The sequence below is a fragment of the Onychomys torridus genome, chromosome 18 (assembly GCF_903995425.1).
Source record: "Onychomys torridus chromosome 18, mOncTor1.1, whole genome shotgun sequence".
Taxonomy (NCBI): Eukaryota; Metazoa; Chordata; class Mammalia; order Rodentia; family Cricetidae; genus Onychomys; species Onychomys torridus.
In genome coordinates, this window is record NC_050460.1 from 37,311,195 (window position 1) to 37,383,283 (window position 72,089).

Consider the following 72,089-nt stretch of genomic DNA (forward strand, 5'->3'; position numbering starts at 1 on the left):
AAACAAATGACTTAATAATGCACCTCAAATATTTGGAAAAACAATAACAAATTAAAACCAAATCCAATAGATGGCGGCAAAAAAAAAAAAAAATCAGAGCAGGAATGCTGTGGGACATCCTTCTGTATGCTGTGAATGTGTGTTGCTCTCATTGGTTGATGATAAAGCAGTTTTGGCTAATGGCCAGGCAAGATAAGGTTGGGTGGTACAACCAAACTGAGGGTGGAGATGAAGAAGGGAGGAGTCAGAGCAGATGCCAACCAGCTGTTGAGGAAGTGAGACATGTAGAAAATGAGGTAACAAGTCAGGAACCATGTTGCAAAGCACAGATAAGAAGTATGTGCTAATTTAAATGTAAGAACTAGTGAGTAATAAGCCTGAGCCATCAACTAAGTATTTATAATTAATATAAGCCTCTGAGTGGTAATTTGGGAAGTGACTGCCTGGTATACTCTGGTGTATGGGACAGAAAACACTGCTTCCAGTTACACAGGAATTAATGAAATATAAACAAAGTAACAATGAGAAGAATTAACTAATCTTAGAGGTGGTTTTCTGAGAAGATAAAATTAATAAGAACCTTGGCCCAGAAAAAACCAAAAGAAATAAAAACATGATACAAATAAACAGAATCAGAATGAACATGGAAGCCTCAGAGCAGACACCAAAAAAAAAAAAAAAAAAAATCAGAATATCATAAGAGAATGCCTGCATGCCATTAAGTTGAAAAAGATCAAAAAGAAGTTGATTAAGTTTTAGATTAATCTAACCTACCAAAATCAATCCAAAAAGTTATCAACAACCTATACAGACTCATAACAAACACTGAACAAAAGGACTAATAAAACATCTTATTTTAAAAAGTCCAGGCCCAGATGGGTTCACAGAAGAATTTTTCCTGACTTTCAAAGAAAATTTATAGCAATCCTTCTTAAATTACTTTTTAAAATGGAAACTTCTTAAAATAAAATGGAAGACTCACAAAGCCTTTCTTTAAAGGCAGTATTACTCTAATACCAAAAAACAGGTAAAAATACAAGAAAAGAAAACAACAGGCTAATACCCTTGATGAACATAGATTCAAATATCATCAATAAAACACTTACAAACCAAATACAAACATATATCAAAAAGATTCTACCATGACCAAGTTTGCTTTATCCTGGAGATGCAAGGATGGGTCAACATTCACAAGTCAATGAATATAATAAATCACATCAGTGGATAACATGATGCAGAAAAAAATAGGTTCAGAAAAAGCTTTTGAAAAAATCCAGCACATTTTCATGATAAAAGACCCCAACAAAGTAAGACTAGAAAGAATATACCTTAACTCATCAAAGGCTATATGTAAGAAATCCACAAGCAACATATTCTAAATGGAGGAAAACGTGAAGCAACCATCAAAAAATAGGAGAAAGACAGGTATGTCCACTATCTGCTCTCCTTTTTAGTATTGTGCTCAAAGAACTATCTGGAGCAATAGGTCAGGAAAAGGACATTAAAGATATACAAGTAGAAAAAGAAGAAGGCAAGCTACCCCTATGTGCATATGATATAATATTATATGTAAGAGGTCCCAAAAAATTCTACCAGCTAACTTTTAGAAATTATCAACAACTTCAGCAAAGTTTCAGGATACAGAAGCAACTTGTGCAAATGAATAGCTTTTCTGTACACTAACATCAAATATACAAAGAACTCTTTCTCGTGGACTCTCTCACATTCACAGTAGCCTCAAAGAAAATAAAGTATCAAGGGATAAACCTAGCCAAGGAGATGAAGGATCTCTACAGTGAAAACTTAGATCTTTGAAGGAAGACATAAAGACATTAGACAATGGAAAATACATATCTTTGACTTAGTAGAATTAGTATTGTAAAAATGACCTAAAGCCACTTACAAATTCAGTATAATCCCAATCAAACCTTCATGTCATTATTCAAAACATAGAAAATAACTATTCTAAAAATTTAAGTGGAAACACAACAAAAAGATCCCAGGTAGCCAAACAATTCTGAACAACACTTGAGAGTTTGCCATTGCAGATATCAAGATACATTAAAGAGCCATGGTAATTAAAACAATATGCTACCAGACAGAAAAAACATGGTATCTGTATCATAATTTCTTAACATATAGAACAGTGTAAGAAAATTTAAGACCCAAACATAAATGCAAATAACTACAGATATTAATATTTGACCAAGATACTACAAATGATGCTGGGAAAACTAGGTGTTCACATACAGAAGAATGGAATTATACCTATATTTATCACCTTGCATTAGAAACTAGCCACAAATGGATCAAAGACATAAGTTTGAAACACTGAAACTGCTAGAAGAAAACATAAGCAATACCCATATGATACAGGGATAAGTACAGACTTTATGAATAGGACTTCATTTCCTGAAGAATTAAGGCCAACAATTGACAAGTGGGACTTCATGAAGTTAAGAGGCTTCTGCACAGCAGAAAAAAAAATTAATCAGCTGAAAAGGAAGTCCACGAAATGAGAGAGAATCTTTGTCAGCTGAAAGAAGTTTAATATCCAGAATATATAAAGAACTCAAAAAACAAAGAGTCAAAAAAATCAAACGATCCATTTAAAAAATAGACTGAATTTGAAGAGAGATTCTCAAAAGAGGAAATAAAAATGGCCAAGAGATAATAAAAAAAAAAAAAGTCCATCACCCCTAGCAGTTAGAGAAATGCAAATCAAACAACTTTGAGATTCATATTACCTCAGTCAAGAAGGCAGAGGTCAACAACAAAGGCTGGAGAGGGGTGGGGAAAGGGGAACACTCTTTCCATGTTGGTGGGATTGCAAATGGTGCAGCCACTCTGGAAAATCAGTGTGGCGAATCCTTCAAAAAGCAAAAATAAATCTCCCATATGAACCCTATACCACTCCTTAATACATGGCCAAAAGGACTTGACATCATCCCACTCCATCGATGCTTGCTCAGTCATGTTCATCACTATATTCACAATAGCTAGGAAAGGGAAACAACCAAAATGTCTTTCAGCTGATAAATGGATACTGAAAATGCAGTATATAGATACGACAGAACGCTACTCAGCTGTAAAATTTCAAATCCTGAAAGTTGCAGGTAAATGGATGAGATTAGAAAAGATTATAGTGAGTGAATTATCTGAGACCCAAAAAAGATAAATGTTTTCTCCTATCAAATCTTCAGAGGTGAGTATACAGCTTGGAGAAACAACAGAAACAAGGAAGGTAAAAGGGAACATGTGAGTGGTGGGGGTGGGTAAGCAATGGAGAGGCAAACAGCAAAGTACAAATGATTTTAAGGTAGACATAGGAGGAGGGCTTAATTAGATAGTGAGAAGAGAGGTAACACAGAAGTAAAGGAGGAGTGTGAAATGACAGTAAGAATATCTTCATAAATATTAATATCTATTTGTCTAAGATTATAGTTTAAGTGAAATCCCCCCCCCAGAAAATGCTGCCCCCAAGCAATATGCTATCTAACAAAAACTCCAACACCAGGTTTGAGAAACCCCATTTTGAGTTGTTGGTCAGGGGAGTCCAACAGACTTATAAAACATCATAGGCTATTGATGTTGCCCTTAGTTGCCCCCCAGAGTTTGAAGGGAAGTCCCTATTGATGAAGACACTGTGCCTTTTAAACACAGAGCTCAGAGAATCTGAGTTCAGTCTGACCTAAAGCCCTCTCCCTGAGGACTAGCTTTGATGGTACCAGAAGTGTCCCTGCAAACTTTCAAAGGAGAGCTGCAAGTAGAAGTCCTACCTAGTTATGGACAGCATGGCACAAAGAACCTTAAGTGGCACACACACATGTCTTGGCAGTAACTAATAGATCTTTGATTGGACTTAAGACTCACCTAACAAGAGGTAAATCACAGTTGGTACTGGAAACCTAGCCAACTACCTGGGCTAGTGAGGTCATGGATCTTGGAGGAGAATCTACTAAACCAACATATTTTTAACGTTTGTATCTGCATTCTGAACTGTAGCTCTCACTTCTCAAGAGACACTTCTCTTTGCAACAGATGGAGATCATTACAGAAAACCACAACCACTAAAAAAAAATGCAGAGAATAATTAATTATGTGGTGGTGCCCAGCCTCAACTGACACATCTATAATACAACTCCTTCGCCTAAGGCTCAGAGATCATACTAAAAGAGAGTCGGAAAGTGTGATGATATATTGTGTATCCAATACATTGTGTACCCTAATAAACTTATCTGGGAATCAAAGGACAGAACAGCCACTAGATTAGACATAGAGGCCAGACAGTGGTGGCACACACTCTTAATCCTATCACTCAGGAAGCAGAGATCCATTTGGATCTCCTGAGTTCAAGGCCACATTGGAAACAGAGCCAGGCATGGTGGCACACACCTTTAATCTCAGTACTTGAGATCTCATGCCTTTGCTACCAAGTATTTGGGAAGCACACAAAGCCTTTAATCCCAGCACCAGGAAGGAAGGAAGATGGCAGGGCACAGAAAGGTACATAAGGCATGAGCAAATAGGAAGTCTCCCTCTGGAAGCTGAAGAGTTGGTAAGGTGAGGTTGGCCATGGCTTGTTCTGTTTCTCTGATCTTTCAGCTTTCACCCCAATATCTGGTTTCAGAGTTGTTGGGTTTTTGTTTTTTTTTTTATTAATAAGCCCTTCTAAGATTCATGTTACAGAAAAGATTACAAAATCCAGAGAAAAAGGAAGTCTGCTGTGACATTGTGTCTCATCAAAACGTTAGAGAAGCTATACTTAAAGAGTCTCATGTAGCATTATATGGACTGATTGGGTTGTATTTATATATAATATACTTTATATGTTTATATATCTATATGTTGTATCAACAATTTAAGAAAGTCATAAACTTTAAAAAGAGGTACATAGGAGGGGTTGGATGCAGTAAGGGAAAGGGGAAATGATATACTTATATTTTTAATTCAAAAATTGAAAACAATTATATATAATACACACAAGGCTATCGTGATAAAAACAGCATGGTACACAAAAGTGCACATGTAGATTAATGAGCATATACAACTGCAGCCATCTGATATTTGATAAAGATAACAGAATTCACAATGGAGAAAACACAGCATCTTTAAAAAAAATGGTACTGGAAACTAGGTGACTACCTATAGAAGAATACAACAAAGTTAGATCTCTACTACCCTGGTCATATCTTGCTTTCACTCCTTCCTTCTAACTCCTCCTGGTGAGTCCCTCCTCCAAGTCTCCTTCTCAAGTTGTTGTCCTCTTTAAAAAAAAAAAAATTCTTTTTATTTTTGAGATTATAATACAATTGCATAAGTTACCTCTTCTCTTTCCTCTCTCTAAGCCCTCCTCTATGCCTCTCTGAGTCCAGTCAGTTCTAACAGCATATATGTGGGTTTCATGATCTTCTATCAGACAAAATAAGTCAGAGTATCTCTGCCCCAGCTCCAGGACATGCAAGTAGGGAGAAATTAGTTTCCATGACCTGCCCTTAAAGATAAGTTCTAGGGGCTGGAGAGATGGCTCAGAGGTTAAGAGTGCCGACTGCTCTTCCAAAGGTCCTGAGTTCAATTCTCAGCACCCACATGGTGGCTCACAACCATCTGTAATGAGATCTGGCGCCCTCTTCTGTGAACATAATAAATAAGTAAATAAATAAATAAAATATTTAAAAAAGATAAGTTCTAGTATTTCTGCCTTGGAGATGGGGGGAGTGGGGAGCAGGGAAAAGGATAGAGAGGGGAAGTGGGGAGAGAGGAAAGAGAGGGATGGAGGAAGGGGAGGGGGAGGGAAGTGGAGAGAGAGGAAGGAAGGAGAGGGAGGGAGAGAGATAGATTTCCAAAGTCTGTTCTGTTCCTCAGTATTTAAAAACTATCTTTCATCTTTATTATTCTGAATTAATTTTGACACAATAAGAGCAAAACCAGCTAAGAGCCAGGAACCATGACAAAACACACTCACCATAATATCAGATCTTATAAACTTCATCCTCAAATTATGTCCATGGCATGACCTCTCCATTGCCCAGCGGGCTAACGCCACCGAGCACCACATCCTCAGGATGGAGGGCTTGTTGTTCCTGAATCTCACCTCTTCCTGCTAATCTCCTTTCATTCCTCAGGCTGCTCGGGCAGGGGTCCACTTCCAGCTTTCCACAAAGGGGAACATGTAGAAGGAGCATGGGGTTTTCCCCCAGAGATCTACAGGCCCTCTCTCCCTTCCTCACATGACTAAAACGCCACCTTCCCAGCTCTCCTTTTGATCCCACTAACTGCAGTCTGCCTGCTATCCAAAGACCCCTTAGAGTCCCCAGTCTAGTTTCAAAGCTGGTAATGTCCTTCTAGTGTGGTGTAATCTGCCTATTCTGGGAGACTGTCGGCCTGCAAAGGTTGGATTCGGGTCTCTTTTCTTCAATGCCGTGCCTCTAAAGCAACTCCTGGTCCCTGGGCAGCTGTTGCCAAGTCTTTGTGGAACACGAATGACTTGTCACCTTATTTCCTGTCTCCACTACTCTTCATTGCCCTGCAGTGACCCTGTCACTGTGTCTGAGTTCTCATAGCTCCCTGAAGCCCCTGTTTTTCTCTTAGAAGTGAATGCTTGCAAACCCATGAATGCTTCCTTTACCTGCTGCCTCTGCTGGCCCCACTTTGGCCTTGTTGACCTCACCCAGGCCCCATGCTACCAACACTGCTCCATGCGCCCAGCCCCCACCCTGAGATGGCTAACACAGACCTTTCCCTTCACAGTCAAGTTACACTGAGCTACCACTTGGCTGCTTAACATTGCCACTCCCATGTCTAGTAGGAATCTGCATAGTCCCTGGGTGAACTCCTACTTCCCCAGAACAAGCACTTTCAGGGTCTCTTCATCTTCATCAATGACAGCACACACTGCTAGCTGTGAGGCCAAACACTGACCCTAGATTTCCCTCCTTGTCTCACCTCTTGTGTTTATTGATTATAACTTTCCAATACACCCACCCAATCTGTGACCATCCTCATTACCACAACATTCAATCTGATCTTCTTCAATGGCTTGAATGACTGCCTTTTATCTGACTGTTCTCCACTCTTTACCAGTGTGGCCTCCTAAAACCTAAGCTGGACCATTGGATGCCTCTGCTCACCACTCCCCAATCTTCCAATCTCATGCCAACATGTCTACTGAAACCCATACAGTTCTAAGTGACACCTTCTCCCCACTGCCAGTGCCTCTCTGTTCTCAAAGTTAGGTGCTTCTCCTCCCAGTTACACTGACATCCTCTTGGCTCACCCACCTTAAAGCCCTTGCATTGATATGCCTGGAACCTACCCCCCCCCCACACCATAGCCCTGGGTCCTTCACACCTTCTTCCAGTCATTTAACTAAGAAGTCCATTCTGACAACTTAATAAAGCACTCTCCTACACTTCATAGTCACTTAACTCTATTACACTAACTTGTTTACATCTATTACTAGACAAATAAGCCTCCCTGAAAGCTAAGGATTGTTATTTTGCTCAGAGAAAATATGCCTAGCACAACGTAAGTAATTTTTGACAAATGAATAGTATTTTTCTGAAAACACTTTTACTGAAAAAGAAAATATATCTCTTCCTTGGGGGAATAAATTCCCTACCCAAAGTAACACATGACCCTACTTTACACTACATACATAAATTAACTCAAACTAGGTCAAAGACAAAGTTGGGTAGTTAAAATTACAAAACTTAAAAAAAAAGACAATGTAGAAGTAAATCTTTGTGACCTTTGATTTGATGGTAGGTTCTACAATGTGACACTCTAAACACAACAACTAAAAAGTAAGTAAGTAAATAATAAGCTGTTCTTTAAAAAACTGTTTCAAAGGATTCCATCATAAAAATAGAAAGAAAACATAAGAAACAGGAAAGATTCATAAATCATATATCTGACAAAAGGCATATCCATAATACATAGGGAATGAAGAACTCTTAGAAGTGAATAATAAAAACATAAATAGCACAACTAAAAATAGGCAAAAGAGCTGAATGGACACTTCTCCAAGAGAAATACAGGTGGAAACAGGTCTAGGAACGATGCTCAGCATCAGCTGTCACTAGGGAATAAATGTCCCTGTCACCACAGGGAGACACAGTCACACCCACTACCACAGCAACAATGAATAGGGAAACAAGTGGCTGGTGCTGGGGGACATGGAGAAGCTGGATGCATCACACACTGCTGGAGGAGTGTGCATGGACACAGAATGAGTCACACACTGCTGGAGGAGTGTACATGGACAGAGAGTGAGTCACACACTGCTGGAGGAGTGAGCATGGAAACAGAGTGAGTCACACAATGCTGGAGGAGTGTGCATGGACACAGAGTGAGTCACACTCTGCTGGAAGAGTGTGCATGGACACAATGAGTCACACACTGCTGGAGGAGTGAGCATGGACACAGAGTGAGTCACACAATGCTGTAAGAGTGTGCATGGACACAGATGAGTCACACACTGCTGGAGGAGTGTGCATGGATGCAGAATGAGTCACACACTGCTGGAGGAGTGTGCATGCACACAGAGTGAATCACACACTGCTGGAGGAGTGTGCATGGACACAGAATGAGTTACATACTGCTGGAGGAGTGTGTATGGACACAGAGTGAGTCACACTCTGCTGGAGGAGTATGCATGGACACAGAGTGAGTCACACACTGCTGGAGGAGTATGCATGGATGCAGAATGAGTCGCACACTGCTGGAGGAGTGTGTATGGACACAGAATGAGTCACACACTGTTGGAGGAGTGTGCATGGACACAGAGTGAGTCACACATTGCTGGAGGAGTGTGCATGGATGCAGAATGAGTCACACACTGCCAGAGGAGTGTGCATGGACAGAGCATCTCTGCAAATAACTAAGCAGAGTTACTACATACATCAGCAAGTCCTATGTGAAAAGTCATTTAAAAAGTCTGATAGTTGGTGTGCTAATTTTTAAAAGTTAGAGGGAGTTTGAGTGGGGGTAGCTTGGAAGGGCAGATAAAGATGATCTAAGTCGCTATGGGTTATTAAATGAAAATTCCAATGTCCTGGTGGGATATCTCTAAAGTTGTTAGATAGAGAGGACTCTGGGGCCCCTAATACAGTATAGGCAATTGCTGCTATTATGGGCTGACCACCATAAAGATATGGTAAGATGTAATTGTTGAAGACACACAGTGATCTGGTCACAGGAAAGAAAAATCAAGCCAGAACTGGCCTAGAATTTTCCTTCCTGGGGATAGCCCTTATAGCCCTAGAGCATGCTATGTAGGCTGAAGAAGAATTGCCATTAACAGGCATACATAGCTATGGACCCTGTGTGCAGTACTACCAACAAGCAAAGGAAGCTATGTCTACTGATGTAATAACAAAATATCTATCATGGAAGAAACCAATCACTTTCTGTTTGGATTCAATGCACACTCCACAGGAGGAAATTTATATCTTGTACTACAAAGCCCGTTAAAGTCCCATGACTGGGAACGTCAAAGGTCCTAGGGGAGTAGCTATTGCTGTTGTTTCGCTAAATTGGTATGATGAGTCTCTTAAACTGCTTTCTAAATAACTGTGGCCATAGAGTAGTGTTGCTGTTAGGTTTGGTCAGAGAAGCTTCCCTTGGTAGTGGTCAGTGGCAACTAATCGCAGAGGCTCATATCTGGCCAAATGCTGAGAATAACTGAGAGTTGAATGCTCAGGACTTAAATGGAGCCTCAAACCACTTGCTTCAAGGCTCAGGGAACATTGTAAGCTAAGAGAGAGAAGGAGTATCAGTTCAAGAGGATGGTTGAGGAATGATATAGAACACTGATTTCCAGTCACGCACTCTTGAGCTTATAGCAGCTGAGATTACCCGCACAAGACTTTGCCCATCAGAATCCAGTAATGGGTGGGAGAGGGGCTTGTGAGCCTCAGCTCTTTCTGAGGATTCATAAGCTGTTACGGTTTTTCCGGGAGATGTTCTTCAGTGAGGTAGCCACTGGTAAGGTCGCCATGTTCCTCTCAACAACCCGCCACTCACACCCCTTAAGTGACACCAATGAAGCTCATTTAGTCACTCAAAAAAAAAAAAAAAGTACAAAGGAGACTCATTGGGGAAAGGAAAGGGAGACGAGAAACAAGAAAGTATAATGGAAGTAAAATACGAACAAATGCATACATGTAGGAAAATGTCATAATGAAACCCATTATGCATAATTACTATATGCTAGTTAAAAAAAATAAAACACATATTCATTCAAAAATCTAGGCATTAACGTTCACAGCAATCATAATAAGATAAAAGGGACATAATGAAAACGCCCATCAACCGATGAATAGATAAATACCATCCACACCACAGGTTATCTTTCAGCCGTCAAAAGAAGGAAGTATTGGCACGTGCTATGTTGTAGATAAATATAGCATGTCACATGTAAAAGGCTGTGACAGAAGTCATGTATTGTGCATTGTGTTCTAGTGAAATATCTAGTATAGATGAAACTATAAAGGTAGAGAATAGGTTAGCGGCTGTCTAGGACCATGGGGACGATAAGACTGGGGTGACAGCGGAGAACTAAAGGGTTTCTTTCTGAATGAGTAGAGTTCTGGACTTGATGGTGGTGAGGGCAGAAGTAAGCAAACTGTATCTTTATTACCTGACTCAAAACAGGAGCCTCGTGGTGATGTGGCTCCTTTATCCCGTTCACTGTTGTGTGCCAAGAGCTTAGAATAGTGCTTGGCACACAGTAGGTGCTCAATAAGTGCTATTGTCACTAACCCTGTCACGGCACTGTAGAGACGGTAAGCAGAGGTACAAAACAGCAAGCAGCCAGACCTGGCCTGTGTACACCACAGTTGCAGGGGTGTCTGGGATTTTCCAGAACAGGATAAATATTTTAGATTGAATCATTTTATTAATTGGAAAAACTTGGTTTTTTTTTTTTTCATTGAGCTGTTTGATAAGCAGGGGTTGCTGCATTATTAAATGTTTTAATGAAGTGTCCTCTCACAGAAATTGTTTCGTCTAAACACACTGGAGTCTCATCTTAATTTTAACTTCACTAATTAAGTTATACAGAACGATCTGCAGCGGGGATTTCCGAGAAGACCAATGGCATCACACACTGAATACACTGTGCCTTGGGTACTTCCTAACGACTAGGTAGATACCAGCCAAATCATGCTGCTTATGCAGCCCACAGTTAATACTTATCTTCACGAACTCTGTAGTCGATTTCCTAAGGAATCCAGCTATCAGAGCAACATCTGTTTATTTCTTCTGTGGTTTGTTTCTTCGTTTTAATTTTACTACTGAAAGCAAAATGTCATTTAAGCCCCCTTTATTCAAAATTCAGAATGCTCCATTGTGTGCTGTGGAGGACTGCTTCCTTTCACCTTGTGTAGTGCTACAAGGCTATTTGAAGATACCACAGGTTGTTTTTTGGTTTTGGTTTTGTTTTAATTTTTAAAAAATGGTTAGTCCCAGGAGGCTACCTTGAAAAAAAAAAAAAAAAAAAAAAAAAAACTACAAACATTCAAATAGCCAGGAAAGTCTGGGGATTGACCAGAAGGTCAAAATGCAAATGTACATTTGCTACCTACAGTATCCCACAAAGCCTTTTATTGAGTTCAGGTTTTTAAAAAATACAGTCATTTCCCAGTAATCCTAAACTCAAGGCATTTGAATCACACACACTTATATTTTACACCAAATATTTTCACTGCTTTGTTTGTTCCAAGCAAATGTAAATTTCTTTCTCTTCCTCAAAAAAAAAAATATATGTATATATATACAAATGAGATGCTACAATAAATGGCATTTAATTGTTGTTAACCAAACATGTCATTAATCGCAAGGATTCATACAGACATATCTTTTAAGAATTTTAGAGGTGTAGCAGGCTATTTTAAAGCCCGTGTTTTTCTATACGAAATGTACTGTAATTGGATGTGACACAATCAAAAACACCTTTGTGCCTCCTATTAATATATTTCATACGAAATGGCCGTGTGGAAAGCTAGCTGTGTTTGGGTTTTCGACTCTTAGTCTAGGGTTGTCATGGTAAAGAAAATATTTTCACCCGGGACTGGGAAGTAGTGGTCTGGCACTGGCCCCTGTGGTGCCTGCAGATGGATGAATGGTGTCTGCATTGGCTCTGAACACAGTCATTCTCACCAACAGTAGCCGTGGTCCTTCTGGGAGTATCTAGAGGGGGGACTTAGGGAAGGAGAGAACAACGCAGAGTAGTACTGAATAGGAATCCACAGCAAATATTTAAGACATTGGTGTGAAAACAAGTGTAGGAATGTAGAGACCAGAATTCTACTCGCCGGCTACCATCCTTTTATTTAATCAAGATTCACAGGAGAACTAGAAAAATTCCACTGCAAGCCACTTTGTAAATTCCAGGACCAGACAGGATAAAATACACAGAGCAATTCTAAGTTTCACCTGTGCTCCCAGCCAATACCACATGTGCTGAAAACTTAACTCCAGCGTAACAGTGTCAAAAGGGAAGGCTACAGCACTTAGGTCATTGTGAATTAGTGCCCTGATTGCAAAAGGGAGATAGCTAGATTGTTGGCCAACTACTGGGCAAACATAGGGATCTGAGTTAGGATCCTCCTATACACATAAAAACAAAGGCAAGCATGGTAGTGCATCTTTGTAGCCCCTACACTGAGCATAAGAAATAAGCATCTTTAAGGGCTTCCTGGCCAGCCAGTCTAGCTGAATTGCCAAACTCCAGGTTCACTGAGAAACCCTGCCTCAAAAAACAAGGTATCGCAAAACACAAGAAGACTCCAAAGTCAATCTCTAGCCTTCACAATTACATGTATACGTATGAACACACACCTACACAAACACACACACATGCACACACTCCCACAGGTAGGCTTGACACTATGATTTACATTGCATGCTTGCATGTGAACTTGGCCCTCTTGCCTTCTACCATGAGATATCACAGTCAAAGCTCCTCCTTCATATGTGGCTTTCTCCAGATATGGGCTCCTTGATCTTGAACATCCCAGAGTCCAGTACTGTAGAAATAAACCTCTATTCTTACACATCATTCAGCCTCATATATTCTACTATGGAATCGTATAAAAGGCCTAAGATAAACTTCTATTATTTCTACCTCGAAAAAGGCCACATGGTCCTCTGACTAAAAGAAAATTGGATACTTAGCTTTAAGCTATGATGATCATGTATCCGATTTATACTTGTGTGTGGCATATTTTCTGTGGTGCTCTTGGTTGGAAGTGACAGCTACTTATATTTGAAGTTATTTTTAAAGTCACACCCAAGTATCTTTTTATGTAATACTTTTCAATAAAACTCTCCTTTGTTTCACAGCCAGAATTCTCTGAAGTCCCAGACAGGACTACAGCTCTGATTTTTCTTGTGATGGGCAAAGATTCTTGAGACACCTTTTCTAATAAAAATTGAACTCCCATTCCAGACCTTAGAGTGGGTATACTTTCAGCCCTGTATTGATTTTCTTTTCCATTGCAGGACTCTGAAAACAAAAATCATTCCTCCTTGAGATGTGCATATGCTTTGAGGAAATAGTTGTCTACTATCCATTTTAGAGTACCTGAGGTCTCAAAGGTTGGGTGGTAGATCTTCAACAAGCTAAGGGACAGCATGTACACTGGTCAGTTGTGGTTTGACATTAAGGCTCTGCTCTTTCTCCATTGTACACATTTGGCTCATTTTTAATTGCTTTGGGGTATGCTTTTTCTAAATTTCTCCACTTTGTCTAGAAGCCAGAACAGACAAATTATAACGATAAAAAAATGTAGTGGGAAAGAAATTCACTTCTCTTGACTCAGAAACACAACCTCAAAATGGCAGGGTTGCAAAAAGAAAATATTTATAAAATTTCTAGTGTCCAGGATAAAAATGTGGGGAGGTGGTAGGAGGTTATATCCATCACTCTCTATCCTTCAAGGATATTCTATGTTCTAAAATTACATATATGTGATTGGGAGATTTGACTCTAGGGCAGTTGACTTTTCTGGCATTCACAAATTCCTGGGTTCCATCTCCAACACTAAGCAAATAAATATGCATGCTCACCTGTGCAGTGTTTTCTATCATTAAAACTATGTCATCCCCCTCCCTAACCACAAAGACAATGCCACAATAATGATATTTTAAGCATAACAACAATTTATTCAGTGTTAACTATTTCTGCACCAACATTCAGAATTCACTAGATCTGTTCCTATTCTCTTATTTTCAATATTATTTCTGGGTGGGTTTGTTTCTCATATGCAAACAATTTGTTTGTTATAAACTCACCCTTTCAATGCTAAGGCTGCATGCTGTGAATGGGTTTCCCCCGACATTTGTCATGGGTATTGGCATGTTGGAAGTTGGTTTTGCTAATGGAAGTTAGCTTTGCTAATGTTGTGCATCCCCTCTTCATCTACTTCTAGTCACAATTCCCATTTGTTTTTCCATAACATTTTCATATTAGTTTTTAATTACCTGCGAATGTTAACTAGTTCTGATGAGATTAATGGTTTGTCTATTCTTGAAAAAGCAGTGGCCTGGCTGCCATTAACTACACATCCAATGACAATCTCTCTTCCATAGTCACCCTCCCCACACACACTTCTTTCAGATTCTGTGGATTAATAACAGCCGCCTTTTACTTCTTCTATCCCTACTTGAATTTCTTTTCCTTTCTCTCTCTTGTGCTATTTCTCTGGCTAGGACTGCCAATACTGTGCCGACTAGAGGTGATGGGGTCAGCAGCCTTACCTTGATCCAAATAGTAGAGAAAGCTCCATTTTTCATCATCAAGTACAATGTCAGCTGTGGGTTTACTGTCATACCTTCTATTGTGTCAAAGTATATCCCTTCTCTATTTAATTTGCTGAGTTTATTTTAATTATGAAGGGATGCTGAATTTTAACAAATGCTTTTTTTGCATCTTATAAGATGATCTTATGTTTTATACCAGATCTGTCAATGCTCTGTAACATATTTGTTGTTCTGAAAATATTGCTTTACTGCTGTATTCCAGGAATAAATCACAATTGGTAATGATGAGCAATGCCTTTAGAGTAGTGTTGAGCTTGTTTTGATAGTGTTTTATTGGGGATAATTATACTTTTATTCACCTAGACTATTGGTCTATAGCTTCTGCAATCCTCGCCTAGCTCTAATAATGGGGTAATATTGGCCTCATAAAATGAGCTTGAACGTGTTTATTCCTCTTCAAACTTTTGTAAAATTGATGGAGAATTGTAATGAATTTCCCTTTAAATATTTTTTAGAATTTACTAGATCAGTATAATTCCTTACTAGATTCTAAGACTAAACATTATGACTTATAGGTAAAGGTAACTCTCACACTACCAAAAAAGTTTTTCTTTACAGTAAAAGAAAGCCACTGCAGAAAACCACACCTGGACACAATGCAGACTTTCATGGATCATGGGGAGCCTGGGTCTGGTGGATACATGTCCAACACTGCTCCTGTACCTAGGGCTCAGAGAACATCACAGAGAAAGAGTTAGAAAGACTATAAAAGCCAGAATACCAAGAAGTCTTATGTGAGACTGTGTCTCTTTGAATGGGCTGCATAAACAAGATCTGAACAATGACAATGTCAACAGACATGCTAATGCAGAACAGGAAAAATCTCCTGGCACCCCACTCCTAGACAAAGAACTACAGACAGCCCATGACTACTGAGAGAGGGAGAAATAGTCTCTCCCAGGGACGACCTCCCTAATTGGCTATCCAATCAATATCTAGTATGTCCATAAAAAGGAAGAGTTTTATAGGAGAGGAATGTTGAATTAACTGTTTTTTTGTTTGTTGTTTTTTTTTTCTGATTGTGTTGTAGAAACTTTGTTGTGGTCATTACCTGATGATTGTTCTGCAGCTTGATGGGTTTTATTAGAAGAATAATTAGAATGATCTTTGACATTTGATTTGTGAATTTCTCATAGATCTTTGCATTTTTGTTACCAGAGGTCTTATATAAGAACCCTGTACTTACAACAATCAATTTCACGCTGATAAAAGTTCAATTTTACTCTCACAACTTCACATTTTTTTGTTCCCTCTTCTACATTTTATGGTGTTGGTGTCTGAACTTATATCATTTTGGTGTGTGCAACCCAATACAACATATCTCATATTTAAAAAAAAATTAACTTCAACTCTCCTGCTATTCTATACAAAACTCTAAACAAACATTGCAACCATAGAGTATCCTGAGCAAGAAACTCTTCCATCAGCTTTGATGCTTCTGTGAATGTTACATTATCAATCTGCAGTCTTTGGCTTCCGTTTTAAGGACTCCTTTTGACAACTCCTGAAAGGCCAGCCCAGTGGTGATGTTCAGCTTTGTTTAGTGTCAGGAAGGGATTTGTTCCTTCTCTACTTTGAACCTTTCAGTTCAGTCTCTCTTGGGTTAGGTTGGCTCTCTTGATAGTGCCTTATCCTTAAATAAAGTTGTTTTACATCTTTAATCAGTTCTGGAATTTTTCCATCTATCATATGACCTGACATTACTTATCTGCTATTACTTTTGTTTTCCTTTTCTGGATCCTATCAGATCTATGCCATAACTTCTTGACCAAATAAATCCTTTGCTTTCCAAGTTGCTTTTGGTCATAGTTTTATCACAACACTAGAAAGATAAGTAGGATAGCAACTTTGACAATCATTCTACTTGCATTTTAGTATGGTGCGATTTCTGGGGTATTGTATTGTAGTATGTCAATGCCCATTTGGTTAATGTCATTCTGCTCATTGTTTTGTTTTGTTTTGTTTTGTTTTTCAGCTTGAGGTAAACTAGAGTCACCTTCTAGTTGAAGAAGAACCTCAATTAAGACGTTGTGCCCATCAGCTTGGCCTATGAGTATAACTTTGGGAGAATTTTCTTGGTTACTAGTTACTGAGTGTGGTGACATTATTGGGAGAGTTTCCCTGAATATTTTTTTATCCATTCTTCAGCTTACTTTTCCCTGGAAGATTCAAATCCACTGATTTTTCCTCTAGTCATATGAGCTACTAAACCTATCTGCTATTTTTCTCTCTGTTTTCATATGGCATAATTCTGGAATTTCCACTTAGTTCTAAGATATAATTTCTGTTTTCTGCTATGAGTTTATGCATTCATTCATTGTGTATATGTTTTCACAATATATGTAAGTGTCATATATATATATATATATATATATATATATATCATAATTATAATGACATTAAAACTTCATTTGTCTTAATATTCTCAAAGTTTGTTTCCATTGATGGTGTCTTTCTTGATGTTGGTTATACTTTCTTATTTTGTTACACATTTAGTACGTTTGTTTTAATCTGATATTAGGCACTAAAATAACATGCATAGAGGCTCTGATCTACATCCATCTACAATTGCATATTTGTTAAGAAGTCTGATATTGTTCAAGGGATCTCTAAATTTCTATTTTCCTGAACTGTTTTTCTCTGTTCTCCAGCTCGCTTATCGTCAGAAGGTTTCAAATCCACCAACTTTTAAGGCTCATTTTTGTGCCAGCAAAAAGTTAATTTGGCTAGTCAAACTAAATATGTTAACTACCAGAATCTCTGTTGAATTAGTTCATCTTCATCTATTGAGATATTTGTGTTGTTTTGGGGGATGGTGGTGATGGTGAAGGAGGTGCTGATGTGTTGATGTTGGTACTGATGGTGGCAGTAGCTGTAGGGTTGTTTTTGTTTTGTTTTGTTTCTGGAAGTCCAATGGTCTCCAACTATCTGCTGTTTTGAAGGGAAGCAAAGGACTTAAGATTGATACTGGTTTACGGCTCTCTCCTCTTGCAGCCATGTCCTTGCGTAATTTATATCCTGATTTCTGGCTGCTTGTCCTGACACCTCAATCCATTCGCCCATGGCTCTCTGGTTAGGGAGTGTCCTCAACAGTACCCCATGGGCCTTTTAGTCCTGCTGCCTTGGTCTGTCTTTCCTGGCTGCATCACACTCTGTCTAATCTGTTCTTCCTCTCCATCTCTGAAAGGTTTCTCCAGCCTGTGTGGCTGACTGTCCGTTTGTCTTAAAATAACTCAGATTTTATCATTGACATCTCCGTGGGACAGTCAATTCTCCCAAGCCACCTCACACTTTCTAGTAACCAGAACCTGCACTTTTAATTCAGAGGCTTTGTATTTATAGCCACGGAAGTGTCTGTGAGATTCAAGTAATCAACAACTTCAGACTCTCACTTCTCTAAACATCTCAAGCACAGGCAAATCTTGAGAGCAACAACAAATGAATGTAATAGCAGGCCACACAAACAAAACCTAAGGAGTTAGCAATACTGAAAATCATTAAGACTGTTTATTCCTGTACATACAGTCAGCCTCCCAGTGTCTTCTTATGCAAATGGCAGAGCATCTGCATACACCCCATGAATATCATGCCTCTATACTTTAAATCTTCTATACATTCCTTATATTGCCTAACACAACAATGTTACGGCAATAGTTTGCTCTGCTGTGACATTTAGGAAATAATGACTGTATTAAGCACTAATGATTCATGTTCTTGAATAGTCTCTGTTTCCAGTTGGTTGAATCTATGGGTTAAAACCCTGCATGGAGAGAAGATCCTGCAGCCACAGAAATGCAGCATTCTCTGCAGCAGTTTGAATGCTCCAGCCAGAATGCTTGTTGAAATTTACTCTCCACGGTGCAGCAGTGAGAGGCAGGATCAGGTGAGGCCTTTAGAGGTGGTTAGATTATTAGAAGGGTTGCCCTTCCCAGGAGAGCACTCCCTCTCTGAGACTACACTGATTGAGATGGTGATCATAGGGGCAACCTTGAGTGCCCAATCCCACCTGCAAATAGTTCCTTCTTCTTCCTTTTCTCACTGTGAGTTAAGCCATGTATGCCCACAGCAAAGCAGGCTGTGGTTTGCTTCTGGACCTTCAGAACCATAAACTAAAGAACGTCTTGTCTCTACAAATCACATGTTCTTAGCTATTCTGTTAACTACAACAATGCCTAAGCCATATTTCAGAGCAATAAATCCATTTCCTCAAGAAGGGGGGAATTACCTTGATGATGCAATTGAAGTGTGAAATTGACCCACATTTCAAATCACAAACATGAAACTTTCTAGAAAGAAGCAAAGTTGCGGAGATTTTCATTCATTCTCTCATATTGGGACCTACTAGCCATGTGTAACTATTATGCTTGCAATATGATTGGTGCTAATAAAGAACTGAAACATTCACTGTATTTATATTAAAAGTATTTGGTTTTGACACGTTTCTCAGGCCTGGTATGCTCCATAGCAGGGGAAAGCAAATGAAAGCAGAGAGATTGAAACAGCTAAAGTGATTCTTGACAAAATAATCAACATTAATGTATTTTATAAACCAAGAAAGTAGGTAGTAGAGGTGTTATGATACCAAAACAGTATTTAACTTATCTTTAAATACACACACACACACACACACACACACACACACGAAAAAAAACCCCACTTATATGACAATTGTAGTTTTAGGAATAAAAACAATGATAAAAAATATGCAAAATGAGAAAATGGACTTATTAATAGGTTAAATACTCCCTCACAGAAGGGATACAATAACATTACCCCAAGTCAAAAAAACAAAAAACAAAAAACCTCACTTGTATTATACCTTATTTGTGTGGTGGACATGTATAAGGTGGAGTCAGAACATGCACATGGGATAGCATTTCAGCTCAAGAGAAAAGCAAGAAAACTGAAAGTATTTCGAGGACTTCCTTCATACCCTGCCACAAGGTAAGGAATGATACTGTCTCTCAATAACTTCCTCCAGAACTGGAGTTGCTTATGAGTCCATATCCACTTATATTTAGAGTCTAAACTAAGTAGATGCATTTCCTGGTTCTTAATGGCAGATTCTTCTTTGAACAGAACTGTGCACGCTCTGGAGTGACAGGGCCTGAGAGAAGAGTCATTGGAAGATACCAGGTATTCCCTTGTCATGCCATTATGCACAAAGTTAGATAGGGACAACTTACCTCAAACTACTTTCCTTTGGATTTTGCAGAACTCATATAGCTGAATTCCAGCAACTCACATGTAGATGCAAAATTCTAGCAGAACATATTTGAGGAAATTATAGAAATGGCAGAAATCATTGAGTAACTGGGAAAATAGCTCTGTTAAGTGCTTGTTTTGCAAGCATGAGGACCTGAGTTGATCTCTAGCACCCACATGAAAACTCAGGAAAGATGGTGTGTGCTTGGCACCCTAGTGTTGAGGGGTGCAGACAGCAGGTTCATTGGAGGTTCATTGGTGAGACATCCTACCTAATCAGTGAGCCCCTGGTCCCAGTAAGAGATCCTGTCTCAAAATACAATTTCTGAGGAGCAACACATGGAGCTGACCCTGACCTCCTCACACAGTTGCTCATGAAGATACACACACACACACACACACACACACACACACACACACACACACACACACACGAGAGAGAGAGAGAGAGAGAGAGAGAGAGAGAGAGAGAGTAGAAATCCAGCTGTAGTTCTAATTATTTATATTTCAGTCGCACAAAACAAATCTAAACTACCTTTTTCGTTGACCACACCAAATCATTTCCATCTTAAACTATCTTTGGAATCATGAGGCAAACAGAGTAAGAACAGCAGAGCATCTCTGAGCACAAACAATTACCGTCTTTGCAAAGACTGGCCAGCTGAAAGCTTGTCCTAATTAAGGTGTCAACACAAATTGTCTACCATTGTCCCGTTCTAGAGTGCATCGAATCTGATGGGTTTCCCTTGTCTGTATGTTGCTATTTTTGTGCAGAATGGAATAATCAGACTTACCTGGCTGATCCCGTTACTTCCATGCTAAGGCAAAAGCAAATAAAAGCATATTCATTAGCATTGTACACTTAGAGAATCCCTGAGTCATCACAGTTCCAAATATGTCAGAGAGGAGAACAAAACACAGCTTCAAAGGTCATTGTACTAAACCTGGTCCAAATAGCAATATGTGGTGTTTGGATTCCTAAAGACTGTCATAGACAAGCCAGTCTAGTCTGTAATATTTTTCTTTCTTTGACCTATTTTTCTCTTGGGCCTTCCAACATGGAACTAGTAGAGATGACATCAGGAGTACCAAATGGGCCTGATGCTTGACACAGCATTCTGGGGTGCGCTTGACACAGCATTCTGGGGTGCGATCTTTGCTACAGAAACAAGTCCCCACTCGTCACACATGAATCCTTTTGTATCTTAAACTGAACTTCTGCTACAGTGGCGTCCTTATGCTGCTGGGAACTGTTGGTGCTATCTGCTACTTTGTAAGGAGAGTTGTGTTTTCATTTGAGGATGGGATAATTTCTCATTTTTGAACTATTGTTTGGTTTGCTTCCCAAACAATTCCATTTTGAACCACTGGTGCATGCAAATTGCTTTATTTATTACCCCAAGATCAGGGTCCTACGGTTTGTATGTTTGTTCAGTTCCTGGACGTTATTGACTTATCCCCATAAAGCGATTCCGTGGCTTTCCACTCTCTTTCATTTCCTTTTGTTCGTGTTTGTGCCCCCGTCTCGTCCCCTAGCTCTCTCCTGTTGGCCTGCCATTTGCTACATCTCAAACACTTTGCTTTTATTTCTTCATCGGAGTCTGAGAATTGATATGTATAGAAAATTGTTTTTCCCTCTTTATCAGCTTTCCTCCTCCAAGCATTCTGCAAGGTGTCTCTTTTCCCCAGGCAGAGCACAGTCAGGAACTGGGAACCAGAACTGGTCCAATAACTTCTGGGAAGTTTCACCTTTCTGAGAAAGAGGCCTGGCTGTATCTGGGACTTGTCTTAATCCTCACATAACCGAGACTCTTTATACAAACAGAGACACAATAAAGTCCCGTATAAACTGAGCCCCTGTAGTGGTTTCAAATCACATTGGTATAAGATGGCTAAGTGATTAGAAACACTTGCTGCTCTTACAGAGGACCTGCATTCTGTTTCTAGCACTGGTATTGGGATCCAACACCTCTCTGTCTCCTAAGTACCTGCATGCATTTCACACACACACACAAATAGAGGTAAGGGGAGTCAAATATGGGCCAGCAAGGTGCCTGCCACTCAAGCCTGGTGACCCAAGTTCAATCTTTGGATGCCATATAAAGGTATAAAGACAGACCTGACTCTACAAAGGTATCAACATCCACATGCATGCAATAGCACATGTGTCCTCAAAACACAGCATGCAAATAAAATAATAATAATAATAACTAACTTTATAAAAAACTGAAAAAATATTTGCTGTTCTTGAGCTGATCTCAAGAAGGAAAATATGTTTTGGTGTATTAATTCCATTATCATTCACTTTGCCCTCTGAGAAGACAGAAAGGGGGATGGGTGTGTATAAACAGAAAATCTCTCACGTAATAAACTGTCTGATCTTTGCTTACCTAGATTCCCTTTCTGTTGAGGATATCTTACAACATGGTTTTGTCCCTAAAATGTATCAACTGAGTTGATGGATTCACTTCTGATTGTCATTGGAGTGGGGATCATGGAAATACATGTTAGGTGAACACTTTAAGGTTGTCACTCACAGGCACCTCCCAAGATGGGCATGCACAAGAAGACTCCACTCATAGATCTGTTGTTAATGCTTTGTTATGAGCATTGAAGTACCAGTAAATGGAGCAGTAGGTGTGTTAAGACACCCTCCAAGGAGGTTGTGAATTCTCCTGCATGCTTTGTCTCACACCTTTAAGTAGTCAAACTCATGAAGATCTGGGATCTTTAATAGAACATCAGAAAATAATCTCTGACCCTCCATCTCTGTAAATAGCAGAATGAACCAAGGGTCCTTAAACTATGGCGTTTGTACCACAGAACTGCAACCATGCTCCTATCACCATAGTTGGTCTTTCTGATCATTACAGCTCACCTAAATGACTTCCTGTTTTCTTATTTAACCACCTGGAATTGCTTTCCACATAGGATTGTTATGAGGGCTAAATGAGACAGCTTAGGAGACACCCAGGGCAAAGCTATATAAATCTCTGTGGTTCTTGTGGACAATTGAACACTATGTTGCTAAAGATAATGATGGGGATTTCACTTCTACTACATACGGGAAGGGGCAATGTGGAGGGTGCCAGATCTTGAAAAGTAGAGAGTGATAAAGAACCTTGCACATCCTGCAGCAAATAATACAGAAGTGTTTGGTGCTGTGTTTGACAGCGTAGAGGGATATATCAAGAAGCTGGGACAGGAACTAGAGGGTGCCACAGAGTGATGGAGCAGAAGGCAGGTTGGGAAAGATGGCTTGGTTGGTTTTCTATCGCCACAGAAAAATACATCTATCTGGCTAACTTATAAAGTACAGAAGTATATCTGTCTCATAGTTCTGGAAGCTGCAAAGCTCAAGAACATGGCTACAGGATCTGCTTGACATTTGGGGAGGGCTTCCGTCACCACGTCCTAGTATTGCAGAGGGTACCATGCAGAAAGTCCAAACGAGTGCACCATGTCAGGTCTTCCATTTCCCTCTACTTACACAGCCACCAGTGTCATTGCTTAGATTCCACCCTCATGAACTGTGCTAACCCTAGTTACCTCTGGAAATCACCCACTTCCAGTGCAATTGACACACAGCTGTGGAAATTAGGTTTTCAGTGAATGAACTTCAATAAGACACATCAAGGCACAGAACAGAGGGACACCATGTAAAAATCAGGAGTGAGTGACCAAAGGAAGATTCCCTAGAAAAGACAAAGTCTACAGACTCGGGTTGGTGATGTTTCATTTGCTTCCTGGATCTCCAGATCTCATCACTGGTGCCTGGGTTCTAGGCTAACAGTCTTCCTGTGTCATCGCTGGGTCAGGAGGACTTTCCAGGTGAGCTAAGTAAGGAACAAGGGATTTTCATTGAGGTGAGGTTCCACTGAGAGTTCAGGCAGCATCAGTCCACCCAGGTCTGAAATTTATAGCAAGGTTGTACAAAGGTGGCTAATGAAATGTTTCCCGGGCTTTGTGTTGACTCCCGTCAGACCACTCTGTGGCTGTAGATGCTTGGATAGCAGTCCACAAGATGAACGTACATTGTTGGTCATGCAAAGGAAATGGAGCTGTGAACAATTGGTGCACTTACCTACCACTTACTGTACTACCTCTGGCCCTCCACAGTACTGGGACTGGCCAGGTTATCATCGTCCCTAATGATCTTCCCTGTGGAGGCTCTGGTCCCACCCTTAATGACAGTCTGTGATAAATTTTTCCTAGACTAAAGATAGAAAATGCAATTGTTCTGAACCTAATAAGGAAAACCAAGGGAAAGGGTTGGTAAATATTTAAATGTAAGTCATATTTAGCTGTTTCAAAGCAAGCAATGTGCTAGCAAAACATTTCCTATGTGTGCTTTAATTAAGCAAAGATGTGGGATGCCTCTACACACTGTATCTTACAATCCACTTTTATGCCAATAAACAGAACAGCTCTTATTAGCCATGTTCCCTGAGTCAAGAAGCAGCAGTTTCACGTCAATGAATTTGACTGTTGAGAACAAAGTGTTTCAACTTCAAAATTGTCATTCAGGAAAGATTTTTGAGTACTCTTTTAAAAATTGGCAGTTGTCATTTAATATATGATGTGATCTAAAGCGTATTATTTTTTTAATGTCACCTAGGAGATCTCAACAGCTTCATGACATTCTTAATCTTTGGTATAATTGTCTAAATTGATGGAACATCTTTTATTAACTGATGGAGGCACATCCTGCCCTTTCAGAAGTCAAATAAACAGGTGTGATTATTCAGTTCTCTGAGTTCTCAATTCTTTTGTCTTCTTTTTCCCTTTCTTTGAACCCTCCCCAAACTCTCTGGTAATGATAGAAGGGTGACATTGTTTTAAAAGATAAGAAGCACCCAAATTACTTTCTTTCTGACCTTTGTAGTTTTGAGGACAGGCGGATTCTGCTGGCAAACCAGTTAGAGTTTTAGCACGAGGGAAGCATATATTGTTCATAATGAGGAAATGTATTAGGCCCTCATCTCTTTTTGGAAAACAATTGAACCAAAATAATGTTACTGGGTGTTTCAGAACAACTGAGATAAAGCAAAGGAAAAGGGGGAAATTTTTCAGAGTGCATTCTGTGTAGGTTAGCAGAGCATGTTTAGAAGTTTGAACCTTAGACCAAATCTGATGGGCTCCAAGGATACCCAGCAGCCTTCTGATACAAGCTGCCCACTGACACTGGTGAGCTTTAACAGGACAAGAATAAGTACCATGAAAAGAATTATTGGGAATTCGAGGACAAAAAAATACAGTTAAAAATTCCTATGAAGTGGTGATGATGTTTAGATCTCTGAAATTGGCTACTTGTAAATGGAAGTGCTCGGATTCTGTTCCCATTTCATTCTAAACGTAAATCTGCATATCTTCGTTTAGACTGTCAGCAGCCTCCCTTCAAAATGGCCATGTGCACCAAAGGCAGTGGTCAGGACTAGTCAACTAAGCATCACCATTTTTTCTCCAGGGAATTAAAAAAAATGCACATTCCACACATCCCCTTGAGGTCCAGCTGCCATGGTAACAATGGAAGACTGTTGTCATTAACTCTTGAGAAATTGTGAACTAAACAACACTAAAGACAAATTTACAATAAAGCATCTTCATTGGTACCAAAACTTGGGTCCTGTGTGCACGCTATGTTTCACTCAGTTGGAAGTACCACAGTATGTGTATCCAGGGGAAAGATGCCAGCACATGAGACCCATAGCTAAGGAAGCATACAGTAATAAATAAAAAGATTCATTAAGAAAAACAATAGAATAGGCAACCACAGTCATTGGCTTCAGATTCATAATTCTTCAGATTGTTCACCCACAATAAGCTTTGTGTTGTGCCCCAGGTTTTAATAGTCTAACAGCCTATATATATATATATATATATATAATTATTATTCCTTTTCTTAAAAGATGGTTGGCTTTGAACATTGGAATATGCAAATTCATGTAAAAGACTGGCTTTACTGACCATTTCTTTGTGTTTGGGTATACATTTCTGTATGTCATGATATTTCCACACGCACTGGCTTCCTGGCATGAAAATGTTTATTGCGCTCATTAGCTAAGAGGGTATCGGCACTGGTCCAATGAACACGGATCTCCCTTCTGATTTCAGCCATTAAATTGCAATGGGATTCACAAGCTTAACATTGAGGGTGTGAGAATAATAAAATGGAACTCCATCTTTAGCCCAGTTACCATGGATGCAGCAAAAGGTCATGGTGGCAGCTGCTAACTAGTTGCCTTTTGAGCAATGCCCCCCTCTGCTCTGTGTTTTCCAGCACTTTCCTTGCTACAAGTTGATTGTGGAATACCCTCACCACTTTGATGACACACTAACCCCTTCTTTAAGACAGGAAACTCCTGTTTTCCCAGATAATAGTTGCCAGGGCCCTCCACTTTTATTTACATATTATGGAAAGGCTATCGAATCAGGAAGTAAAAGCCCTAATAAAAATACACATAGCTGTTGCTGCAGCATCCTGAATTACTTTCTCATTTTCTGCACACCATTCTACATTCCCAACCCAAAGGGGAAAAAAAGTGTATAGTAAATTCCCATCTCCGTTTAAACTGGTAATGGGTTCAGCCACTGATGCATTCACGACGAGAGACATCAACTTCTTCATTCGGTCCAAAGTCCTAGGAGTTAATTCCATGTACTGCATGAGGTGTCAGGGTAATTACCGCTGATCAGCCCTATTTCTCCGCAGTGCCGGGGCTTCTGGGGGAGGGAGCCCCCCTGTTTACAGATGCATCACCGCAGAATTGCAGCACTTTCATTCAGCCAAGCTTCTTAATCGAAAGCGTTTGGACAATGTTGGATTTGCAAAGAGAAGTGACGGAGGGGGTGGGGGGTGGGGGTGGAAAATTAAAAGTAGCCAAGCAAAATAAAGTGCATGGCAAGAAAAGGCAAGCACTACAGAATATCCCTGATGTCAATGCTACATTTCAATAGATTCTAAAACTTCTGGTTTTGTTTGTTTGTTTGTTTGTTTCATAGCCTTGCCTCGGGCAGCCTCATTACAGGGCTATATTTTGAAATATTTGAGAGGATATATTACTTTAAAAAGAACATTTTAAGAAAACTTATTTTTTTGTTCTGTTTAGCTATGTCATAAATACGTGTAGCTGTATAAGCCAGAATACAAAGAAATTTACTGAAAAAAAAATGTTGTGCCTATTTTAAACATACATTTATATAACGTGTCATTTCATAAAAATAAATTAAGTATTATATGAGCCAAATGTTTCAATTCCACACAAGAGTGGTTTCTGGGACTCTTGGCAGGGTGCCACTATATTCATTTTTATTTCAAACACAATGTGAAGTCTTTAATTTTAACGTACTTGGTAACTATAATGGTTAGATGGCATTGCTATACTAATTCACCCTCATCCTCTCCTGATCCTGTAAAGGTTTCACTCAGGAACAGAAAAATATTTTAATAAAAATAATAATAATAATTCTGAAGCCAGATACAGGGACCCAGCGCTCTGGTTTTGGTCGTTGGCCTCTGAGTTCAATATCAGCCAACTAGAAAGACAGAGGGTAGATGATATCGCTACCACCTGAGGCAAGTTTCAAGCTTTGGACCTTATTCTACAGCTGAAACAAGAGAGGTTTCTCTTGGCCTATTGATGGGAACTTTTCTGTGTCTGCCTCATTTGATAACAGCCAGGTTCTGGGCCATATTTATGCCAGCTCCTTCCTTTTTTCTCAATAACCCTGGCCAAGAGTCAAAACTAGACATAGACAAGAAAACTGTAAAAGATCCAGGCCCCCTTGAATCTGTCATGTCCTTCTAGAAATGGGAAAGGCTGGTCTCAGGAAGAGGGGACAGTTTGGCAATGACAAATACGTACGTGAATCTATTTATGCCCAGAGATGGTCCTGAGGGTTCCAGTGACCTCAGTGGCAGAGTGATATTTCTTCATTAAAGGGGTTGGGTGGAGGGGACAGGAGAGAGAAGTGATTTTCATTTGATGGGTGGCTGTATTATGGGGAACACCACAATAACACGTTTCAAGCGATCACAGAGACTTGAGCTCCCCTCTTCCGATGCTACACTTCAAATCAGAGACTTTCTTCCTGTGCCTTGTTTACTGTTGATATTTTCTGGCTGATTGGAGAGGAATGACATTTTGACAATTTACTGTAGCAGTAAGCACTGTGCAAACAAAAGGTGCTGATGAGAACTGGAACCCATTATTATGTAAATGACGGCTGAGTAACACAGAATCCATCTCCCAGTCACCATCATTGAGACCAGTTTTACTCAATGATAATAATTTTCATGATTGCAGACTTCAGAGTGATCAGAAATATGCTTTAGCTGTTGCATTTATCTACTGCTGGTACTTGACCCTTAATTAAATTCCGAAACTTTTTTATATAATAAAGTAAAATACAGCTGACATTTCTGTTCAAACAAAGAAGCTCAGACACAGAGCGGCCAAATAAGATAAAGGTGTTTCAGACTTACCTCACTGTATTTATAGTAAACACAACTGCACGGTGTGTTTTGAGAGGGAGCCTAAAGTTTAAAATGCACATCTGCATTTTCAAGTGATTTCAATTCTATGCCTGGGCTCTGCTCTCCTTAAATGATTCAAAATCTCTGCAGACTCATCCCGGACACGTCATTAAAAAAAAAAAAAAAAAAAAAAAACACCTCTTCTTGAAAGACATTTAAATGCACTCTGAAAATAAGTTCTGTGCATTCTTTAGCCCGTCTGTGTTAATATCTGGACAAATCAAATCAGGTCCTCAAAACTGCAGCAGTTAGTGGGCACCATAATGGCTTTGAGAGCTATCTGGGTTTTGTAAAAGTGTATTTTTGTCACAAATTTGTTCTTGTCTTGAAAAGAGAAAGCCAGGGCAAATTTTAAAATAGCATTTTGACTTCTTTAATAAAAGAAATTGATTGGCTTCATTGGACAGCCCCCAGCATCACAGCATCATGCAGATATCAGCTTTTTTTTTTTTTTTTTTTTTTTTTTTAGAATGGCTGAAGCAGAGAAGCCTTTGGTTAACATGACCTTAGTCTCATGAAACCCTGCCAGTGCTCCAAAGTATTGGTTTACCATGAAGTTCCTTCTCTGTTTCAGGACAGGAGGGAATTTAAAAAAAAAAAAAAAAAAAGATCTTCATCTTGAATATGTTAATAAATAGAACCCAGCTTAAAGGGGGCAATTGTGTGAGGCGAGTTTTTAATATTTCTTTAGATATAACCCTTTCTAAGCAGGCAGCTAACAAAGCCAATGAGCTAAGAAGGTAATTACTTAAGTGGATTTCACGAAGGGTAGAAAGATGATTGTGCCACATTAAATAACAATTGTGTCCTTAATGATGTGTTGGGCTATAATGCAAACATCCCTCCACCATCCATCGCAGGCTGGCGCTCTGGTGGACCTTCCTAATGACTCTGGGGGCTCGCATCCTGCACTACACCAGGCTTTCAGAGCCTATGTAAACATGAAGGGTGAGGTATATTTTTTTTTAAGCTGCACAGCCTGCAGCTGCACGGTCATTGATAGATTAGCTATGAATTGCTAAAATACTTCGTTGGAATGTAAACAGGGTTGTCGATTTGCAGCTTTAAGAAAAAGAAAACAAAACACAGAAATGGATTTGTCATGAGAAAGGGACTTTAATTCCAGAACAGAACTTTCCAGAAGGTCCCCTATTTACTGCATTGATTCATCCTGATTTCCAGGAAACCAAGAGAGTGGCACAGGGGTGAGAGTGGGAGAGGTTATTTAAAGAATTTCTTTTTCTTTTTGAAGATGGAAGAAAGCATAACAGTATTTGGTGTGACTCATGAACAGAAACAAGAAACAGGAAACAGCATGGTCGTATAGTAGGTTTTGTTACATACCATAAGCATCACAACCATTGTAGGAACAAGGAAGAAAGGCTAGTGAATACAGTCACATGTGTGTTGGGACTCACCTGGCTGCTACCTAACTTAGAGGAAAACTTTTCATAGTGATGTAAGCCAAAAAAGATTAAGGGTAAATACTCCTTCCCTGTAACTTTTTTTGTTCTCCTCATCTGTGTTTCCAAAGATGGGTTTCCTCCGTAATCTGCAACAGTATCTTCTCACAGGCATGCATCTCATAGCTCCACAAGGTCACTTATTTCTTGATGTTAATGTTAATAAAATTGAATAATAAGATTCAAATAGAATATGCAAAATGTAATGAACCAGTCAAATATAGAAAGAACACTTTGTACTAAATTGTAACAATTTGATTAGCATTTTTACCCACTTCAGAGAACAAAGATGTAGGATATCTGGAACCAGAACCTCTTCTAAAACTTTACTCAATAAGTGATTTGCTATAAGAACTCAAGAAAATTTCTTATTTTTTTTTATGTTTGTTTGTTTATTTGTGCTAATGGAGTGAAGACTCTTGGGCAGCAGCGGAATTCTGCTTTAGAGAGACTCCTGGGCCAGAGGGAAGCCCTTGCTAGGTGGCTGGTGTGGATAGATATCTCATAAGTGTTTCCAGTTCAGTTTTGTATGAGAGTCCACAGTGACCCCATTTTGTGGCTTGATTCCATCTTGACTCAAGGTCAGAGAGTTCAGCTAGTCTTTGCCCTTTAAAGCTGGACAACAGGACGTGCGGCCAAAGGCATAGTTACCAGATGTCTTACTCTTCAAGGCCAAATAACAGGATGTTTGACCAAATGTATGCTTACCAGATGCTTTAAGAATTAAGGAGGTGTTTACAATCGTTTATTCTTTGAACCATGGTGTCCTTGAGAGGGGGAGGTCTTTTGCCCTGCTTGCTTTGGTTATAAAAAGGCTATAAGAAATAAGCTTGGGGCTACCGCAATATTGACTCAGAACCCTCCCAAACCTATCCTGTCTCTGTCTTTTTCTTTTACTTCTCAATCCTCACTCCCTTATTCAGGACTGTTGGACAGGTCAGGCAAGACCTGACAGTTTTGCTAATGCCTTACCACCTTTAGTAATCAACACAAGTGCCTGCAATGAGCCAGGCTTTGCTGATCTGAGTCCCCAGTCTACCCTGAGCATGAGAAATAGCAACAGGTCTCTGGTTCCAACCATGTGGATTACAGATCGGATGTTTACGCCTCAGCCATACCAGTGAGACAAAGAGCACCTCCCTATCTGTCTATCTGCAAAACAAGGCTTATATTTACAGTATGAGAAAGCGAGGCTCAACTGGAGAAACAGACCAGTCAACACTGGGGTCGCAGTCCCACGTGAAGGAGCACTAATGTCATGGTAACTGTGGCTGCTCCTTCCTTCCATAATCCTTTTAACCCTCCTCAGATGGCAGGTCTCTGGACACCATGGAATCTACTTGTAATAGTGAGCAGTTTGCATGGACCTGAAGAGTTCACTATTCTGTGTCCATTTTACAGGCATGAAGAATAAAATGAGTAACATCAAGTATTCCCCAAAGCCAAAAAGGCTAAAAATTGCAGTCCAAATATATAACTATTGAGGAGCAACAGACATTTTAAAGTGTTTCCTGCTTTGTTTGGCTCATGATCATCTAGTAACACCATCACATGGGAGGAACAAAATGCATAGTGCTTGAATCTGGTATTTGAGGAACAAACCACCTTGAAATATGTCATTTATGCTTTGGTTCTAGGAGAAATGGACTTTAACAATAACAATTATACACAGTTGATCATGAGCAGGATGCTATTCCCAGCATCTAGTTTATGAAAACTTCTCAGAACAGTCCTGGCAATTGGGTTATATTATTTCAATCCCCCATTTCATAGAGTAATTTGAGTCTCTAAAAGCCAAGTGACTTGCATGAGACCACAAAGCTGGGAAAGGGAAGATGAAGATCTGGGCCTAGTCAGGGCTTCCACACCTACATCCTTGAGCTGGCCATCTACTTTCTAGCTAAGCAGCAATAGTCAGAGCAGCTCCAAGGCAGGTAAGAATGTAACCAAGACAGCTACACTTGTGAATGCCTGCATTTAGACCTTCAAGATAAGCTGTTGGGATGTTTTTGTCTTCGCATGATATGTACACAGATTTCCAATTAATATTAGCAGTTTAATCCTACCTTCCCACTAAATTACTGTAAACTGCAACCTCGGTCTAATGGCCTCCATGTACAGGTGTTTAATGATGCTTTATGCTGGGGCAAAATTATTCCCTAACTTTTGGATGCTAGCAAGCTGATTCATATGTAAGACACTTTAAAAAAAGTCTGCTCTCAGAGCACTTCAACAGAAGATATAAAGTGTTAGGATAAAATGCTCAACACATAGAACATTGCTATGATGTTAAGAGTTGCAAGGTTGCTTGTTGAGAATGTTTGTTTTGCTTTTGTTCCATTTTTAAATGAGGCTCTCCTAGAGTGATAATTTGTGTTTCCGAACAATACTGCTAGATGGCCCACTTTCCCCTTACACTTTTCAGGAGCATACAACAGGACATCTCTCCTCGGCCCCAAATAACTCTTAAATGAAGGCTGCAATGGGAACATCCAGAGAGACCCTGCTGGCCTACAGTTAGTTCCCCTGAGTCTTACGTGAAAATGAGCCTCTTCAGCACACAGACAAGGGCCCTGGGCTCATGTGGGACATCAAAGGCACTTTCTTTTCTTACTCAATGTAAAAAAGCTGTGTTCCCAGGAGACACAGAGACAGTTATGGAGCAGGAGGTTGAAGGGAAAGACCTGTGGAGACATCCAGTACAAAGGAAAGTGCAGTAGAACAAGCTGAGACAGGGGACACATCTCAACTCAGTCTCAGCTAACCCAAGAGCTCAGGATCGAGAATAGCCCTTCCTTCAAAGTGGCATTAAATTGATGAAGGCGAGTCAGATCTCCCTCCGTCATCCAGGAGCTGATGTGGGGTGCCCTTGGAAAAGATCTGGCTGGAGGTAAACAGTTCTCTCCAATCAAGGGCAGTTTTAAGGGAAGGCAATTCTAGATAGCTGTCAGCTACCACCACACCCTTGATAACTGGAAGGGAGTTCGAGGGTGCTAAAGGCATGTGAAGACTCAACATCTTGTCCACCACATGCCATGGCATGTCTTACCTTAAACCTAGAGTGCAGTGCCATACAACTTAGTGGAGTAAATGAATCCAGATTCGATAACACAGCAATACCATGTGAGAGTCGGTGGGGAGGCCCCCAATGGTTTGCACTTCTACTGAGTTGAATCTTCTAGGTAGAAACTGTCCTTTGACAACAATGACAGATTGTTGGAAGTGCACTTGAAACTAGCAAAGAGAGAGTGTGTTCACATAATTCAGTTCTGGTCTAAGACTGAAATAACAGAGCAGATATTTAAAGCATTTATTCATTTTCAATGTGGAATATAAGGCATTTTTCTAAAGAGTGACCAAAGTAGTGATATGTATTTTGGAGTGTGTGTGTGTGTGTGTGTGTGTGTGTGTGTGTGTGTGTGTGTGTGTGTGTGTTCAGGTAAGTGCAGGTATATGAGGAAGCCAGTGTCATCAAATGCCCCTTGGAGCTTGAATTACAAGCTGTTGTGTTCTTGATGTGGGTTCTGGGTAATGAACTGGAGTCCTCTACAAGAGCTGTGTACATACTCTTAACCACTGAGCCATCTCTTCAGACTCAAAATGGCTTTTGTACATGAAGGTTAAATTAGGTTGCTCTGTGCTCAAAAATATGCACAGTTGGTATGTGGACAACATCACTAGCACTGGCTGATGACCCCCTCTCATCTTTAGACTTTGCCTCCTGCCGGTCACTCACCTCTTCCGCCATGTTGCCACAGACTTTTGGCTGTTCTTCAGCTACTCCAACTTCACTCTGCATTCGGCCTCTGCACCTGCTGGGTGCTTCTCTTCACAGCTCTTATCAATTCCTAACAAGAAAGAGCTGTGTGGCCGCATTCTTTACAAATACATGAATACATATATGTTCATATATACAGGAATACAATACATATAAACATGTGTGGTCACATATGTAAATATATGTGCACATATGCATATACAGATACAGGCATTCATGCATCGTAAAGGGTTAATTCACATCCTCCTATATCTTTTAAATAATCTCTATACTATTTGTAACATCCAAAGACTATATAAATAATTATTATACCATTTTGGTTAGGGAATAATGATGGGGAAAAGTCTGTACATAGTCATCACAGATGCAAGGTTTTTCTTAAAATATTTTTGGTCTTCAGTTAATTGAATTCATGATGTAAAGACCCACAGATTCCAAGGGCCAACTACATATAGTTATGTGTGTACATGTGATTATATCCCACACATATATGCATGTGTGCATATTAAAATGTATGTGTGTGCTGAATTTCTGTTCTCTAGCATCTCAATAAGTCTCGGATCAATTCCTGGAACATAGCAATTAGCCATTAAGTGAATATTTGTTGAGGGAAGTGTGGACCAAGATTTAAGCTTGTACTGCACCAACGGACAAAGTGTAACTTGCTAAAAAGGGCACAAGATTGACATTTGAATAAAAGAATAAGAATTCATCTCAGCTAAAAGAAAGGCATCTAATAAGAAGAAATGAAAATGTCTATGTTGAAACTCACAATCAAGAATTCACATCACATCTCATTTCTGAGCACCATATTCTGAATTCCTTGAATACAAGGTCCGTGTTCCATACTTGTCCATTACCTAAACTCCTAGTATTGTGCCTTAAACATCTTGTACACTTACTAAGTATTTGTTGAACTCATTTGGCTCATCTCATCAATAAATCCCAGTTGGAGGCCAAGGCTATGGGTACCTGATGCAGCGTGAATGCAGAAAGCTCGTGTGTTCCCAGAGTCATTATCCTTTTTTAAAAAATCATTTTTAATAGCCTTAGACTAGCGCACCAATTTTCCTCACTAAGTTTTCAGGCAATGGCTTAGAAAAAACATTCAATATTACATTGCTATTTAAAAGAATTTGCTAGCTTTCCTAGGAATGAAAGACCCATTGACAGGGCTTGAGGAGTAAGCTGGTCAACAGCATTTATGGGGTGGACTCTGGGCTCAGCCTGCCATGGGCTGAGCCGCTGTCTTAATGATCCAGAGGAAGGCTCGGGAGGCACTTGGCCTTGGGAGGGAGGTGTGTGGGGAGATTGGCTGAGTTCCTTTATTTTCCTTTGGTGAACCAGCCACTCTACCTCCTTAGGAGAAATTGGTAGTGTGCCGTGCAGTGGGTGAATGATTGCCCCTCCTCTTTTAGAATAAATCCTTCCCCAGGAGCCCTTGGAAAACCCAGTCCTTCAGCACTCTTTGACACCCCACACCCAGCTGCCACAACTTGAGGACATACTGACATACTGGCAATGAGGATGCAGAGTTTCAGCATCAGGAATCCAGCTTAGCAGAAATGAACAGCTGCCCTGAAACGCCTGGTAGGAAACAGGAAACGGAACCAAAAGGCACCGGGTCCAGACCAAAGCTTGAGGGGAAATCAACAAAGGGCAGAGACGCAAAGAAGAACAGGAACCAGAGAAGCTGCCATCCAGCAGAAAGAGAGTTTTTTAAAAGATGAGTGACTTGTAAATGCTCACTCTAAAATCTATGCACATTTGTGAACATGAAAGTAAGATAAAATCATCTCTAATTTCACTATATAGTCTAGTCCAAAATCTCTCTCTCACACACACACACGTGTGCGTGTGTGTGTGTGTGTGCGTGTGCGTGTGCGTGTGCGTGTGCGTGTGTGTGTGTGTGTGTGTGTGTGTGTGTGTGTGTGTGTGTTTGAGGATAGCACAGACTAACCTTGGTCTTTCACAGCCCCAGCACAGTCTCCCCAATGCTGGGGTCACAGGCATGTATGAGCATACCAGGCTTGTGTAGTGAGTGTCTACAAACTTTTATGAACTCTGCAGTTCTCCACTATACCAGAACAAGGAGTGGAGCTTGTTGTGCACAGCGTGTCTTACATTCTTTCATTCATTATTTCACTGAGGCTAAAGGAGAATGCCAGGGTATCAATGCCTTGCTTGATACGTGAGAGAACACATACGGTACAAGCACTTAGTACTTAGTATATGGACCAGCAGGAGGTGAGCAGATCTGGAGCCAGGCAAGAAGGAAGGATGAAGAAGAGAGGTCAGCTGAGGATGGGTCCTGCCAGAAAGTGGCAGCTTGGTCAAGCATGGGACTCCAGAGAGTTCTGTAGAGAGTGTGCTGGCTTTTCTTAAGGTTCCTGAGCATACCCACAGTGCTAGATGGGTAATTCTGAAGTGGATGGCCCTGAGGGCCACAAACTCATCAGAAACACAGAACAAAGAGAGGAGCACTGAGCCCTGGCAGTCTTGTAGGGAAGGAAAGGAGGAACACAGCCCCAGGGATATGGACAGTGGGTGGTACAGGGGACAAGAGCTAGCTATAGAAGACTTACACAACTTGGTACTCCATAGCCCATGCTTCGGCTCACTGGAGAATCAGATAACACACCACAATGACTGGAAACTTAGTCTCAGGAGCCCTGGAAATATGAGACACTGGGGGTTAATGGGTCTATGTGCACTTTTAGGCACAACTCAAGATAAGTGTGTTACCAAGATAGACACTTTTCTCATGGCTGCCAGTGCTTACCAAGAATTCATAGCATGTCATCTCTTTTCCTAACTCCTCTCCCCTGATTTACGTTTTCTTTTTAAGAAATCTTTATGTTGAAGATTGGTGCAATGGAATCCAGCAAGGGAGACCATTCCTTCCATGGGGGTCTTTCCTTTCTCTCCTAGAAGGAACCCTTCTTTCTAATGCAGGCTGTGGAGGGGGCGGAGGAATTTGGTAGGTTATTGGCAATAGTATGAGAAGGCTCCATAGGTACCAACATATAGGCATGTGCATGCAGGCAGGCACAGAAGTCTAGGTCTCAAGCCATGCGTATTTCCTTGAGCATCAACATTTTAGATCAACCCTTTCGAAGAATTTCCAAGTCAATTTTATCATCTTTTTTTAAATAGTTGGTGTGACTCACCAACCTGTCAGCCATACTGACATTTGGCTACTTTTCCTGGAGTACATAGTGTTCCATTCCCAGAGCTGCAGGGGAATAAGAAGGATTATATAGCACAGGTCTAGAATGTGACCTGCATTTATATTCATCATAGATATACACTTGTACAATATAGCCCTTTGGGGAAAGATACAGTGAAATCCTAAAGCGGGATTTCAAAACATACTTCAGACTAGCATACAGCATTTGCCCTCTAACAGTCTTGCTGTCTGGAGTCCCCTGACTGAGGATGGGGTCAGGCCTATGTCAGTGTATGTAGGTAGAACTAAAGAAGCTGGCATTGTGGGGGAATTAAAGATACCCCTGCACAGGCAAGGTAATCAGCACATTTTTTTTTCAGTTCTCTAAATGTTTAGCATCAGGTGCAAAACTATAATTACTAGACAAGGATGTGGCGGTATTGTGTTCCCCAAAATATTGTACACCCTAATAAACTTATCTGGGGACAGAGAACAGAACAGCAACAATATTAAACATAGAGGATAGGCAGTGGTAGCACATGCCTTTAATCCTAGCATTCCAGAGGCAGAAATCCCTCTGGATCTCTGCCAGTTCAAGGCCACATTCGAAACAACCAGGCATGGTGTCACTTGCCTTTAATCCCAAGAAGTGAGCCTTTAATCCCAGGGAGTGATAGCAGAAAGTAGAAAGATAAATAAGGCGAGAAGACCATAAACTAGAAGCATTCAGCTGGCTACGCTTTTAGGCTTTTAAGTAGCAGTTCAGCTGAGATCCATTTGGATGAGAACTCAGAAGCTTCCAGTCTGAGGAAACAGGATCAGCTGAGGAACTGGCAAGGTAAGGAAGCTGTGGCTTGTTCTGCTTCTCTGATCTTCCAGCATTCACCTCAATACCTGGCTCCAGGTTTGAATTTATTAATAAGACCTTCTAAGATTCCTGCTACACAAGGCAAACTTTCTTTGCCCGGCATGAACCTTTCTATAGGGAACCTGTTAACCTGGGGTCTTGGAATGAACAACAGGAGTCAAGGTCAAACAAGCTTGTGGATTCCAAACCTGAGGACGTTCACCATCAGCCACTGGTCAATAGCATCTCCAAGCTAAACCAACGCTTACTAACAAAAATTAGAAAAAAATAAATAAATAATAGATTTTCAAACTGTTCTCTGCTGCCACACATTAATCTTCAGGCCAAAAATATTCCAACAAGGAATTTAGAAAAACCTATCCTAAAAATATATTGTGGAGGGAAAAACAAAACAAAACATAGTGCCCTTCTATGAAGCAACACTTATTCTAGTACAAAAGAAAGCTGAGTCTGGGCCAGCTAGGTTTGGGCATGCTGAGCTCATCACAGTTGAACAGGTTTCCTTTTCCACCATCTTCCCACCAGCCTTCAATATTTGCACATATGCTGTGAGTGTCTAAAGGGGGCCATGTACACTCAAACTATGTGTGCCTCATAAACATGGGGCTTTTTAACTCAATTGCCTGTGTTGAACACAGGAAGACTTATCAAAGTGGGTGAAAATCCTGCCTATTGCAAAGTTGTACTGGCATTCAAAGCAGGATACAGGGGTGGAGAGATGACCCGCCATGTCCCCGTGCAATGTTTCAAAAAAACAAGGGACCCACACACACCATCACTTCATCTTTGCTTTTCAAATAGATTTAAAGAAAAAAATGGGGAGGAAAAAAATAAGAAAAACTCCCCAAGGCTATCCATGCTAAAAGGCATTGTGTTCTGAGGAAGAGGAAGGGAAGGTGAAGGTCTGTAGTGCACCAGAGGTCACTGAAGGAGAAGAGCAGCACACAGGAATAATTCGGTGCTCATGGACACATGACCATGTGGCAAATTCTTCCAATTTTCAGTTTAAACCACCACAGGGTTTGGTCTTTCCTTCTGAAAGCCGGGCCTTATCATTCCACAATGATGTGTCCTTACGTTTCGAATCAGTATTTAATTCATTTAAGCTAACGCTGAAAGCAGCGAGTACTGTCAGAGTTGGCCGAGGGGGCTTAAAATTTATGTTTTAATTACTTGGCCAGTTCATCAGAACGTAGACACGGTGTCTGTGGTGAGGGCTTTGAAATGATTGCTGAGGAGGAAAGGCTCCCGGCACATAGAGCCCATTCATGGCATGTTTATGGGCTCTACCTGTAAAGGAAAGGCTCCGAGAAGGTGTAGGGCAGGGAAATTGATGCAGATTTCTTGTTCATCAGATTCTGCCTGAGCACATTTGATTCTGCAAAATGGAAAACTGGAAATGGCCTTGTGAATTTGAAGGGGAATATTGCTACTATGCAGAAAAATAAAACATAAAATAAATTCTGAATTGGTATAAAAATAGCACATTGACAAGAAAGTTTCTAGAGGAAATTTAGTAAGAGTTGGTAAGAGTCCCCCTCCGCACCCCCCCCCCCCCCGCCCCACGCTTTCTTTTTTTCTGTTAACTGTGTAATCTCAAGTGCAAAGGACCAAACTCACAAAGGCACTGCCTGTTGGAAAAGAAACCCCAAGCTATTGCTAATGACACACAGCAGAGCTCCTACAGGCCCTAGAGTAAGGACTCAGTGAAATCAATGAGATTGATTGTACTCAACCAAAACCTTGACTTTGTATAGTGAAGTTGAGAAATTCAAGTTAAGCATGGCTTTGGTTCCCCTCCATAAAAATCCTGGAGCTCGTCAATACAGAGGGAACATGGCTCACCCTAAAGTGATCACGTGACCAGCCTCCAATTCTGCTCTCCTGGGACAGATGGTCCAGGAGAGTAGAAGGTCATTAACGGCCTCATCCCCATTATTGTAGGCCCAAAGACCATCCTGATGCACTCTGCTCTAGGAGGCCTAGAAAACCCACATCTTTCATAGTAATGACTTCCAGTTTACAGCCTTCATTTGTTATATTTCCTCAATAGCTGTTGTGTTGAGATTAACTGCATAAATGGTCTGCAGCTGTCTGTTATGAATTAAGGGAGTTTAATCAAAGTATTTCTAATGTACAGCATAATGATAATACATGGGGGAAGTACTATTTAAGAGATAATGATGGCTTCAGAAGATCACTGTTGTAATGTTTAGTGCATATGCCTTCAGCATTGAATTTGTTGTTGTTCTGAATATGCTTAATGGATCACTGAAAAGCTGCCTAATGCGGGATTGTTTGATGGGGCTGACAGAGCTGGAATTAGCCCATTGCTGTTTACTGCATACAGCCATTAAGATTAATTGCTGCCAGATAATTTTGACTGTTTTTATCTTCTGGAAAAAGTGTCACTAATGGGTTTATAAATTGGTTCACTATTACTAATAGTAAGGCCAGTGTAACAGGATAGAATGTCAGCTAATTCTAAAGATAAAGGTAAAAAGTATAAAGTACTGTATGGCTTGCTGGTTTTAAGGGATACTGTTATCTAATAACAGACAGACTGATATATGATGCTCATTAATGCTACTTCCTGAGATTCGGGTTGAACCTAATAGATGCTAATAAACTCTTATTTGATGTCCCATTAAAAAGCTCAATCTGCTTTCTGCATTAATGCCCAGTGTTGTTTATCACAACTTTGATGACTGGACCCCAAATTCTAATCTGTTTTGTAACCAAGTGCTGTCTGAGCACCTGGCCTTAGTGCTGGTAGATATAAAACTCATAGAACCAAGCCAGAGAATTAAGAAGGCACATGAATTTATAAGCATGGTATATGATTTGAAGTTCTTCTTGCATGTTCCTAATTCAGGTATTTTTGTACAGTGCAAATTTCTAGAAACACTATATGGATATCCTACTCATTGTTTAGAGACCATTCACAATTAAATAAAATTTCCAATATAAAGGTTATTTAGCTTAGTGACTAGAAAAACACTTCTCATACTTAACTCTTACCACATTATAGGGTTAGAAAATTCTGTGCATACTTTTCTAAGAAAGTAAAATGAATGTAGGCATTTTCCAGTGATATGATTCTTGCAAATTACTTGTGGATGATCCTATAGATACCAGAGGAACCTTCCAACCTAGCTTCATGCATTTGACTGGAGAAGTTACTCAACATAGAGTTGAGTAACTTTACATAAACTTTCACATAAAACTCAACAGGTCTGTAATTTTGCCAGTTTACCACAACTGATAATGAAAGTCCTTGAGTGTTGAATTTCAAGTATATTCTTTATATCAGAGAGAGCTGGGAGTACATGGAAAAAAATACAAACAGACAGATAAACAACAAACACTTAAGACGAGTAAGGAACAGGTATATCCGGAGCTGTGAAGGTGTTCTTTCCTCAGTAATGGATCCTGTGAAGTGATTAAGCATTGTTCTGCAAATTCAAAAGCATGGGATATATATATATATATATATATATATATATATATATATATATATATATATATATATATATAATTTTTTTCATATTCATTTTATTGTACTCAACATTTTACATTGAATAACTGATGTCTTAAAACATATAAAATTATGCGTGAAATTGTTTCTTTTCCTTTATCAACGAGGGAGGGAAGAAAACACAGGACTTCTTACTAACATTCTCTACAGTATGTAAGGGGACAGTAAATCAGGTGCTATATTGGATAAGTGGTTTCTGTCCTATACTTTTCCATATGGAACTGGGTTTCAATAGCTAAGGTAAAACCCTAAGTCCTACTGGCGGAGCTTGCAAAGATCACTCATTCTGCACATAAGGTCTTCCTGCCTCTCCACCCTATCCTGGTCTTGTTCATTATTCTAAGCCTTGGAGAGGGTTTCAATAGCTAAGGTAAAACACTAAGTCCTACCGACGGAGTTTGCAAAGCCCCTGCAATCTGCAGATAGGTGTCTACCTGCCTCTCCAGCCTATCCTGGTTTCATGCATTACTCTAAGCCTTGGAGAAGCAGGCAAGTGCCTCCTTTGGCTTCCACTTTACAGGGGGCATACCATCTCCTATCCATGGCTACAGTACTGCAAAAGGAAGGCACCCCAGTTCTCTCCAGAGCATCTTAGAATTCAAAGATGTCCTGTGAAAACTCTTAGCTGTGTGTAGTCAGACATCCTGGTCAAACACAAAGGTATTTTTCTGCTCGAGAAACTGCTGGTCTCAATAACTGCTTGGGATATTCTGTGGAGTTTAGTGGTTAGATGGTATACTCTCAATCTCTGTTCACTTCTGTCACCTCCAGATGACCCAACCCCATCTCTTTGCTCCAAGAAGGAATTGCTTCTGAGTCCTTTATCAGCTTACGTTGCAGTTCTTGGAGCCAATGAAACATTGCAAGACAGTTTCATGCTTCTAGACTTGAAGGAAGACATCTGTTTATCTCCCACCACACTTCCAGTCTCTTTCAGAATCTGGAATGCCAGAGTTGGGGCTCACATTTCCAACACAAGACCACCGGAACCTCACATATGGGCCTGCATGTTCCTAACCTCATGAATGTCTGTATGTGTTGGGGCGAGAATGAAAACAAGCCTCAGTTATAATTGAATGTTCCTTGCAATCCTAGATAGTGAAGGTGGAGATCCATGTGCTTCCACAAAGAAGCAGCTCCCAGCGCTCGCTCTCGCTCTCTCTCTCTCTCTCTCTCTCTCTCTCTCTCTCTCTTTCTCTTTCTCTCTCTTTCTCTCTCTCTCCTCCTGCCTGCTGGGGTGGGTGAACAGGAAACCATAGACTCCCATGAATACAACAATTGAAAAATAAAATAAGGACTGAGATTTGGCCTTAATCCAGCCCTGGAGCTTTAAGCAATCTCCAGTTGCTCATCTCAGTCACAAAGAGGAAAGTACCCAGCAGGTACTTCAGGACCCTCCACCATAGTAGGAGGAGTATTTAACAGGGATACTGCAACCACAGGCACACAGCCACTGCTGCTGGAAAGGAGCTGTATTTGCAGCATCCCCTGACATCTGCCTCATTTCAATAATTTCCAGCCGTCAAACCTCTGTCTGAATGAGCATTCGGAAACAGAGCCATGTTTGGTTACTAATTTGAGTCTCTCCCTCACTCACGCCTCTCTCTTTCTCTCCAGTTTGAATTTTATACTTGTGAGGGGGCTCTGGTGATTATTTGGATGCCTGCAGCTTTCCATCCCTGTGACCAGGCTGGACGGGTTGCTATCATCTGCATCTTCTTGAGCACAAGGTAAGACTGGGTGTGAGTGTCTACCATTTCCTTCTGCTAGCTGTCAGCTTCCTGAGCAAGGCAGACATTTCTCTATGAAGAAGTGAGCCGAGAGTGAAGCCTCATTTCATATGAGGCCATGCAGGGTCATCTGAGGTCTTTCCCAGGTGCGATAATGCTCTTCACTTATTACAAACCCGAATTTGAAACTGTGACCTGTGAGTTTGCTCCATGCCAATGAACAAATGCTCTGAAATTGATTTGCTGTAAGACATGATGAGCTGCTCTAACTCGCCGGAAGGAGCAGAATATTTCACCTGTGGGTGAGGCGCCCCTTGCTGTCTATCAGGCTCACTATTGTTCTGATGGAGAAACATCTCCGGAGGGAAACTAGCAAGACCAAATCAGATCTACCTGCCACACCAGAAGAGGATGCAAAGTTCCTGATGCTTCTTTTCTCATTCTTACCTGCAGTGTATTTTTGCCTCACAGTCGGTCTACTGTCACTGTGGCTGGTCCAGTCAAGAGAATCTTGAATGTTCAGAATCATCCCAGTTTACTAATATATATTCACTAGTGTCAAAAATCTGCACATGCTATTCCCGAACTTACCACAGTGGCCAGTGTCTCCAGTGTGACTGGTCACTATGCTTCATGTCTATTTCCAGAGTACAGGCTCAATTTCATATTACATCCTTTGTTCCTTTGCATACAGTGTGTTTGTCCTGTAAAATTCATTCCGTTTACATTGTGGGAAGTCTAGAGAGATGGGAGTATACTCCACTGCCCAGCCTCTCGTGTGTTGGTGTTACATGCTCTTTCTTTGTTCTATGAAACTCCCTAGCATTCTGTAATGGATGTTGAGGTCCTGCTTAAGGATTAGTGCTCTGATGTTCGGTGAGTTTTCTCTCAGCCGCATTCAAATTGGGCTGTTCCTCTCTCCACAGTGAGGTGCTCAGCACTTCTCCCTCCAAAGATGAGGAAAGAAATGGAAATTAAAACTGCCCATAAACCTGTATCATTGCCAGATTCCACAAGGAGTTCCTAAGCAGGCACAGTAGGAGTATTAAAACACTATAGATGATTACATAACGCATGTTGGGGGAATCAAACATTTATTTCACCCTTTGTTCAAACCACGGTCCCTTTGGAAGGAGTGGTTCTGCCCACAGATTGACAATAGACACTTGGAAGGAAGCATGACCTCTGAGAAAACCCCCAAAGGCAGGGTTATTACAACTCAGTCCAGCTCAATTCTAGATCACTTTTTTCTAATCATCTTTGACTCTTGGAAGCACAGAGGTTCCTTCTTCTGTGGACAGACACACCAAAAAACCCATGGCTCTCACTTCAAATGAAATAAAAGATAGTTTATTCTGGAGCCAAATGTGTGTGATCATGGCTGGGAAAGCCTAGAGTTAAGTTGTCCCAAATTCCATATTCCTACTTATAGAAACAGGGCAACAAAAGTCCTAAATTAAGCCAATTTTAAAATACAATGGCAGTACATCAGAGAGGAGGTTACAGCAAGATGGAGGATTCTCTTCTATAAAACTCAATGTTATCTAATGACATTCCTTAGCTAGGGGGTTGATGGGAGCTAGTTATCTGATAAGATAATAGATTCCAAAAGGTAGATATCTGTTGATCACAGGATGTTAGAGCTGATACAGAGGAATGGCTATTTAGGGAACTAAAATTAGAACAAGATAAGGCAATATGATCTGGACCTACAAGGTTCCAACCTCTCCACATCACTACTGTTCCAATCAGTCAATCAGTCTTTTGTTTCTTTCCAGGCATTCTCATTAATACTTCCTTACTTCTTGTTCCTAATACTATACCATCCTCAGTGTATCCCCTATCCAGCAACAAAGAAGTATGAAAGGCACAATGCTTAGCTTACATACAAAATATTTTCCTCTTTCCTTCAACCCCAAAGCATCCAGAAGAGTTTAGACATATCTGACCATTGGTTTTTTTCTCTGAGTATTCACAGTCATCCCATTCTGTATCTTTGGTAGGTATTTCTACAAACTCCCTTCACTTTCATTTTTTGCCGCTGGTTTGTGAAAACATCGTAAAAACAAGGATGCTTCCATCTTCTAGCCACTGTGATTCAGTCTATAAAACAGTGCTTCATTCAAAATAATGTTCTGGTTATCCAAGGCTGTACCATTCACTCAGAAATGTAATGTACCTCTGTGCCTGTGTGTCAAGACCTAGGGAAGGTCATGTGTTTGACCCATAGTCTGGTTTCTGCCTCAAGGTTGCTCACTCCATTGCAGGAAATGTACCAACTGGAGACTTTCTGGCCTTCCTTCTCCCTTGAAGAACCCCAGTGCCCTGGAGCATCTTCCTCCCTGCAGCTAGCTGAGCTTTCTCACACCAGGGCTGGCCTCCTTAAAAAAAAAAAAAAAATGGAGGATTATCAGCATTAAAATAGAAGGCTTTACAGTGAACTAGTCCAGCAGCAGGACCAAGCTAAAATTCCTTTCTGACCTCCTGCTGGTCTTTGTACTCTCTTAGTTACAGGTGACTCACAAGTCCCTTGGACAAAAGAAGAGGAGAATTTGCCTCCTTACAGCTGGAGAAAGAGGCAAGATCCCAGAGGAGCTGCAGTGACCCTTCGACCCTTCGGGCCATTCTTTGAAATCACACCAAGGGTGTTTGTTCCACATGGTTGCTAATGAAGCCTTATGAATGACCTCCTCACTGAGATTTCCTTCAATCTCCATTTTAATATTTATTTCTTTTTATTTTGTGTGTATGAGTGGTTGTATGTATGTATGTATGTATGTACACCACATGTTTGCTTGGTACCTGAGGGGAGGGGAGCCAGTAGAGGACACTGGGTCCCCTGGAAGTAGAGTTACAGATGGTTGTGAGTAGACATAATCTGTGAAATACTGTTCACTGCTGACTCATCTCATCAGGTCCATTCCCCACCCCATTTTCAAAGAACTGTATTTCCATTCCAGTATTTAAGGTTTCTGCTAGGAACTGCATCCTGCCATATCTGGAAGAGCATGCTGCATGTTCAAAGTCTCAGTCTTCTATACCTGCTCTTCAAAAGAGCACAGATTCTTTTTTTGAATTTATGTCATGCACTTTCTTACAGTGGTGACCATCAAAAGGATTTACTGTGGTTTAACTCTCTATAATGTGTCTTCAGGATGAGTCTAGAAATTTTAACTTATCTCCCCCATACCAGCAGTCATACTCCATGCCACTGTAATTAAAAGCACTTCCTGTGAAATGTTATAGATTTTCTTTGTTCACAATTCTTGGAATTTGGTTTTCGAGTCTGACCTCTCCCAGGGCATCCATTATCACATTTCTGCTCCTATTTCCAGTGGCTTCTGAGGTGCAAGTAATCCCTTCAAACTGGGTCAGATTTGCTAAAGAAACTACCAGAATAATGGCCACTAGATGCTGGGAAAAGGAAGAGAAGGGAGGAAGAAGTTTAATAAGGGGCAGAGGAGGAGTTCTGGCTTTTCTAAGCAAAGTAGGTGAACTATTGATTTGAATAGTCTATCATATATTTTCAAGGGCCATCACAGTACAAAATTCCCAACATATCAAAATAGTGCTTAAAGATATAGAAATGCTAACAGTCTTATTTTGATTATTATGTATTGCGTACACACACTGAGTTACTATGATGTATTTCAATAATTATGTTGGAAAGCTCCACCCCTGAGCCCACCTTCAGTAACCTAATCATTGCAGTATGTGTCATCATCAGCCAACAAAATACAGTGTGTTTCCACTGTTACCATGCATTGTGTATCCTTGGTATGTGTGTGTGTGGCAGCACCCCCTTATAAAAAGCCAGTACCTTCTCTTTTCCCTCTTTCTCCTTCCACCCAATAAACTTTTCACATGAGATCTGTCACATGGTGTGACTTTGTGGCGTCCCTTGGCTCCAATCCCCCAAGATACCTTCTGCTGTTTAAATCATAATGAATTGTATATCTCAATTTATAAATGATTAAGAAAAATGTATAATGCTTCAACTTCTGACAAACAGGTAATAAAAAGGTGAAGTAGTTCTAAAACCCAGCAAAAGAATAATACAGAAGACAGTAGATGTAGGAGACAAGGAAGATGCCCTGCTGTTGATGTTCTGCACTGCAGGCTAAACCTGGAGAGCAGACAGTTCCCCAGAAAAGTGCTGCTGTGGAAATTACTCCGACCTTCTGCCTTAGTTACTTGTCCCATTGCTGTAGTAAAATACCCTGATGAAAACAACTCAAACAAGAAAGGGTTCATTTTGGCCTGCTTACTCAAGAAAGAAAAGGATTAATTCCAGGGTTTGGTCCATCATAGTGGAAAGTCCTGGTAGCAGGAGCTTGAAGCAACTGATCACATGTACCTACTGTTAGGAAGGAGAGAACAGTGAGTCATCTAACTTTCCTTTCTGTGCAGTCCAGGACCCAAGCCTACAGAACCCATATGTTGGACAGGTCTTCCCACATTAGTAACCCTAACAAAGACAGTCTCTCACAGACATGCCCAGGGACTAATCTGATCCAAATTATCCCTCAATGATATGCCTAGAGGTTCGTCTCCTAGGTGATCCTAGAGTCTATCAAGTTGGTGATTGAGCTACGAAATATCACACCCTCCCTTCCCAGATCTTGGGGCAAAGTATGTAATTGCAGTCTGGCTTGGAAGAAGAAGGAATTCAGGTTCTATCAGCTTACTTGCACTTGCAAATCCACTATGTCTTTTGAGAAGCAAGGGGGAAGAAGATGGGAAGAAACAAGGACAGAATGGAATAAGGAAGAAATAGGTCAATGGATGAAAATTTTCAGAAAGTACTTCCATTGAAGAGTCCAGTTCTGATTCCAGGATGTTATCAGACATGAGACCAGAACTAGTCATTTGGTGAACCTATCTGGACTCCTGTAAAGGCAGAGGCTGAGAAAGTACATGGATGCAAATGGTTTCCTAGGGGAAGGGACTACCTTGGAACTATGGGGGGAGTAAATGAAGTTAATATAGGCTGCATTTAAAAGCATGAGAAAAAATGTTGTATATGAGTTCAAATCTATTAGACCATGGAAGAGTCTATGCAGAATACACCTCAGACTCATCTCTTATCTCTTCTAGTCCTTCTTATTACTAATATCTGCTCTCCCAGCAATGTGTGACCAGTTCCTTTACTGAATACAAAGTATTTGAAATACCTAGACTGAGACAATCTCAAAAGTACAGACCATTACCTCAACGAAACACTGATCCTGATGTCATCATCCCCATATGATTTCATCTGACTTCATCCAGACTAGGTATCCTATGAGAAAATTATTCACCCAATCTGCTTGCTTACTTAACTTGTAATGACTGGTGATAAGACACCAAAAAACAATAACATAAACATTCATCTGAATCCTCTGGAGGTCTGTGGAGTCCCATCCCCAGAGTTTCCAATGTCAGGGATGTAAAGTGCAGCCTGATAATTGCACTTTTCTAACAAAGTTCCTAGTGATGCTGATGTTGAATGGAGCCACATTTTGAGGGCCATAGATTACTATCATGGCATCACAGTAGGCATCCCAATAAGCTGGGCATTGCGTAGGAGGCCATGGGCAGCTGTATAATGAAGAGTCCAGAGGGAAGACAAATGACTCAAGTATCCTGAGCAGTCTCCAAGCAAAGGGATCTTGTTTTCTTAGACCATGGAAAGTCTAGAAACATAACCAGTCTCCAAGCAGCCACTGTGCTGTGATCAGTTGACTTAACGGAGGACAGAAGTAATATGGCTGCATAATAGAAGAGATTCAATTCTACATAAGCAAGAATAACCGGCTTTCACGTCATCAGATCAGATCAGCAAGACTTACTATGATTTTGTTGCTGTTGTTGTTGTTGTCCTACTGTAGCACAACATGAGAATCTTTGACTCAATAATTCTTAAAAAAAAAAAAAAACAACAGGTATGAGAGCATAAGAAACACCATGAAAACAGTAGAGGGAGGGAGCCTGATGATTGAGACTATCTTAAATGGCAAATGTGTTCAAAGAGAGGCATCATTAATGTGTCTGTCTTCATCAACACAAATGATTCCTAATTATGCTGTCACCCTGAAGTGTGATGTCCCCATCAGGGACAGGCTGGAGGGATGGCCTAGAGAAGACAAACTGCACAAAGCCCCAGAAAAAGCCGCAGACCTCTCTACACCATGTGACTGGTGCATTTGGTGGACTCTCTTGATCTTTTGAAGGCCAGGTTCCTTTTCTTGTCTGCAAACTAGGATAACAAAATCAACACCACTAGCGTGTTGCAAAGATACAAAGAGATAATAGAGGAGAAGTGGCTTTGAGGACTGTAAGGTGTTCTGGGAGAGCTGCCTTTGTCTGAGCAGCATGGAGGGGAGGAGGCCTGTCCATCCTGGGTACTTCCAGATTACACTGGAATGTGGTAGAGAGGAGTTCCCAGGTTGAAGTTTACTATCAATGCAAAGATGTTCATGTTTGGGGCTTCAGCGGTGGCAGTTCAGTCCAGTTCCCCAGAGACTAAGTTTTAGGCAACCATCAGAGCAACATCATTCTCTTGTCTCCTTTTCTTCCAGTCTCCATCCCATCCTCCATTGCCCAGCCCAAAAGGTTTGGCAAGTGTCCTTGATTTGTGTGGATCTTTGCAACAGAGAGAGCAATTGCAGACCTCTGCATGGCACTGTGAGGTAGCTCTGTTGAGCCAGGTTTTCACTCCACCCGTTTCTCAATATGGTCCCCAGTGACTGCTTTACATTAACTACTTCCTAATTAGATTCCTAACATCAGGTAATAAATATTTTATTTTTCCAATTAAGAACCAAAATACAAACAAATAACTAAAAGGAAAAAAATTACTATCTACTTATCATTTAATCAAAAAGGAGCATTTTAGCAACAAAACACTAGGTATGGGTAGAATTTCAGGCTACAGGATGGGTTTTTTGTTTGTTTTTATTTTATTTTAGTTTCACAGGTTAGTTTTTGTTTATTTTGCATTGAATACATCTCAGAAAACCCCACCCATTCCTCACATCTGTGCACAGCAAAGCTGTATCCTGAGCTGCAAATGGGAAGGCATGGAAGTAGGCAAAATTATTTTGTAATTCCGGGTAGAAACTGTTTAGCGCTGCCTCCAAAGGTTCAAGTGGGACCTATGTGGTTACTGAAGACCCTGGGCTTCCAAAGATCTTGTACACTCTTAACTCTACACCTTTGTTATTTTGAATGTTGTTCTTCATTACATCTGTGCATGAGGCCCTATTTCTCATTTTGTACTAGGCTCAGGTCTCTATGTTGGACAGTAGCTTTCCAACACACTCTCCACTACTAATTACAATTACAGCCCTTGTCTCAGCTACCAACAGCGGGTAAACTGATGAGGATAGCCATATATTACTAAAGCTATTTACAAATAGCAGACTGGACCCATGGGCCACCATTAGTTAGTCTCTGTCTTGTAACATAGGCTTAGAGTAGGTAGCCTGGATTCAATAGTTAACCAGGCTGTGGCTGCATGACCCTGTATGATTAACCCAGACCTCTCATAGTGTTACTTGCCCACATTTGTAAACTTGGATAGGAGCATGGGCTATGCCACGTGGCTGCTGTCAACATTTCATGAGGTGGTGTGCATGAAGACCCTCCTACTTTCATACTGTAGTGATATATTGTGTACCCTGATAAAATTTGCCTGTCGATCAGAGAACAGAACAAGCCACGAGATCAAATATAGATGCCAGGCAGTGATGGCACACACCTTTAATCCTAGCACTCTGAAGGCAGAGTTCAAAGCCACCCTAAATTATATGAGATTGATTCAGTCTAGGAGAGAAACAGAGCCAGGCAATGGTGGCACACACCTTTAATCCCAGTACTTGAGATCTCATGCCTCTGCTACCAGCATTTGGAAAGCACACGCATCTTTAATCTCAGCACTAGGAAGGAATAATATGGCTGTGTGGAGAAAGGTATATAAGGCATGAGGAGACAGGAACTAAAGCCCTTTCCAGCTGAAGTCCTCTTTGGCTGAAGTCCTTTTGGCTGGACCCCTCTCGGCTGAGGACTCAGAGACATTCAGTCAGAGGATTTCTGGAGTTGGCGAGATGAGAAGTGGCTGTGGCTTGTTCCTTTGTCTCTCTGATCTTTCAGCATTGGCTCTGAGTTTTTTGTTATAAGACAATTTTAGAATTCGTGTTATATCATACAAACTTAGAAGTAGAATTATTCTCATTTCTATTCTCACAGAGAGTTTTTTATTTGTTTTATTTTGTTGGGTGTTTACACATGTTGGGTGTTTGGGTCTCTGTGTGTTGCCTAGACTGGCTTCAAAATATCGGGTTCAAAATACCTTGCCTCAGTTTCCCAGTAACTAGGGCTACAGGTGTGTACCACACCTCACTCTAAATCTGCCAGAATAGTGACTCTCTCTATTCTAAACTCATGTTATTTCCATATTCCATCAGGAAATCTCTCTGAGAAGCTTCCAGAATGTATATTGGAACAAGGAGGACAATGTATTTTAGAACAAGAAAGAGGAATGTACAGTAGAACAAGAAATATTTGAATTATATCCCTTTTTCTTCCCTTTGAAAATCAATCCCTTTTGGCTAAAATTAGTGACACTTTGAAAAAAATGAATATAAAGAGGGAGAATATTAGGGCAGAAAGATTTAAACTTGTGGGGTGACAGAGGGTCTGGGAAAATGAGATATGTAGAAAACTTAACCAAAAGAGAGGTAGATGAAAAAAACATGTGTGGAACCGTATTATCTTCTAACTGAAGGGATAAATTCATTTATAAGAAACAGTAGAATATGGGTGATATGAGAGGAGAGTGGAGATAATAGCTGATGTTTGTTCCAGATTTAAGTGGAAATAGAGTGAATAGGAACAGGAAAGGCTAGGTAGGTAGTCAATATGAAAATAATACATGAAGAAGATATGAAAATACACTACTCTGTAAGTTAATTCAAATATATAATACATAAATTTTTTTTAAAGGGAGGCTGAAAATAAGTACCCTGCATGGGTCTACAATGCTCCTCATGGAAGACATGGGTTATTAAATAAAAATCTCAGTCTCAATGAGTGTTAAGAATGTGGTACCTCCCTAGGAGTTTTTGGCCATGGAAGTCCCTGAGTTCCCAGCTAGCACAGGCTATTACCATTGATCATAATTAGATGGTAAGACCCTGTTGTTGAAGACACCACTCACTTTCAATGTAGGATATAAGAAATCAACCTCAAACTGACCAGGAAACTTTCTTCCTTCTGGCTGGCTTACATAGTACCCAAGATGCTATTTAGGTTTCTGGAAGACAAAAGACATCAACGGTGTTACCCATTGCTGTAGGCTGCATGTTATAATGCTGACTGGTTATCAAGATGCACCAGTTATCAAGCCAGTCAAAACTGGATGGAGGAGGGATCTCTGAGACCCTACACCTCTCATATGAGCTCTTGGCAGTTGATGTCTGCTAAGGAAGAAAGAGCCACTCTCCTTTGGGGATGTGAGTGCTAGTGGGTTTCTCATGTCCTCAACCCATGAATATACAGTCAGTACAAACTAACTTAGGGTTATTAATAACAGAAAGGAAAAATAAAAAGAGGGTATGTGGGTTTCTCATGTCCTCAACCCATGGATATAAAGTCAGTACTAACTAACTCAAGGTTATTAATAACAGAAAGGAAAAATAAAAAGAGGGTATGGATTGGGGAGGGAGATACAGTGGAGGTACTGGGGGACTTGGAGGGAGGTAATGGTAGTGTCTTAGTTAAGGTTGCTATTATTATGATGAAACACCATGCCCCAAAGAAAGTTGTGGTAGAAAGGGTTTACTCAGCTTGCTCTTCCACATCACAGTTCATCATCGAAGGAAGACAGGACAGGAACTCAAACAGGGCAGGATCCTGGAGGCAGGAGCTGATGCAGAGGCCACGGTGGGGTGCTGCTTACTGGCTTGCTTCACATGACTTTTTCTTATAGAACCCAGGACCATCATCTCAGAAATGTCATTACCCACAATGGCACTACCCCATCGATCACTGATTAAGAAAATGCCTTACAGCTGGATTTTCTGGTGACATTTTCTCAATTGAGCCTCTCTCCTCTCTAATGATTCTACCTTGTGTCAGGTTGACATCAAACTAGCCAATACAGGTAGACAGCTACAGTACATTGTATACATGTGCAAAACTTTTAAAGAATTGAAAACTATTTACAAAGAAGGGGGAGGAAGAAAAAAAGGTGGTGGTGGTGGTGGAGGAGGAGGAGGAGGGGAGGGACAACTTCAAGGAAGCTTGGGGCTTGAGCTATTGACATCACAAGTTGCTGCTACACTGGTAAGAGTACAGAATAAGAAACAGACACCTTCTTAAAATTACAAATTAAGGGCTGGGAGGGTATTTCAATGTGTGAGGCACCCACCACCAAGCCTGACTCAGGACCCACATGGTAGAGAGGACAACTCACACAAGTTTCCCCTGACCTCCAACACATGCAATAAATAGCATGTATGTGCACCTCCCAACTCACACAATAAAAGATAAAACATATGAGTGAACTAAGGCAAACACCTAAGCATCTCCCAGCCCCTTTAACACCTAGCACTAAAGAATGAATGGCCTGTAGGAAAGAACATCATGTCAGCTGTCCATCAACATCACTTGTGTTCCCTCGTGATGCACTCTGTGCTGGTGGCTCTGCTTACTTTCAGAGTGGTGAGTTTTGCTTTGGGAAGGGTGATTGATGTGGGCAGGCCTCCATGGAATGCATCATTAGTTGGTGGCGGGGAAGCTCAGATGGTCAGAGCTCCATGGTAATGAGGCGAAGGTTAGGGGTTCAGTGCCCATGTGGGCCACTTAGTATTTGTCTCATTCATGTCCACAGACAATTCCCAATATGAGCCACCTGTCCACAAACTGTATCTCTGCGAGGAGAGGCAGGATGTATAAAGAATTTGTCTGGATCTCTACAGATCAGTCATGTTTGGAAATCCACCCTTCTGGGAGGCCCTGGTGGCTAATGAGGAACAGGGTAGCATTCAAAACACTCCAATGGCCACCTTGTGCAACTGTCCTTTCGTTTTACACCCTTGGAAAACGCATCGTCAAATGAGATGGCACCAGACAGCGCAGTGGTGAGGGGTTCTATACTGCTTGCTTTTCGCTGTACAGGAAACAACCACCACAGGTGTTTGCGAATTATTTAGTCAGTGGAGAGTGTAGTGGTACATACCTATAATCTCTGCCCTCGGGAGATTGAGATGGAACCCTGTCTCTGATACAGCAAGGAAGAGAAATATTCAACTGGAAAATACTTTGTTACATGTAATCAAAATTGTAGTAGGATGGGGGAAAATGTTTTCTAGCCTCTTAGATTAAAAAACAAAAAAACATTTTACATTCAAAACTATTCTTCTTAACTCATGATGTTGTACCTCTCCTTCTCCAGCCACCATCATTTCAGCTTGAACCTAGCTCTGTCCATAATGGCGCAAAGCTCACCAGTCTTGCATCCTTCTCCAACACTAAGGGCAATTTCTGAGGTGGGGGTGAGCTATAAATTCTGATGCTAAGATTTGAAACCCAAAGCCACATGCACTTGCTATGTGGATTGTACGCTGTGCCTCAGTTTCCTTTCTTTGTTTTGACTATCAAATTCAGTATGGAAGTACAAACTGGTTTTATGGATGATGGAATTAGCTAATTTAGGAAACTCTTTAGAAAATTAGGCCTGGGCATGTTACTTGCTTAATACATATAAAACATTGTTCATCATCATCATCTTCTCTCTACTTACAGAATGGACTTGGTAGGTAAACTATTTAAGTACTTCTGTAGCCATACTACCCAAGTTCATCTGAGCAAGTTTCCTTCTCTTTAACTGGGACTCTCTGAAAACAAAAAGGCCTACTTACATGTAAATGGATGTTACCCTGTCCCAACCACACTATCCCAAATAACTATCTCAGAGGTTTAATAGTATTCATAAACTGTTCTATCCATAGCTCAGGCTTGTTCCTAGCTAAGTCTGACACTTAAATTAACTCATCATTCTTATCTATGTTTAGCCATGTGGCTTGGTACCTTTACTCAGGACAACATTCTCACCTTGCTTCTCTGCACTTGTCAGCAGCTCTCTGACTCTGCCCTTCTCCTTCCCATCATTTTTTGTTTGGTCACCCCACCTATACTTCCTGCCTGGCTACTGGCCAATCAGTGTTTTATTAAACAAATTTGAGTAACAAATCTTGTTACTTGCAGTGTACAAGAGGATTATTCGATAGCACTTACATACTGAGACCACGCTTACTCTACGGCTTGGTTGGCACTAACTTAGATGTTGCAATGAAGTGCTCAAGAAAACACTTGTAATATTTTAATGTTTGATATCCGTATGCAAACATGTAAGTACTGTGTCTTTGTTAAAAGCTGTTACCTATGTCACTTACCTGCTTTGAATCACATGGTAACTCTTCATCAGCCACAGCCATTATCCCCAATTTTGTGAAGGAAGAAGAAAACAACATTTGCAGCATTACAAATGTCTTGCCATGCTCTAGCCATCAACTTAGCAAAACTATAGACTTCAATGCATTCAAAACATTGGATTGTGCCACTCATTGATGGCACACCTTTAATCATAGTACTTTGGAGGTAGAGGCTGATGGATTTCTATGAGTCTGAAGCCAGCCTGGTCTACATAGTGAGTTCTAGAATAGCCAAGGAAAGAATCAGTGAATCGGAAAACTAACTTGAGTAAATCACTCCAAATATAGCACACATATACAAAGAGATAAAACATTCAGAATAGTTAAAGAAAAATAACTTTCCCTAGTCATCTTGTAAGGGTTCCACCAAATTAACAAAACCAAGAATCGAGAATGTTTGAATATAAATTCATTGATAATTTTCCAAAACTTCTGAATAAAACAAGTAAAAATAATTCCACACCAATACCCATCAGATCAAAGTTAAATAGCTTCAAAACAAAATGTCTTAAAATAGTAAAAAAAGGAAAGAAATATTCTTTGCCAAAGAAACATAAAGGGACCAACTGCAGGCTTCTTACCTAGTCTGAAAGAGCCAGTAAAGGGTCATTCTACACCCAACTGAACTACCATCTGTACATGGGAGAGAAATAAGGATATTTTCAGGTCAGTATTTTGAGACTACTATAGACATGGTCTCTCATGCAAGAAATAAACACTAAAGAATACATTCAAATGAATTCAAGTAGGAAAATGTTAATTACAAGAAGAACCAATGACTTTCAAATACCTCATTAATAACTGGTGTCTTCAGGAAGCAGAGTCAAAATTCTAGATGGATGGAGGAGGGGGCCCAGATGTGGAGGAGGTATAGAGAGTTTATGGCTGCTGGGGGAAAGAAAGCTACCCTCCCTTGTGACTGACATGGCCACTGGTAAGTTGGCCATGCCTCAGGTATGGTTCCATACTGACACACATATGGGCAGCACTAATTGAACTCAGAGTTACTACTAATGAAAAAAAAAGGAGGTCATGAAGTTGGGAGAGAGGCAGAGTAGGAGGTAGAGGGAAATGTAATGGATGAATATGATCAAATATATTGTGTAAGTGGCATGAATTTTCAAAGAATAAAAAGGCAATTATATAAGTAAATTCAAACAAATGTAAATGACATTATTAAAGATACCCAGCCATGTTGAAGGAGTTAAGGTAAAAATTTAAAATGTCAGTTAATAGGAAGAAGGCCGGGGACAGCAGAAGCTGAGTGAGTCTATTCTTCTGGTCAAGAGGAGAAACGTTAATAAATTTAAACTCTACCATATCAAATGTGTTTGTCAGTGTCTAACAGGATTACATGGCCAGATTTTTCTGGGATATGAAGCTGATACAATTTATAGAATGTGTATTATTTCCTCTTTAAGGAAAAATGAAATCACCTTAAAATTTTCACATCTCACTAAACATCTGAGCTCTGTGTGAAGGTTGGAGGAGGGCCATGCATGGAGAGGCTAGAAGTTTACTCTTTCTGGTTTCTCATAGTAAACCCACCTGGAGTGTAACCTTTAGAAAAATCAAAATGGAAATGCTGAAATTTCATTCCAGTCTAGAAAGGAAGGGGATGAAACAGAAAAATGTCACCAAACTAGTACAATCAAAGAAAGGAGAAAATAAGCAAAAGACACCATCAAAAGTCTAAAAATGTCCAAATTAAATCAGTAACTATAAAAAGTTATTGATATAACTATTCAGCTTAATAAGTTACAAAAATAAAGAATAAATCTAAAGAAACAGAGAAAAATTTTAAAAGATAATAGATGTCCATGAACTAGAAAAAAAAACAATAGAAAGAGTGTCAAGACATGGAAGGTCTGCACTGGGGAGACAGCTCAGTCTATAAGTGCTTGCCAAGCAAATGTGGGGACCTGAATTCAGTTCCCAGACCATGGTAAAACAGTAGAGTGTGGTGGCTTGTAATTCCAGCATGGGGGAGGGGGGGGGCACTGACAGGGTGGCAGGGGAATTTTTGGTCTAACTTACTTGGAGAGTTCACAGCCACAGAAAGACCTTGTCTCGACATAACGGTGGTCAGTAGGTCAGTACCTGAGGAGTGACTCTGAAGGTTGGCCTCTAGCCTACACAAGCTTGCACACACACACACACATACACACACATACATACACACACACACACACACACACACACACACACACACACACACACCAAGGTCACTGCCAGTGTTTTAAGCAACCCTTGCCTTTGAAAGTTGAGAACTGAGTTGTCTTCATGAATAAGACCTCTTACACTCTAAGTGCCAAAATATTAACAAGAGTTTGTTTGGTTTGAGATATTCATGGTTTACACATCTGTCCTGGAAAAGTTCAAAGTTTCAAATACTCTTCAAGTTAACCAACCATGAAAAATCATAAAAATCATTTGTGTTGGCTCTCACTGGGACACAAGAACCCTTGCTGGTTAACAATTCTGTGGTCTGAGACACCTCTTATCTTTCTGATGTGTCCTGAAAAGAACTATAACCTTTTAGAATGGTGTGGGAGGACTGTGATAATGCCATCCATCTTGGGGATGTTGAAATTACCTACTCCACGAGGCTGTAGTCTAAGCCTGAATACAGACTTAGCAATCACATAGTTTATTCTTGATTTGAAAATAAACAAACAAACAAAAACAAATTTTGAACTGGGTAAATGGCTCAGTAGGTAAAATGTTTACTACACAAGAAAGAAGACCTGAGTTCCCATCCCTAGAAGCCATGAAGCTCATTGACAGCCTAGCTGAACAAACAAGCTTCAGGTTCAGTGAGGAGAGACGGAAAAACAGAGAAGGACTGAAGGACGACATCCCAAGTCAGTTTGGCCTAGGCACACATGCACACACACAGGCTACTTAAGTGCACAGATACCATCACTACCACCATCACCATCATATTAACTAATTAATGGATGGATGGATGGATGGATGGATGGATGGATGGATGGATGGATGGATGGACAGGTGGAAAAGAAAAGATCAAGCAAGCTTCTCAGGCTGGCCAGTTCATGCTTCATTTGTTTATTCTTTATTTCATTGTCTATTTCCTTGTCTGTAAGCACACGGATGTATCATGGTTTTCACAAGACATAGATTGTTTCTAAATGGGCTTAGAAATTATCATCAATGCATCTTCAAACTGTCCCGTATCTACTCTACCCCCAAAAGATGACCTGTGTGCTCCACCCTGAGTTCCTGAGTGGGTGTGCTCCTCAGAAAAGAGAAGTCTTTAAAAAAACAAAAACAAAAACAAAAACAGCAGAGTGGAGGAGAGAGAAAAGAACCGGTCCTTTTCAGCCCTGCTTGTCACCTGGAGCTGGGGAAATGGCTTTCATCACAGGGCTGATTCAAAGCAAGCAATCTTCTGCAGGGATGAGGATCGCCCCTGAGCTGAGCAGGGCAACAGGTCTGACTCAGCTCCCTGGCCTCTGCGCTCCACAAGTGAACGCCGCCTGAAGTAAAGGTATAAATTATCCGGCTGCACTGGGATTTCGCCTCAGCGCCTCTCCATTAACCTTCCACCCTCCTCACCGGCAATCACCAAGCAGAGAAAAGGTCTCCATGTGGCCTGGCAGAAGGGAGCGCCAAGGTTTCACTGACTTTTGAATTAAAAAAGAAAAAAATATAGATCCTAACTGTGTCACATAAAAGGCATAGCAATTTGGGGTTTGGTTGTTTCCTGTGGAAGGTGTATGATTTTTTTTAACCCCTCCTCTATTTTTCGTTTTTAAAAAAATAATTGTTAAGTTTTTCAACATTGTGGCCTTAGGAGGTAATTTGCTAAATAGGACAAAATTAGCTGATTTTTGGACCATTTAAAAGAACATTTCTTTTGAAAGCATATAAAATGTATTAAAGCAATCTCCCAAGTCTTTACCCCTGCTTGAGATTTTAATTTACTCTGAGCTAATAAATTATCCCCCTTCGCAGAAGCTATTGAAAATTTTCAGTTAAATCCTTTTTAAATTTTAATGTGTTCAATTGAATCCCAAGCAATTTCGACACACACTCACAGCTTGGGGTGGTCAGCCCACGAAGTCAAGGCTGAGAAGGGGTCAGATTAGCGTGGACCTCTCTGCCCCCTGGGATGGCCAAGGTGATATTAACCAGTGCGATTTCCCCCACACATCCAGGTCTGATTGTCGGATAATTATTTCTCCACAACAGCTTTTAACAAATGCCCCTATTTGAAGGCCAAGAGCATTTTCTCTGCTTCTGCATTGTAGGCGGAGGTGGTGAAGAGGGATGGAGAAGGTGGAGGTGGGGAAGGGAGGCAAGCAGCCTGGGGCTCCCATCAGAAGCTGCCTGGGGCTCTGGGTCACTTTGGTCCTGGGGTTCTCCGGAGCAGGAGCTTGCTTAATCTCAAGCAGGGCTCTACACTACCTCTGAATAGTTCTCAGAAATATTTTTTCAGGCTATCAATTATTATATTTCAACATCGCATCCTGGCTCTGGGGAGCCCTTAGCGAGCTGCAGCAAAAATCAATCCGGTTTTACAACTTTTACCTTGGCGGAGCCCCAGCTCTTTATCTACATTGCCCATAATTTAAAGATGCCATATCTCTCTCAGTGGCACAGATATCTTCCCAAGAATGACATGTCCTTGATAACAGTAATATATTTTTTTTTAAGTTTGCACAGTCTTGACTGTGCAGGGTTAAGTTTCCAGAAGCAGCAGGCATCACCATCAGCCTGGTGGTCCCTCTTGTCAACAGAGATCTTTCTAACTTTTTACACTGACTGCTGTGTCATCCTTATGCCCCCTTTGCTCACTATGGGTTTTCTGTAACAGCAGCCATGGGTGCTAATTTTGTCTGATCAGGGAGAAAAATTTATTGCAGTTTTCAAAAAATCACAAATTGGGCATATAGTCCCATTTGGATAGGCAAGAATGTGGTATGGATGTGAACACCCTTCATCTTTTCCCTAGGGAAATGGCCCTGAACTCAGAAAAATTGAATAGATAGATAGATAGATAGATAGATAGATAGATAGATAGATGGATGGATGGGTGGATGGATGGGTGGGTGGGTGGGTGGGTGGGTGGATGGATGGATGGGTGGATGGATGGGTGGGTGGATGGATGGATAGATGATAGATAGATAGATAGATGATAGATAGATAGATAGATAGATGGATGGATGGATGGATGGATGGATGGGTGGGTGGGTGGATGGATGGATGGGTGGATGGATGGGTGGGTGGATGGATGGATAGATGATAGATAGATAGATAGATGATAGATAGATAGATAGATAGATAGATAGATAGATATTATCAGAAACTGTCCACCAAAGCTGCATGCTAAAGGATTGGGCCCCAGCCTTTATAGAGTCTTCAGGTAGCGAACCTGAAGGAAGGTGTTGTGTGATATTTTGTTAGTGTTTTTGATAAATAAAACTTGCCTGGAGATCAGAGGGCAGAGTTAGCCACTAGGTAACCACAGAAGCTGGTCAGTGGTGGCTCATGCCTTTAATCCCAGCACTTGGGAGATGGAGACAGGAATATAAGGTAGGTGGAGACAGGATCTTGGCTCTTTTGGTCCAGAGAGGTAAGAAGTCACTGGTGGCTGCTCCTCTCCTTCTCATCTTTCAGGTTGTTACCCCAATATTTGATTCCTGTTTTTTATTGATAACATTATTAGGTTCAGGAAGGAAGGAAGCTAGGTCATGGAACACTGTTGAAAGAGCTTCTGGAGCCCCCACCCTTACTGTATGTCTCCTTCTGCTTCTGTATTTCTGATGAAGTAAGCACTTTACTCCATAGTACTCCCTGCCTTATTTTGCCCTGTGTCAGGTCCAAAAGCAATACAGGCAAGTAATCATAGACCAAAACCTCTCCAACCAGAAGCCCAAACAGGTATTTCCTCTTGTGAAGTTGATTGTCCCTGGCGTTTGAGCTGACTGTCATGGATCATAATCGGACAAGCATCATTCAAGAGAAGGTCCAGATCTCAGAAGTTCAAATCTCTCCTCAGATGGAAATTAGCTCAAAAAGCCCTGCTCAGTACTGTTGAGTCCTTGTAGGTGAAAAAACACTATCAACTATTCTGGGTTTTGGGGAAGAAATAAGAGGTGGACATGCTTTGGAGCCACAATCTAAAATACTTTTGAGTGCAGGTGTGTTTTAGGTTCTGTAGGTATGTCAGTGACATGTGGTGCAGCTGAAGCAGAGGTCTGGCTGGGCTGCCTTTCAGATTCCCCAATATTGCCATTGTTCAGGTTTTGTTTATTCAGCAATATTGACAAGAGACAATATCAACAGCATGCTTCCTGGTATTCTAGTGTGGTAGTTTGAAAAAAATGGTCCCCAAAGAGAGTGGAACTATTGGAAGAAGTGGCTTTGTTTGAGGAAGTGTGTCACTGTGGGGTGGGCTTTGAGGTCTCATATGCTCAAGCTATGCCCAGTGTGGTAGACAGTCTCTCTTTGGTGCCTACTGATCAAGATATAGAACTCTCAGCTCCTTCTCCAGCACTATGTCTGCCTGCATGCCATCATATCACACCATGATGATAAAGGACTAAACCTCTTTAAATGTAAGCTACTCCAATCATTTTTTTTTCCTTTATAAGAGTTGCCATGATCATGATGTCTCTTCACAGCAATTGAAACCCAAACTAAGACATCTGACTTTTACAATCTTTCTGCTTCCTTTTTCTCATTAATGTTCCCCAAGCCACAAATACAGGAGTCGTGCTGCAGTTTTATTGACTAGAGTTGGGATCCTCTCAGTCCATTGATCTCCACATTGTGACCAGTTGTTTTATGTGATGGTTTCTATTTTCTGCAGAGAGAAGCCTCTTTGATGAAAGGTGATAGTTGCATTTTTTTCTGCGGGTATATGGGTAAAATTTAGAATATAGCTAAGGAATTATGCTAGTCTTATAAACTAGTGGTGGTAGATTCTTTCAAAGACCCATGACCTTACTAGCACTGGGTAGTTGTCTAGGTTTCTAGACTGGGAATGGTTTTTTTCCTAGTCAGTGGGCCTGACGTCTGCTTAGACAGCTATTGGTTCCTACCAACGTGTGGGTGTCATTATTGTACTTTTACAGAGATCTTGCCATGTTGTGCATTGTTGTGGTCCAGAAGTGTCACAACTGGGTAGGACAATTCATTGTTTCCCTCCCTTGGCAGCTTGCATGGTGTTTTCTGGTATTGTGGAGGCCATGCCATAAGAAGAGAGATTTCTGGTTAAATCCTGCTCTAACCATCTGAATCCTGTGTCCTAAATACGTGACGTCTTCAGCAAGGGACTTACCTCCAACCTCTAAGAAAAATCCATAGGCAAAAGAAATTTCCTGTATTCAAGTACTGAATCAAGTACACAAGTACCCTGAGCTGCATGGTGTTCCTGAAGCCAGAGTCAGTATATAGAATTATTCATTGTGGGGACTTGAGCCTGTAATGGAAGCACTTGTGTCTAAGTCAGTCTTCTATTGCTATGAAAAAACACCATGACTAAGTCAACTGTTACAAAAGAAAGCATTTAATTGAGGCCTTTTTTACAGTTTAGTTTTGAGATTTAGTCAATTACCACCATTTTGGGAAGTATGGTGGCATGCCAGCAAATATGGTGCTGGAGAAGTAGCTAAGAGCTACATCCTGATCCACTGGCTGAGAGAGACTCTTGGCTTGGCATGGGCTTTTGAAACCTCAAAACCCACTTCCAGTGACACACTTCCTCCAACAAGGCCACATCTCTAAATCCTTTCAAATAGTGCCACTTCCTGGTGACCAAGCATTCAAATCTATGAACCTGTAGGGGATATTCTTATTAAAACCACAACTTGGAGGCTGAGACACAAGGATCATAAACTTGGGGCCAGCCTAGGCTACATACTGAAGCTATGTCATAGGCACACATAGAAAAATACTATTCCATTACTACCATTCCCTTCCCTCTTTCTTATCATTTTCATCCTCCTCTCTAAATATTACCATCTATTTTTAGACTCTATAATCTTCTGAGTACATGAATATTGCATAATGGAACCATATATTATGTGACTTGGGCCTATTTATTTTCCTTGGCATTCTACCTTACACAGCTATATGAGCCATTGCCTATAATCAATGGATCAATCCTTTCTGTTACTGAGTAGTATTCCATGGCATAGATTTACAATAGTTGTTTATGCATCTTGTACTTTTGAGTGGGCATTTGGGAGTTTCGGGTTTAGGAATATTATACATAATACTGTTGGTAACATTTATGAAAGGTGGGTTACAGACCAAGGTTTCCATTTCCCTGGAATAAAAACCCAGAAATGCAATTGCTGGGTCATACAAGAAAGGCATTTTAGGTTTTAAGAATCTGCTGGTTTTCTAGCAGATTTCCAGAGTGAGTGACTGGATGTCTTTACTTTTCCAGAAGCAATGTTGAGAGAGCTGGCCACTTTCTGTCCTCATCAACATTTTCTATGTTCATTATTTGTGTTGTAGTTGTTCTGTGTGTGTGGTGAGATCTCTGGGGTCTTGGTTTATGTTTCTCCAATGGTTTGTATGGCTGGCCACATTTTCACATGCTCATTTGCCATTTTTTTTTTTGTTGTTGTTGTTGTTGTTGTTGTTGTTCTCTTTGGTTGAATGATTCCTCCTACTTTATTGCAACCTCTAGTTGACTTGGGTATTTTCTTAATACTGAATTGTAACAGAATACACCATGACTGTTTTATTCCAGCAATTCAGGTCTCATTTAATACCCCAAAAACAAGGTATATGAATTATGCACAAAAGAGCAATGGGCACATCCAATGTCGTGTGTATGACAAACTCTGTGGAGACTCTGTAAAAGATCCACAGTTAAGAAAATGTGCAGGAATAGAAGGCCAACTGCTCTCCTCTAAGGCTGGAAGCAAGAAAGGAATGCCTGATCTCACTGCTGTTCTTCCACAGAGGATAGTAAGGTGATTGAAAAGGTTCATACAAATCTGAAAGGAAGGAAAAATGTTCCCACTTGCGGATGACAAGGTAATCAATGTGAAATAGCTCAGGGAATGTGGAAGAACTCTTCTAGAGTGAACTAGAATGTTCAGGCATCTCATAAGGGACCTGCTTGTGCTGTAACTTGTTCAGGTCTTTAAAAGAACCAGCTTTGTTCTTTCATTTTTCACATTTTCCTGTTCTCAGTTTCACCTGTCAGCACACATCTTTGTCATTTCCATTTTACTTGCTTTGGGTTTGTGTCATTCCTTTAAAAAGAAAAATACTGCTTGGTGATGTCATCTATAGGCTTGACACATTTTCTCTGGTGTTATTTAATCTGGTACTCCTACAAATATTCCACCCACTGTACTACTTTAGTTGGACCACACAACTGTAATTTATTATTTCTTTTTTTTTTTCTTCTAGTTAACAGTTGATTTGTTTTATGTGGAGAAGCCTTTTCTGGACCAGAGATTACTTGGAAACTAAACTCTATTTAGTCTCTAGATTTTTGAAGATTTTTTTTTGTTATTGGTTTATAGTTTGATTTAAAGGGGTAAATCATGTTCTTTATGTTTTCAATTCTTTCTCAATTTTGAAGTTTGTTTGATGGTCTGGGATTCTTGATCTATATGTCAGAAACCCTTGAAAAGCAGGTATAAGCTGTATCCTGTGGTACTGTCTGTTACAATTTCCTCTGGATTTAAACATTCCAACCCAGAAGGGGATTTTTAAGACTTGGAATCCAAAGAAAACGTATAAGGCTCAGGATGGTCCTGAAACGTACAGCACTCCCAAGGTCCCTCATCAAGGTTATACAAAGAGTAAGAACTATCAGGGAGAAGAGACTCTCTGACATGTTGATCTCTTATAAGTTGTATAGGGCGTCCCAGGTATACAGCTGTTATGAATCATCACCCATACTGAGGTGGGAGTTTTGATCCCTGTTCCTGTAAGTAACCTCTAACCCCATACTCGGTTAAGTAACTATGATAAACTCATTGGTTTGTCATACTGGATTTTAATGGATCAGTTTCATTTTTCTGCCATTGGTGCCCTCTCCAGAATGAGTAGAGTTTCTTCCTGACTTCCTAGGGAAAGTCTCATATATTTCCAATATTTATCAAAAACCTTTTGAGCTTTTTTGTTTTACTTTGAGTCTTTCCCCACTAGTTATATCAGTGGTTCAGGGCAGGTTGTGAGATAATTTTGCATGTATGCTTCTGCCACGTGTGTAACTAGAGTTTTCTGGTCCTGCCTGGCCCACATTCAGGTAAGTTTCTTAGCATTGAGGTGTACTTACCATGTTATTATGATATTGTGCTGGTTTAAATGAGAATGTCTTCTATAGGCTTAAATGTTCAAATGTTTGGTCTCCAGTTGGTGGAACCATTTGGGAGAGATTGGGAAGTATGGCCTCACTGGAGGAGTTTGAGTTGAAACTTCAAAGCCCACACCATTTCCAGTCCTCTCTCTGTACATATTAAGATGTGAGCTCTCAGCGATTGCTCCAACTCCATGCTTGTCTGCTGGCTGCCATGCTCCCCATCATGATGGCCATGGACTCTAACACTCTAGAACCATGGACCCCAAATTAAGTGATTTCTTTTTAAAATTTCCTTAGTCATTGTGTTTTGTCACAACACTTGAAAATTAACTAAGACAGATGTCTAGCTCTACCTTCTATTGAATAAAATTTGCATAATATATCTCCTCCATCCTTTTAGTTCATCCCTCCCCCCATCACACTATGTAATTGTGCAATGGCAGGAAATAAAAAAGCATGTAAAAATGGGGTTATGTTTTATTAAGCATGCCAACCTTTGTTTTCTTAATTTTTCATTTAGATCATGTACATTTAATGTAATTGTTTACTTAGTAAATCTTTAATCTGCCATAGTATGTTCTGCTTTCCTTTGCTTCTTTATTTTTCCCTCATCCTGTTTTCCTATGGTGACTCTAACAATTTTTTTAAAGTTCCATTTTAATCAACCAGTGTTTTGAATAAATACCTTTGAATAATTTGCACTGACTCATTTAGATGTCATTACATCTATAGTTAACCTAAAAAGTTCTAAATATTTACAATTATAATTAACCAAAATAGTGTCCAATGTTCTGACTACTTCAAAGGCACAGGAGTAATCTTTATGAGATTCCAAAAATAACACTTTCTTTATACCTATAATGTCCCTCAGCCTGACCATCACTTCCCACTCACTGTTTTCCAAATATCTTGAGGTTTTGTTATTGGATATTATAATTGCTAGTTCTAAAAACAATCTGATTTGTTCTGTGCCTTCTTTCTTTTGTGCTGATAATTTTTTCCCTTTATTGACAATATATTTGTAGCTCTTTTTGAAGCATTTTTATCGGATGGCTTTCAGGCCATTATCCTGTAATTCCAGCATATGTATCTATCATTTCTATATTCTTGAATGATGATTTTCTTTTCTCTTTCAATTTTTCTCATATGTGCAATAAGTAATCTTCAGTTAAATTTTTGGATATTATGTTAACAAGACTCTCTAATTCAAACCTTGTGTTTCTGTAGACCTCCTCTGGCACTGCTCTGGGGAGCAAAGAGGAGTCTGACCCATTGTTGCCAGGTAGTTATAAGTCAGTGTTCATGGCCCCTCTCTTCATTTAACTCCCCCAAACAATCATTTTACTTCTGGGAGATCTGCTGCTAAACTACCTTAACACCATCTGCTGGGAAGACAGAGGTGGCTATTGACAACTTCCCACAGTGCTGATGATACCACTAGGTCTGGAGGAGTCACCTTGCTGAATGGGATGAAAGCCCTGATGCTCTGCTGTCCAACTCTGAGTGCCCTCTAGAGATGGGTAGAGGTGCTTCTTCACTACTGGGTTAAGGGTATAGGAAGTCAGGGCTCATCAAGAACTATCCATTGACAGACAGTACATTAGAGTGGGTCATCACCACCTGGAGTGGGGGCTTGTTCACTATCACCAGAGTCTTCTTGACCTTGCCCATAGCAACTGGAACTCTATGATGAGTGGGGCATCTGTAATATGGCAATCACTGCCACCAGGAGAGATATGAACACAGTTTTTCTGAATGTATGTCTAGGATATTAACATTTATTATATGGACGTTTTCTGTGTAGCCAGGCTAGGCTTTTCTGTTTTGTTTTGTTTTGTTTTTGTTTTTGTTTTTTGTCTTCTCCTGGGTCTTCAGGAGGGGAGTCTCCAGATTACTAAACTCCATAAATATCATTTTAAGGACTATGAGGCCACAGAAATCCTAGGACTCTCACCAGTGTGTCATTTTTCAATTCCCACAGGCCTGAACCAGTCTGATTTTCTCTCCACCTTGCTAGTACTCTTTTTAGAATATGATGTCCATGGATTTTAGGTATTTTTGTATGAGGAATCAGGAGATGTGTATCTACTCCATATTCCTAGAAAAAAGTCCTTTTTTCCCTATGTGGGGGAGGGGTGTACTGGTATTTTGAGCTATGGTTTCATGTAACCCAGGTTGTCTTCAAGTTTCCTTTGCTGCTGAGGATGACTTTGAACTCCTGATTCTCCCACCCCACCCCTCCAAGTGCTGGGATTACATATGTGTACCATCATTTCCAGACTCTCCTGTCTTCTTAAATTATTATTTAGATTTTAAAAACTTATTTTTCCATGACAGTTCCACAGTTAGGTTCATTAATGGACAAATGAGTTATATTTTCAAGTACTGAACTTTACCACGTAAGTAGTATTTGTGTTCATTAAAATTTGAAAGCAAATATGAACAACAAATAGTTCTGATGATAACTGTCTCATTTTCATATTTGTGTAGAGGCAACTGCATCATAAATATTGAGTTATGCTATTACTCCTGTCTATCCTGGCTTTAATAAATGTAAAAACCGCAAATATTGTTACTTCAATTCTTTATTTAGCTTTGAACTTAGGAATACAAAATGTATTTCCTCATTAAAATTTGAAATATGTCTATTTTTTTAAATTTCTACAGCATGTATTTACCTTTCTCTCCAGCTATCACAGTGTTCTCTCTGACTGACTCTATCTCCTCTGCTTTTGTAAATGCAGATAAATATAAAATTATTCACAGACCTCAGAGCTAGGAAGAAGCAATGAACTAGGAACTTTGTTCTTCACCTGCTCAGGGCTTCCCTTTTAATTATGTGGGAGAGAATTGGAGATGAAAGAAAGAAATAGAGAAGAGACAGAGGTCCATCTGGGAAGGGAAAGAAGAAAACTACAGAGGCAAGAGAGATGTCAAAAGAGTCATAATGGATCAATTTGGTACTACAGCTTCAAGGCCACATTAAAATGGTTCTTGTCATTGACATAGCATTTCTGGTAGTAAGAATCATTAAAATGATGGTTTCTTCCCTGCTAATTACTACAGATGGAGCTCAGAACAAGATTCAACTCAACATAGGCAATGGACCCTATCTGAGCATTCACCATCCCACACTGCCACTAGGACATGTCAGGAGGTAGGTGGCCATGAAAAGAACATCTCCTTCCATTGGACTTTTAGTCAACAGTCTATTGCCTGTTCCAAGCTGAGACTTCAAAGTGTTAATGTTGGGGTGTGGGACCTTGCAAATGTAATTGGGTCATAGTGGCTATGCCCCTCTCAATGAGAATGGTGCCTCTATATGAGCCCCAGAGAACTTTGCTATCCTTCCCATTCTGAGGATGACACAAGGACTTGGGGGTCATCTATGGATATTTCCCGTCCTAATCAGTGAGATCCTTGCCTCTAGAACAGCTGGAAGTACAGTTCTGCTACTTATAAGCTATCCACAATGATACTTTTTGTTTAAGCATCCAGAATGACCTAAGACAGATTGTAAATAGGAGTGGAAGACAGAGTGTAGATACTGTAGTTTGTTAGAAACATGAGACCTATTAAGAAAGCTGTAACTTGAATATTATGACAATTTGTTCACTCACATGCCAGTGCTCCTAGGTATGCAATGGTGAGTGGGCCTGCCCTGAATATCCTTCTCTTGACACCCCAATGGTACCTGACTGACAAAGTCAACCAAAGTTTCTTCCAAATATCTTAAGAACTAAGCACTTCTGTTTGGAAGCACAGACATGGGACACTGACCATATAACTATGTAAATTGTTTGTCATACTATAAGTACTTTTGTAAGATTTTCAGCTTTTCTTTGAGTAAGAGGAACAATATTGTGCCCAAGATGAGAATTTTTTTAGAAATGAGAGAAAATGATGAGGAAACAACCAAGGCTGTCTGCTTCAGGGGCCTCCCCAGACACAGGCACCCACATTCCCACAGCCATCTTGTTAGGTTTTTTTTCCTTTTTTTTTTTTTCTTTTGATAGGGATTCACTATGTAGCCCTGGCTGGCCTGAAATTCACTTTGTAGAATAGGCTGGCCTCAAACTCACAGAGATTCACCTGCTTCTAGAGAAGAGATGTAAGTTTTTTGTTTGTTTGTCTTTGTTATGGGACAGAGACACACAGCCATCATGAAAAGGAACAAAATGGATTTGTTAAGAAGCAGACAGCAAGTGCAAGGCCAGTGGGTGGGCAGCCTGGCTTTTCTGTGTGTGTGAGGCAGAGCTCAAGTGGTCCCTGTTGCCCGTTATGCAAGGCCTCAGTCTTCTTGTTTCCCTGTATCACAGAACACCCAGACCTCACTCTACATATGAGAACAGCTGAGAGGATTCTGATGCCCACAGGCTAAGATGCAGTCTAGTTCTCAAATATGCTGTTAACTTTGAACTCCTTGGGCAGATCATTCAAACTCTGACCCAGTCTTTCCCAAATATGTATTGAGGAGGAACTGTTACCATCAGAAAGAAGGGCACAGTCCAGTCCACCAATCACTGAGGGGAGTCTGTCCATGACAGTGTGATGTGGGCATCCATTGTTCCATAGCATCCCCACACTGCCCCTCAGCTTGTGCTGGACAACAACAGTACTCATCCCTTGTTGGAGATGGGTTTAGTAGTTGGTATGTGTAAAGCACAGTGCTTCTCCCTCTAGAGGAACAAAATCATATTAGAAAATAGAAAGGAAGAAGAGAAAGGCCACAGAGAGAGGAGAAGGCTGGATAGAAAGAGAGAAAGAAGGCAGCAAGGCAAAAAGGAGGTGAACCCGTGTTACCACCTTAAATCTCTGTACCAACCATGAGAATAAAAATTTCCTAGTCATACTTGTGAGATTAGAGGCCTGAGTAAGTTTGAACACGAGGAAAAAGGAAGATTAATGAACTTCTAGAAGAATGTGCAGTGGTGTTTGCACCTGCAAGAACCTGCGGCAGAAACAGAAAGGATGCCAGCTAGAACCAGAGGCCTAGGATCCAATGTGCTGTGTGATGGTTGAGCATAGATGCTAAGCAGGTCCTATTGATATCCTGGGGCTCCATTGCTTGCCCTATAGATGGAGTAGGTTGGACTGGGGGACACCTGCAACCTTCCTCTCCATGTTAAAGTAGATTTAATCTAAAAGCTTGGAACAACAGGCCTTGCAATACACAGTGCCCTTGTGGACACTATCACCTATGATCACCTGCCCTGCCCCTTCACACCTTTATTACCTCCTCACAGACATTCAAGTTTGCAATCTCAACATGGGCTGAATCCTGCCAGAGCCCACAAGTTAACAGACTAACCTCAAGTGACAGGCAGTTTCCAGAGTCTGTCCCAAGAATCCATCTGCAGCTCTCCCATCCTGAAGAACTCACTTGATTGTGAATGGAGCACCTGAAATAACTTAACACCACACACTCACCTCCCTGTGCTAATCCACCCAACACCGCTCTCTTTCCAAAAGCATGTACCTGAGGCCAGCTCTTCTGACAGACTTCCAAGAAACTGGGTTATATAAAATTAAGGGTTTAAGAAAAGGTAGTCAGTCATTCAACCTCAAGTGAGAAAACTGGCCTAAAACCTGGCCTGGGCTCTGGGCCCAGCGTTCTGTGGCTGTTGTGGGTGGTGAGAATGGGTGGTAAGAACGTTCCATTTGGTCTGATGAGTTGAATCTGTGGCATTCATGGGTGAACACAGCTTTCCACACTTCAGTAGGATCTCCATACAAGGTAGCTGTGCAAGCAGAGGAAAATGAATGGCTTCTTGGGACACAGCCCCCACCTCCACATCTTTTGCTTGGAGAGAGAAAGGAAATAAATTCTTCCCACCGGGGAGAGAAAGTGGTCTTCCAGAGCCTGCGGGCCACCTCTGAAAGGCTGTGCTCCAGATTTCTAGCTGGGCCCTCAGTTCCAGCCCATCCCCACATTGCTTTCTGTCACTTGCAGGGACTCCCCTGAAGTGGTAGGGCACCAGCTGGACATGGGGTTGCAGGAACGAGGTAACAGAGACCTGCCCCTGTACCTGAAGAGTCCTTTGTGGATAGCACCTCATTTTTTGTGCTTTCGCTAGTCCAAAAACAGAGAGTTGCCCAAGAGAAGCACAAATACTTAAAAGTCCTAGAGGTTTATGACTTCAATTCAAGACGGAGATGGAGAAATGGGAGGAGAAAAAGCCACAGCAGAGTTCTAA